The 72,089-nt window shown below is 38.3% G+C and overlaps 2 long non-coding RNA genes across 4 annotated transcripts; one reads left to right on the forward strand and one right to left on the reverse strand.

Moving 5' to 3' along the window:
* Positions 1-3,829: 3,829 nt before the first annotated feature.
* Positions 3,830-35,231, reverse strand: LOC129491814 (uncharacterized). 2 transcript variants are annotated; one of them, XR_008660629.2, is made up of 3 exons: positions 35,131-35,231; positions 16,157-16,284; positions 3,830-3,937 (listed from the first exon to the last, which is right to left on the reverse strand). It is a non-coding gene; the product is annotated as an uncharacterized lncRNA (long non-coding RNA). The 2 variants fall into 2 exon arrangements; XR_008660628.2 differs by lacking the exon at positions 35,131-35,231 and adding an exon at positions 18,844-18,938.
* Positions 35,232-35,295: 64 nt separating this feature from the next.
* LOC129491813 (uncharacterized) lies at positions 35,296-43,729 on the forward strand. Of its 2 annotated transcripts, XR_008660627.2 has the most exons (4): positions 35,296-35,376; positions 39,200-39,337; positions 42,926-43,268; positions 43,500-43,729. It is a non-coding gene; the product is annotated as an uncharacterized lncRNA (long non-coding RNA). The 2 variants fall into 2 exon arrangements; XR_008660626.2 differs by lacking the exon at positions 43,500-43,729 and having other exon boundaries at positions 42,926-43,300.
* Positions 43,730-72,089: the final 28,360 nt, after the last annotated feature.

Here is a 72,089-nt window from a genome sequence, read left to right on the forward strand (position 1 = left end):
CGCCTCCCGGGTTCACGCCATTCTCCTGCCTCAGCTTCTCCGAGTAGCTGGGACTACAGGCGCCCGCCACCACGCCCGGCTAATTTTTTGTATTTTTAGTAGAGACGGGGTTTCACTGTGGTCTCGATCTCCTGACCTCATGATCCACCCTCCTCGGCCTCCCAAAGTGCTGGGATTACAAGCATGAGCCACCGCGCCTGGCCACTGAGATTTATTTTTATTGGACAACTATGACAGATGAATTTTGATAGGTAGATCAGTGTATTAGGGTTCTCTAGAGGGATATAATTAATAGGATAGATGTATATATAAAGGAGAGTTTATTAAGGGTATTAACTCACATGATCACCAGGTCCCACAATAGGCCGTCTGCAAACTGAGGAGCAGGGAAGCCAGCTCGCGTTCCAAAGCCGAAGAACTTAGAGTCTGATGTTCGAGGGAAGGAAGCATCCAGCAGGAGAGAACAATGTAGGCTGGGAGGCTAAGCTGGTCTAATCTTTTCAAGTTCTTCTGCCTGCTTTTTATTCTGGCCTCACTGGCAGCGGATTAGATTGTGGCCACCCAGATTAAGGGTGAGTCTGCCTTTCCCAGTCCACTGACTCAAATGTTAATCTCCTTTGGCAAGACCCTCACAGACACAACCAGGAACAATATTTTGCATCCTTCAATCCAATCAAGTTCACACTCAGTATTAACCATCATGGTCAGGTATAGATGTTGGAGCCCAAGTTGAGAAATCCGGACTTCAGAAAATGGAAAATTATCAAAAATTGAAAGAGATCAGTAGCAGATGCAGTTGACAGTTTTAGGAAGATTGATTAGGTGTCAATATGCAGACTTATTTGAAAAAACAAAGAGGCTCAAAAAAGAGATTGAATTCAAAGAAATAACTACAGGATATTATTAAAATTTTCAGCAGGAGGTATTGAGACACCAAAGGAAGGTGAGAAGTACTGAAAGTCACATTTTATAAAGAAACAAGGCTCGATGACATTGCAATATAACTGATTGTGTGAGGAAGAAAGGGGAACAGAATTACTAGGTAGACACTGTAGGCAGGATATGGTGCAGTAGAGAGATATCCTCCAAGTACCAGCAAGGAAAGAGGAAGGAAGGAAGGAAAGAAGGAAAAAAGGAAGGAAGGAAGGAGGGAAGGAAGGAAGGAAGGGAGGGAGGGAGGGAAGAAGGGAGGTAGGGGAAGGGAAGGAAGAAGGAGTGGGAGGGAAGGAGGAAGGGAGGGGGGAAGAGAGAGAAGAAGGAGGGAGGAAGGGAAGAAGGCAGGCAGGCCTGAGAGACCAAAATAAATACTCTTTTATCAACTAAGATGGACCTTAATGTTAAGGAACCAAGTTACCTATGGGTCAAGGGTTCAGGGCCTAGGTGGCATGGCAAATTTCTAAATTCCTACAGACAAACTCCTGAAAATAGGCACTATCTACTCTGATTTTCAACGCAGACCACTACAACTCTGATTGGACAGAGGACCAGACTTACAAACATTTTTTTCAGAAACGCAATTACAGACTTTAAGCAGGTTTCAGTCAGTTTATAGAGGCTGTGCACAAACTGTCTTTGTGTCGTATAGTTCACCTTTTGCCATAAAGATCCAAAATGTAGCTCATTTTATTTCTAAAACCCCACCCTGAAGTGAACATCAGATGTATGTTACATACATGTTCACCCAATCTGCATGCACTTGGCTCCTCTCATTAATATGTATAGCTTTCCCCTAAAACCTGCTGAATTTATAAACCTGCTGGCTCTGTGAGGCATGAAACCCAACATGTCCTCTCCCTCTTCAAAGAAAAAGCAGCTTTGACACATGCCCAGAGATTATCTCTTCCTGGCTTGCAAGTTAATATCACCAATAAAGTGCTCCTTTCTACTATTTAGCCATTCTGGTGGTCTTTTATAGGATGGAAGAAGAAGGAAGGAAGGAAGGAAGGAAGGAAGGAAGGAAGGAAGGAAGGAAGGAAGGAAGGAAGGAAGCAAAGGAGGAAGGAGGGAGGGAACAGAGGGAGGGAGGGACAGAGGAAGAGAGGGACAGAGGGAGGGAAGGAGGGTAGTATAGAAAAAGAAAGTTACCTCCTGAGATGTAATGCAATGAATTTCAAGGTTCATGGGAGAGACTGACGCTGTATGGGCAAAAACCGAGTCTGTCTGTAAATGCGTAACTTGTGTGGTTTGGGACACTCAGGAAGTGAACATGTATTCACTTCCTTTGTTCTGCATTTTGGCTCACTAATCAAATTTCTAATTGTTTATTTGATTTCCCATAGAGATGACATCAGGAAAGTATTGGCTGGAAATTGTGAATACTACAGGTTCTAGGAAGTACTATTCCTATTATACATAATTCTTTGGCATTCTTGTTTATACATACGTTCTCTTTAAATATGAGTTCAATGTGTTCAATTAACTCTAGAGCTTGGCAAGACAGAAGTTCTGAGACCAGCTTTGCTCTGTGTCCAATTAGCCAAGGTGATGCTTCCTGTTAGGCTCTGTCTCTGTGCTAGTTAGAATGGCTTTGCAGTCTCCTAGTATGAAACACGTCTAATAGCATTGTTCCCTTTACACTGCAATCCTCTGCAGAGAGGACACCATTACTTTTCTCTCTAAGGCAGCAGTCCCCAACATTTTTGGCACCAGGGACCAGTTTCATGGAAGACAATTTTTCCACAGAAGGGGCAGGGTTGGGGGTGGTTTGGGGATGAAGCTGTTCCTCCTCAGATCATCAGGCCTTAGAATCTCATAAGGAGCATGCAACCTAGATCCCTTTCATGCACAGTTTAAAATAGGGTTTGTGCTTCTTTCAGAATTTAATGCCTCCGCTGATCTGACAGGAGGCAGAGCTCAAGCGGTAATGCTTGCTCACCTGCAGCTTACCCCCTGCTGTGTGGCCTGGTTCCTAACAAGCCACAGACCAGTACCAGTTGGCAGCTGGGGTTAGGGACCTCTGCTCTAAGATATAACTTTTCTATTTCATCCTTGAAGGCTCAGTGGAGAAATCGAGACTTCCAATAAATGAATTGATATGATTTGAACATTTTGAAGGTTGTGATAGAAAACATTATCCTGGGCCGGGCGCGGTGGCTCACGCTTGTAATCCCAGCACTTTGGGAGGCCGAGGCGGGCGGATCACGAGGTCAGAAGATCGAGACCACGGTGAAACCCCGTCTCTACTAAAAATACAAAAAAAATTAGCCGGGCTTGGTAGTGGGTGCCTGTAGTCCCAGCTACTCGAAGAGGCTGAGGCAGGAGAATGGTGTGAACCTGGGAGGCGGAGCTTGCAGTGAGCCGAGATTGTGCCACTGCACTCCAGCCTGGGTGACAGAGCAAGACTCCATCTCAAAAAAAAAAAAAAAAAAAAAAAAGAAAACATTATCCTGATACATGCTCACTTTTTGATTGTGAAACTGTACTCATGAATAGGTGTGACTTTTCAAAGTGAAGGTTCAAGAAAATAACCATAAAAATGTTCTACAGCTTCAACTCACACAGACCCGTGTGACCTATACTGAACCACAGCATTTTCTTTGTCTTCTAATGTGTAAGACAATTGTGAGAACTAATTAAATGTGTTCCTACGGATGTGAGTTTCCCCCAAGGAGAGTGCTTGAATAAGGCAAATATTATAAGAAGTAGTCGGTGATTATAGAGGTGTATTTAAATGACCCAGAGGTGTGGAAATTGAAGAAGCACAAATGAGTATACTATGGATTTTTATTTAATGTGCAGCAGATCATTAATCTATGATTACATCAAAGGCTAAACTTTTTTTTTTAAAAAAAATTTCTTTTCCTTTTTTTGTTCCTTTTTTTTCCTTTTTCTTCCTTCCATTATTTTACTTTCTCTCTGCTGGAACCTACAACATACTGTTTTATCATGCCTACGTCTTGATTACATTTTAAAATAAGCATCAGGAATCCCATATGACCTATGAATGTAGAGAAGAGAAGAGAGAAATGAAGGGGTTGGAATGTATGTACATATTTGTGAGATTAAAAAGAAAACAGAACAGTGTATCTGAGGAAAATAGGCAATATCTCAAAAACCCAAACCCAGACATAATCAGATTTCAATTCAATCTAGCATCTTTTCAAATACTTTGCATCTAATAACAGCAGAAATGGGAGTGCATTACATCAAAATGACATATAGTAGAAGCTCACCCAGCTGGCAGACAGAGGATTCTAGTGCTTGGGATGGTATTATTTAACGCGTTTATGACTATTGCTTAAGCATGTTCGGAATTTTATAACAGAAGTATGAATAGTACTTACTGTATCTCAATACAGCCACATCTGCATACAAGGCATATGGAAAACGTATTCCCTCAAACACTTTACCACAAATTACCAGTGTTAATGAATATCCAGACATTATATTGGGAAAACAAATATAGGGAATGAAAGCAAAGGTGCAGTTGTTAGGAAGAAAGCTTTGTCCTCAGATTTATCAGTAAGGAATATTTCAAATGAGTTTTTATAGATTGCCAGTTGATAACCTTATTATCATCTATCCTTTTTTTTTTTTTTTTTTTGAGACGGAGTCTTGCTCTGTCACCCAGGCTGGAGTGCAGTGGCGCAATCTCGGCTCGCTGCAAGCTCCGCCTCCAGGCTTCATGCCATTCTCCTGCCTCAGCCTCTCGGAGTAGCTGGGACTACAGGCGCCCGCCACCACACCCAGCTAATTTTTTGTATTTTTAGTAGAGATGGGGTTTCACCGTGGTCTCGATATCCTGACCTCGTGATCCACCCGCCTCGGCCTCCCAAAGTGCTGGGATTACAAGCGTGATCCACTGCGCCCGGCCTGAACTATGCTTTTAACATGGCCCCATTATTCCCAGACATCAAAGTTATACAACCACCCTCTCCAAGGAAATGAGTTTTTGTGGATACTTTCTTCTTCCCTTTTTTTTTTTAGGGGTTGGGGTCTTGTTCTGACACCCAGACTGGAGTGCAGTGGTGTTATCATAGCACACTGCAACCTCAAACTCCTGGGTTCTAGTGATCCTCTCACCTCATCCTCCCAGGTAGCTGGGACTACAAGTGCATGCCATCCTGCTCAGCTACTTTTTCAAAATTTTTTGTAGGCACAGGGTCTCACTGTGTTGCCTAAGCTGGTCTCAAACTCTTGCTCTTGAGTGAGTCTCCTGCCTTGGCCCCGCTAGTAGCTGCAAATGGAGGCACACTCCACCAGCTTGGCTAACTTTTTAAAAATTTCTTTTGTAGAGATGGGGTCTTACTATGTTGCCCAGGCCAGCATAGGCCCTTTCAAAAAAGAGAACAGAGGAATTTGGAACTCAAGTGGGGGATTAATTCAAGAGAAAGCCAGGTGATCATTTACTCAACAGCAAAATAACCAGATATTTTTTAACAGATTATAAATGCAAATGCCACTTGCCTATACAAATGGCTATGGGGGTGCTGTACCCACCCCTTGGAATATGCAGAACGGTTTTCGTTTCTCAGTTTTTCTTAGCTTCTGAATTTAGGAGGTTCCCTATTTTGTTATGTCTTTGTTTTATGGCAGCAATTTTCATCTTTTTATAGCATTTTTATGACCCATGGAAAGGCCTCTTGGCACAATATCTGGCAATGTTTCACCTCAGATACTGTCACAAAAGAATTCACAGCAGTAGAGAGCAGAGTTTCATCAAGGAATCCAACCTGTACTTGCCCCAGGTGTGACAGATGTCAGCCCTCAGCTATCCCTACTTACCCCGCGATGAACTTGGTTCTACAGTCTCCCAAACAAATGATGTGTAAGCCTGTACAGCTATCAGGGAAATCTTTCTCATCAGTGGGTGAGTCTATGGCTTTAAACCTCTATCTCAGGGCACCCACATGAGAACCAAACTGCTGTGTTCAGTCTCCAAATTTCACTGTGACCTCAATCCATCTAATTTTTTCTCTGGTTTCAGTGGCAAATTCAGTTCCCTCCTGAGCCTAGAAACTTGCAGTACATTGTAGATCAGTTGGCTAGATAACTGAACTTCCTGCTCATTCCTTTTCACCTCGTTCTTGTCAGTTTCCAGTGCCCCATATCTGTATCTGAGCCCCATGGTCTCAGATGCTGAATGGGGCCCTGTCTGAACTTCCCCAAATCTCCCCAAAATTCTGATGCTCATCCTTAAGACTACCTCGATACTCTTGATGCTATCTATTCCCCTCTTTGAGTCAGTCTTGATTTTCATCTCCTACTCCTCAGCCTCACCTCTTCTAACGACACCTACAGAGGTAGGATAAGATGGCTCTGCCTGCCCTTGGACTGCTGATTTGAATTACTGGAACTTCTTTATGAGACATGCAAGTACCCTTAATTTGGCATACCCCAAATATTACTTCCAAGAATATAACCTATTTGCAAGTCCAGGCAGTTTGTAGGAAAAGGTAGAAACTCATTTTTAGGAAAGGAAGAAAGCTATAGAGAACGAAGTCCAAGACATCCCAAACAAGTTGTAAGCTGTAATAGGGGAAGTGATTCTGATTTCTTCATTTCATCCCATTACCTGGAAAAGCCTGAATAATGTTGGAAAGCTTGAAAGAGAGAGAGGGAGGGAGGGAGAGAGAGAGAGAGTGAGAGAGGAAGGAAGGAAGGAAAGAAGGAAGGAAGGAAGGAAGGAAGGAAGGAAGGAAGGAAGGAAGGAAGGAAAGAAGGAAGGAAGGAAAGAAGGAAGGAAGGAAGGAAGGAAGGGAGGGAGGGAGGAAGAAAGAAAGGGAGGGAGGGAGAGAAGGAAAGAGGCCAGGCTCAGTGGCTCATACCTGTAATCCTAGCAATTTTAGAGGCCGAGGAGGGTGGATCACCTGAGATCAGGAGTTCAAGACCAGCCCGACCAACATGGTGAAACTCATTCTACTAAAAATACAAAAATTAGCCAGGTGTGGTGGTGGGCACCTGTAATCCCAGCTACTCAAGAGGCTGAGGCAGGAGAATTGCTTGAACCAGGAGGCAGAGGTTTCAGTGAGCCAAGATGGTGTCACTGCACTCTAGTCTGGGCAACAGAGTGAGACCCTGTCTCAAAAAATAAAAATAAAATAAAATAAAAGATAAAGAAATAAAGAGAGAAAAAAAGAAAAGAAAGAGAAAGAAAGCAAATGAGTAAACCAATAAAGTGATGACAACAAAACCTAGATATGAAGCTCCGCAGACATAGAGACCTGAATTTTCTTTTCACTATTCCTAATTCCTATTTAGTTGGTTACATATTGGAAGATAGGATTGAAGTTCTTGCTTTTGAGCCTGATGCGGTCTGAATTAAAGTCAACTTGAGTAGCCTGGTAAGTCTAGCAAAAAGTAAATCAACTTCTATTTTGAAGATACCAAGGACATTTTATTGTTTTTTCTTTTCCAGGTCCTTTTTCTGTAGTCCCAATACTATGTTTTAGTTATACCTAATCATTTCTCATGTGTTTCCTACACACCACCATACTATTTCATATTTCTGTGCTTTTTAAAAATAATGTTATCTACTCCTGGAATTCCCTTTAGCTCTGTTTCTACACAGGGAGCATCTTTTGGTTTGTGAAAACTAACGTTATAAGTCACCTCCTCTCTGATGCAATTTCTATGGCATCTGTTCTGTTGCTGTTAATGGGATAAATCATTTCTCCTCAGAATGTTGTACAAATCAGTATTATTTCACTGCTTGGTGGTGCTGGTGTCAGGAAAGGGTTAAATATACAAGCGAATAAGTAAATCACATTATGATACTACAAATGGTAATCAATAATCATTATAGATTATGATGATTGTAAACATGAACTACAAATATAGATAGAGCAGTGAATGACAAATTATTTTCAAAAAGCAATATTCAATGAATGTTTTCCTGGCTATAATTTTATATGGTTTTTCCAAAGGCTCTTTCCATGCTTTACGTCCTCAACTTTTTTTTGTGATTGATGTCTTGAATGAGACAGGTGACATGAGTATTTTGATTCACCAAACCCAGCAGGAATGCTAACACAGTTGGCAACAAGATGAAAATTCAAAATTGTTTCAACAGCTGGATAGATGGAGAAAATTTAGTAGAAGGGGTACTGAGTACTTACACATTGTTGATGGCATTGTGTATTGGTGAAACAGATTTTTTGAAACTTGGAAATGTATGTCAAAAATATAAAATGAATGCATAACCTAAGAACCAAACATTTCACATCTGGAGATATTAACTAAGAAACAACTTGACACGTCATATAAGTCTTATACACATGAATGATCATAGTATTTGTAAAATGGTAATAATGGAGATTTGACCCCATCAGTAATATATACAAATATACACATAAATAATATATGCCAAAAGATACATGTTATAAACCATATTATAAAGCATATCATATGTTGTTATAAGATAAATAATATTGTGCAAAACTGTAAAACAAAAAGGAAAACGTTAGATCATCCGGACGATGTTATATAAAGACTTTATATTTGCCCATACAACTCAGAAGTCATCAGGGAGTACACTGGCTCTCAGAGAGCTAGTTAAAGCTTGATTTCCACCCTGCAGTCAGAATTTGTGGAAATATTATACAAAACCATCCCCAGAGTTTCTGCTCATTCCCAAGGGCTCAAGCACTCCTGAGCACCTACATTTACAGGTGATGTTTTAGGGCTTTATCACCCCAGGTAAAAATGCTCCATCCTTTTATCTGTTTCCATAAAAATAAGCCCACTCACACAAAGCAATGTATAAGTTTTCAGTGGAGTTACTGAAGATAAGAAGGGTTATAGGGAGGACTTATATTGCTATGCTCTTCAATATCCATCACTTTCCTTGGCTTCCACTCCTCCAACTCCTCCATGCCCTCCTTTGCCACGTGTTCTTATTCTTGGTCCTCACCCCTTTGTCTTGGTGCCTGGGTGCCCTTTGATAACCAGGCCACACCTAGGAATCAACTCCTACATTAAGGACCAACAAATACAGATATATGTGTACTAGCTGTTACAGTAATAATTCATTCCCAACAAATTATTTAAATATGTAAAAAGGAAAGGCAGTATAGGAATATATCAAAATATTGATAGCAATTAATTATTGGTGGTGAGTTTAAAAGTGATTTAAATTTTATTATTTATTCTGTAATTTCAAAAATGAACAAGTGTTACTTTTTCATTACAAGGAAAACAAGTTTCTGAAAATTGAATTGTTTGTGTAATGTACTGGTAAACTGTCCAAAAATAGAAACTATATCAGGATTCGGGGGACTATTTTAGAGGTAATGGTATAGGATGGCTCTTCTAACTAGAATTTTATGATTCAAGGCTTGTTGTTAAGATAAAATGACATAATGAAAATGACAGTACTTTGAAAAGTACAGATCTCCATAAAAGTATGCTATTATTTTGAGGCTTTGTAGTGCAGTGAGTGATAAGTACAATTGCTGGTACCGAATAGAACATAAACTTCTAGAACAGGATGGAACAGACGTTTAAGGGTAGACATATGATAAAATGCACAGTGGCTCAAATTTCTGAACTCATCCCAAACTCATGTTTGATAAAGACATCTTACATCTTATCTCTTCTCCATTATTTTCCTTTCCTTCCCTGCTTTCCTGAGTCACTTTTTTACTTTTTTTTTGTTGTTGTTGTTTGAGAAAAGGTCTCAGTCTGTCACTCAGGCTGGAATGCAGTGGTGTGATCACAGCTCACTGCAGCCTCAAACTCCTGGGCTCAAGTAATCCTCTCACCTCAGCCTCCCGAGTAGCTGGGACTACAGGAGTATGGCATGATGCCTGTTAATTTTATTATTGTTATTAATAGTAATAGTAGTAGAGACAAGGTCTAGCTATGTTGCCCAGGCTGGTCTCCAACTCGTGTGCTCAAGTCATCCATCCTGTGCTCGGCCTCCCAAATGCCAAGATTACAGGCATAAGTCATCAGCCCCTGATTCTGTCTCTCTATTTCATCCTTGGGCCATGGGAAGAAAAGTCGGGGTAATTGCAGCTTCATTTCATCACCATAAACTTAAGAATTTAAATAAGTATTGTCATATAATGTTTTGTTTACACCTATAGCAACAGAAATATTAAATCCTATTGTGACTTCTGGAGTTTCTAACCAAATCTTTTAATTGTGCATACAGTCAATATAAAGCAAACCAATTCATGAATAAAAATTAAGAAAAGCAGAGTTTATAGGTAGAAAGACGAGTACATATTTGGGGTTAGAGAAGCAGTCAGCTGTTTTTCGATTTGCCCAAAAAAGATTAAAATAAAACAAAGCCATTTTTTTTTTTTTTTTTTTTTTTTTTTGCTCGTTGGACCTGAATGCATTAGGAAGCCTTTTCAATTATAGTGAGATCTTGTTTTTATTTAGTTTTGCTTTGTTTTGTTTTCTACGGTTGTCTGAAAAAATTTAAATAGGTGTTAGGATGTAAGAAAGATCAAAGAAAAAAAGTCTTTAAAAATATGATGTCCCTGTCATCATTTTCAAGAAGTGTCATCCATGAATATAAAACATACTTCCAGCTCTGTGAAACGTTAGCATTAAGATTATTGCACATTTTATTGGCCTTTCCTAGGCTCTGAAACTAGAAATTCATCTGCTTCTAACCTTTCCACCCAAGTCGACTTCATACATAAGTAAAGAGCAAGTTGAAATTACAGAGAGCTGTAAAGAAACGGAAGTTCCCCGCTTTCTTCTTTCAAAACCAATATTAAAATATATGAGGTGCAATTGTCAAACTAAAAAATTGCCAGATGATTCATAAGAAATGAGTGGCCAGCAAGCTAGCCTGACTGCTCCCTTGCATTACCAATTTTGACGGGTCTTTGGGAAGGAAGATAGTTATTTCCTGTTAAGTCAGACAGCAATGAAGCTGTGGGCTGCTGGGCAAAGGGGAGGAAGAATGACCAGCTGCTGAACACAAGCAGAAGATAATGCCACTCAATGCAGCAGGTTCAGATGTTACTTTTTTTAAGTAAACAGCTTGTAAATGAAACCCCAAAGGACTCTATTTCCCCTCCTCCAGTTCTTATTCTCACACAATCCCCCATTTAATCATCTCCCCAAGGAGAAACAGGCTTACCTGTCAGGCATCCTTTTAACTTGTCAGGGACTTAACTGTAGCTGAGGCAGCCAGAAATTACAGCTAAATGGATTTACACATTGGAGGGTGAGTATCTGCTTCTGTTCACTGAGCCACACCATTGATGCCTAATTTGTTGCTTACATGTCACAGCAGCAGCAATACTTGTAACCAGCTTGCACAGGAGGCAGGGGTTCAGAGCAAGCACGTGATCCTGTCCCACCTGATTTGGCCATCAGGGACAGCTTATCCCTGCGAGGTTCTCGACCAGCATCTTGCTGAATTATGCAATAGAGTTGTAGTATGTGGTAAACTTGGAAAGAAAGCAAAGGGGACGTGAACTTCTGTTCCTATTCTTCAGAAAGCCCAACACCACTACTATGAGCATCATAATGAATAAGTTTTGAGGCTTTCATTGCAGACTGCCTTATACTGGGCAATGTTCATTGACTTTGTTCATTCATCAAACATTTAATGAGTTTTTGTTTTACAAATTTCTAGCAACTGCCTTATAAGGCCTTGATTCTTTTGAATATGTAAACTGAACATATTTATATTGATATATGTGTATTTATGTGTGTGCTTGTGTGTATAAATATATATGTATATACACATAAATATTACACTTATAAATATATGTATATATATTTACACACACACACACACGTACACACACACACACACACACATACACATATACAGGATCCCTGAGTAAGGGGACAGGGAATTGGATATTGTCAGGGTGAATTGTTGGAAGTTTCCATTCCATGAGAACCAAATGAATATAATGGGAAAAGTAGTGTTAAGGTATATTGTAGTAAATGAACAATGACAGAATTGGAATGGAAAAAGAAGGGACATAGTTTGTCATAGTCCTCTAAACACTAGGGAAGTATATCTTCAACTGATATATTTCATTTAAAATGAAAACAAAGTTGGTGTGCATCTTGTTATAAAGACATTCATTGAATATCAGTACAGGGAGTGATTTGAGAGAAATATTGTATGGTACTAATCAAAACATTTTGTGACCTGCTCCTTAAGAGAAGACATATGCAACTGCCATCTAAATAGACTGAACAGCAGTGCTAAATAACAGAGTGGTAATACCATGAGTGATTTTTTAAAAAGGAAGCCCAACTAGTCACTATTTGGGGCTTAATCAGTAACACTAACACTGAGAGGCTAAAGCCCTTCTCCATTACAGCATGATGATTGTTGAAGTGAGACTAGAACAGCATGGGACATACCCCATGGAATAACACCAATGAACTTCAAAGTCAGCTTCAGTTTCAGCTGACAGTAACAGATTCAACAGCAGGTAGCAGGAGTAAAATTATAGAGTTCAGCAGAATGGAAACCACTGGGCACAGAAGGCTGCAGAAGAGAAGGTAACTAACCACAGCAAATTATCTCAACTCTCTTGCTGCAAAGGAGAGGTACTCAACTCTGACTACACTAATTATCACCTAGAGAGCATCTTAAAACCATCCCTACCCTGAAGAACCCAAATTCAATCGGCCTGGCATGAATTCCTGGCATAGGTTATTAGAATCCTCTTGGACTCTAATGTGAAGCTAGAGCTGAGAACCACTGTCCTAAAGAAAATGAAGGATTGGATAGGCTGGTTCAAGCAGTTAAGCCAGGGGGAACTGCAGCTATAGATTAAGGCTGTGTTGACCCACACTCACCCTCCTGAAGGACTCCTTCTCATTGCTGTGGCTTGAGAATGTAATTTACATAAAAAAGATGAGATAATACACATAATTTATCTATAGCCAGCATATAGGTTAAAATCAAATCATGCTTTGTCCTATACTCTGAAAGAAATCTTAGGGCACATTTTTTAAAAATAAAAATGACATTGATACATTCTGAGTAAATTGATCAAGAAATTATCTATTTCTTTCCAAAGAAGCTAAAACAATTTTATTGTCAAGAAGGATTTCAAGAGAGTTTTTAAAGGCAAGTGAGAGTCTGTTAGTAGAAAAAGAGAGAACATTCCAGACACAGGGCACAGAGGTCTGACAAAGAGGATCTGAATTATTAAAAGGAATGTTGAATAGTCTGTTTTTAATTTCTTCTTTTTTTTGAAATACCTTCTTCCAGAGTGATTCTTTGTAATATTTGTTTAGAACCTGTGTATCTCTTAAGAAAATGCCTTACCTATAAGATGAAACAGTAAAGCCATGAGCAAGTACAGTAAGTCATAAAACCCCTCCCCATGTTTGAATTGATAATTTGTGTTCCTTCTTGCGTCAATTTATTTTTATCATTATCAAGAACTGAAAATTAGTAAGTATCCCTTGCACACACAGGATTATCCTAAGTATAGTCAAAATCTTTAGTTTCTTTTCTGTCATTTTGCCTTTAAAGATATTTAAAAATAACTTGTAAAATAAGATTATAAATTCCTGCAGAATCAAGCGGAGGATGAGCAATGTTACAATAAAGAAAACTTGGCTATACCAAAAACATTAGCCCGGTGTGGTGGCACATGCCTGTAGTCCCAGCTACTCAGGAGGCTGAGGTGGAAGGATTGTTTGGCCCCAGGGGTTGAGGCTGCAGTGAGTCAAGATTGTGCCACTGCACTCCAGCCTTGGAGACAGGGCAAAACCATGTGGAAGAAAGAAGAGAAGAAGAAAGAAAGAAAAAAGAAGGAAGGAAGGAAGGAGAGAGAAAGAGAGAGAGAAGGAAGGAAGGAAGGAAGGAAGGAAGGAAGGAAGGAAGGAAGGAAGGAAGGAAGGGAGGGAGGGAGAAGAGAAAAGAGAAGAGAAGAGAAGAGAAGAGAAGAGAAGAGAAGAGAAGAGAAGAGAAGAGAAAGAAGAGAAGAGAAGAGAAGAGAAGAGAAGAGAAGAGAAGAGAAGAGAAGAGAGAGAAGAGAAGAGAAGAGAAGAGAAGAGAAGAGAAGAGAAGAGAAGAAAGGAGGGAGGGAGAGGAAGGAAGGAAGGAAGGAAGGAAGGAAGGAAGGAAGGAAGGAAGGAAGGAAGGAGGGAAGGAAAAAGAGAAAAGAAAACTTGGCAATATCTATGTTGGAAGTCTGGTTGTTTTGTTATACATTACTATACATATATGTGAGGTGTACACGAATTTTAGTGTTCTTATTTCGAAAGTAGAAAAACTAAAGAGAAGAAAATCTGAGTGACACTCCTAAAGATGCACACTGGATCAAGAATAAGATATAGCATTAGTTTTTATGTGCAGGTCACTTGATGACTAATAGGTCACAAGAAATCCAGTAAGTCGGCCACACAGAACTACGATCTATCTCCCAATTTGCTGCTCACCAGTTGTATGATTTGGCCATGTTGTTCAAAGTCAGGATCCCCCTCTACAACTTGGAGATAGTACCTGTTTTATAGTACTGTTGTGAAGTTTCATGAGTATGGAAAGTGCTTACTATAGTTAAAGTACTTAATAAATGGATGCTATTATTCAGTCTTCATAATTGTATTTTTATTATTGACAGGATCCGATTTATGTTGAAATATACAAGCTACTGAACCACAACTAATCCAACATCTTTAAAAGGTGGCAATAGAATAAGCATTGCGAGCTTATATTGTTTTTTTGTTTTGAATGATTGAATCTATTATAACACGCTGCTGGAGGCAATTCAGTTCCTATGTTTTCTCAGCTGGAAGATGGAATATGAGAGACAAAGAGGAAGGTGATTTTTTCCCCCGGGTTACTGTTGCCATTTCCTACAAACAGAGAGCACGTACTGAAGAGAGGACCTAGAGAGGTTAGAGCTAAAAAGATTTTTACAGATCTATAGTAGAAACACCTTTTTAAAACAACGAGTAAAAACTCTAAACTTGAGCTAAAAGTTGTACCCAAAATCCCACTGTTATTTCATGGTAGAGACAAGGTTAGAACCCAGATCTCCAGATTCTCCATCATTCTTTTTACTAAACAATTCTTCTATTTTTATAATTTTTATCTGTTATTAAATTGCTTCCTAAGCTTGGTGCTGCTAAGTTAAATTATTTAAATCTTGCAGCTTTACTTTTTATGTCTTTCCCTTCAAAACTGTGTATACATTATCTAACCTGTGAAGACATAAGACCACTCTTGGGGATCAGCTTATCACCAGAAAAGGCCCTGAGATGACAAGTCCAAATCAATTCCACAAGAAGGGCAACTGCCTATATAAAATGCAGAGAGCTTGAGAGGCCCTGGCAAGAAACTTCTGGGTCGTATTTTAATAAAAAATCCCAAAGAAATTACATCATACATTTCCACATAAGACATTGGAGAATAACTAAGATAGACATGCTTAGAGGTTTCAGAATGTATACTCAATCTCTAATACCAAGGATATAAGAGGTGATTATTTTGACTTATTGTAAGAATGAGATTTGAGAGGCATGGGATCAAAAATCAAGTGCCATGTAATTTGAAAATAAAGAAAAACTTAATTCGTGCTTTATTAATTAGCAGCTTAAAAACTAATCTTCCAAGTCCTATATCATTAGTTCTCCAGGTACTGTGATGTAGGCAGTGCTGTCTTCATCAGACAGGTTCGGTGATTTACCCAAAGTTACACAACTCCAAGTTAGAAATCCAGTACCTATACAGTGAGTTGATTGCCAGCATGTTGTCCTTTCTAACACAATACTACCATATTACTCCAGAAATCTTTGGAATGTATAGTTATCTGCTCTAAGGAAGAAATAAAAGAAACTGAAGTATGTATAGGGCTTTGAGGTTTTAAGAAATGATTTTCTGTACCACTTTCAACATAAACTGTATAGACACAGTGCAAAGAGAAAACCACAACTGGAAAAGAATCTCAAAAGGTCAACTAGTTTGAGAGGGCAGCCAACAGAAGCCATCTCAATTTTAGTAGATTCTTGATATATGGATATGAACACAATCTGAAAAGACTAACTTAATATCTTCTTGACTCAGAGTTGACCCAAACCCAATCCAAACCTGAAAAAGAAGAAAAGCTGAAGCTGAAGGTTCGAAGCCATATCTTATAACATATTTTAGATGGAAAATATTAGCAAACGATTTTTTAGCCTAATTGCTAAACAATAAACAAGCAAGAATACTTTAGATACACATTTAAAAAGCAGGATGAGTTTAAATATAATAAAGATCCTTTACCTTGGAAAAATTATCCATATATGAGTTGCTTATGCATACACCCACACTCAAACATGCCAATTTCTTTGTTTCTTTCTTGCTTGTTTGCTTTCTTGCCTTTCTTTCTGTCTTGGTGTGTTAAAATTTACCTGAAAAATCAATGTAGGGAAAGATAGACTATTAAGGAATGCCCAACCTTTTCTCATAGGAAAACTGAAAATACAAATTATTACTACATTAGTCACAGTCCTCCAGAGAAACAGAACCAAGAGGTTTATTATAAGGAGTTGGTTCATGCAATTATAGAGGCTGGCAGATTCCAAGGTTTGCAGGGTGAGTATGCAAGCTGGACAGCCAATGGTGTAGAGCCAGTGTGAGTCCAAATGCCTGAGAACCGGGATCATTGATGGTAAAGTTCTAGTCCAAAGGCTGGTAGGCTCAAGACCCAGGAAAAGATGGTTTTTCAGTTTGAGTCCAAAGGCAGAAAAAAAGCTAATGTCCCAGTGTGAAAGTCATAATGCAAGATGAATTCTCTTACTCAGAAGAGGGTCAGCCTTTTTGTTCTATTCAGGCCTTAACTAATTGGATGAGGCCCGCCCACATTAGGAGGGCCATCTGCTTTATTCATTCTGTCTATTTACATGTTAATCTCATCCAAAAAATCCCTCACAGACACACCCACAATACTGTTTGAACAAATATCTGGGCACTCTGTGTCCCGGTCAAATTGACACATAAAGTTAACCATCACAGGTAGTAAAGGTAAAGAAACCAACATTATAACAAATACATAAGAATTTATAAAACCAAGCAAATGTGGCTTCTCAATGTCATTTACTTTTGGAAAAACATGCTCATTATAAAAATATTTATATGATGCCCCTTAGTCAGGTGTCTTTGCAAAGGACAAAGGTATTCAAGAAGAGAAATCCAAACCAAAGTTTAGGTTACATGAAAGATCAAGTAGGTATGCAGTCCAGAGCCTGAATGAAAAACAGAGAAGAAAAGTAGAATAAGCCCTTTACCCTTGCTTCAGCTCCAGGCGTATCTATGGGAGGTTTCATGTAGCCATAGAGATATGTGTGTGTGTCAAAATTGCCTCTTGAATTCTTTTCTTGATTCTTTCCCCCACTGGCAGATGAGACAAACATAAAGTGGAATCTAGGATTTCTCTACCTTCAGGATAATTTTGTCAATCAACATTTTCTTGAGAAAAGTGCTGAATTCTAAAAGACATGAAGAGAATGTGGCTGAATTTGTGTGAAGCACTGTCTGTAATTAGTACTTTCTAAGAGAAGCTGAGCAGGTAAAAATCAAAACAAACAAAAATGTAAGAGAAGTGGTTAGTTAGGTGTGATTTTTAAGAGCTTATTTTTCAACTGACACAAAAAACATAGGGGCTCTCTGACAGTTTTCCCTTATTTTCCATTGCGTGCAATCAGATACTGAATATTCTTCACCATTAAATACCTACTATTTACATAATCATATATAGTTACATTTCAAAACACTATCAGATCTATCATCATATTTGATTCTTATAAAATATCTCTAATGTTTATAATAATTAGTGCCTTATCTCCAATTTACAGATAGCAAAACTGAGGCACAATTCAGGATGACTTTCCTTACATCCCAGAAAAAAAGTGGCAGACCTGGGAAGAGATAAGACTTCCTTTTTTTTTTTTTTTTGTGATAGAGTCTCCCTCTATTGCTGAAGCTGGAGTGCAGTGGCACAATCTCGGCTCATTGCAACCTCCGCCTCCTGGGTTCAAGTTATTCTCCTGCTTCAGCCTCCCAAGTATCTGGGACTACAGGCACATGCCACCACGCCTTGCTAGTTTTTTTGGAGGCTTCGTTTGATAGCATAATACCATAAATGCCTTCCACTGTTTTCTCATAATTACTCTATAGATCATTCAAAAGTTTAATTGTCTTGTAAGGTGAGATGGTACATAGTTTCCCCTTTCCTATTTTTCAAGGATTAAAAAACTCAATTATATATGGGTAGGAGGGACTTCTGTTACTATTTTTCATGGATTAAACAACTCAATTATATGTGGGTGGGAGGGACTGCCATTCTGTAGTTGTCTGGCATTCCCTGTCTCGCTGTGCCTGAGATGAAAGCCCGATACGTTTGCTTTGCTCTTCTCTTCCATTGTTCAGGCAATGAAGGAAACATTACCCTAATCGTGCTCAATGTGTGCTATCTCTGGGCACAGCTATTGTGTAGACCTTCCAAGCTCAGCAATTAAGGAGTCTTACCAACGGCAGAACCCAGTGAGTGCTGCAGTGCCAGATACGTGCCCTCTAATAACATCCATTTTTGCTTTTCTAGCTAATTCCGGGAAAGATAGCCTGTTGGGCAAGGTTTCACAGTTCATAAGTCTCTCCTTTGTCACTTTCCCTCATCCTCTAGAGGGGCAGCTTGTGAGCCAATTCCCAAACAGAACCCACGGAGCAAAAGATCAGGCATGGCTTGGAGTCAGCTTCTTTATCAAATGAGCCCATAGAGTGTGAGCAAAGGCAAGCCTCAGAAAGAGATCTGCTTTGGCAGCTGGTTCACCAGTGAAGATGCCTGTAGCAAAAACTAACAACAGCAGACTTTTCTGGCTGCCTTGGAATACAACAGCTTAACGCTGACTCCTCTTGCTTGGGAAATTAATTGGGACTGATTGCTGGTGGGCTTTGAAGATCACACTACTGACCTACTACGGAGTTTTCTGGAAGTGGAATAGATGATGAGAATGTCTGATATCAAGAACTTGGTTTACAAGGCACACTCACTTCTATCAACTCCTTTAAAGATAAAAAGGCAAAAGCATGGGCTTTCAGTCAAATACCTCAATTCAAACCCCAGCTCTAATTTTACCAGTTGTGTTACCCAGAAAAAATTACCAACAGTCTTTAAACTTAAGTTTCTCTATCTATAACTGGGGAGATAACCATGCCTACCTTCCTAAGTCATTGTTTAGATTACAATCTATGTATCATTTAAATGTTAGATATAATTTACTCATTCCATAGAATATATAGCATCGCTCATTAAATGGTGGCTATTACTGCTTATCACAATAGCCATATAAATTAATTGTTATCATTTTAGCAATAAGAAAACTCAGGCTCAAATTGCATAGATTTGCCTAAGCTCACAGAGCTTTAAGAAGTAGAGCTGAGACCCAAACATATTATTCAAACACATAAACAATTAATTCTGTCATTCCAGAAACATAGAAGCTGGACAAATAACCAAATATTGAAAGAAGTTTCCAGTGCCTCACCTTGACTTTTTTCTCTAAATTGCATCGGTTTTTCTCCTGGATTGAATGTGCTTGCTATTCAAGAGGTACATTAGAGAATAAGAATGTAATTGGTCTTGAGTAATAGCAAGAGAAGGAAAATCTGGCGTTGGGGGGAGGGTATAGGAATCAAATACATGCTGCATTCCCATACATTATTTTATACAGCAAGGTTAAGATAAAGGAACAGAGGCATATCTGTTAGTATAAGGAAAAAAGCATAAGGAAGAATGGAACACATCTGCCAATGGAGGGGGATATAGGTATGGTATGAAGTTAATCAAACACAATCAGCGGGAGGAAGAAGGCACGTTAGACAGAAAAGGGTTAGAAATATGTAAATAGCTATTTGTATCTGTGCCTTAGGCCTAGTTAGCTTGTAAACAGTCTCTTATCATTCATTGTCATGCTATAGAACCTGCTATAATAAAATTACAAAACTTTTATGCTTTCTGAAGGGTTAGATTTTCTCAGCATATCAAAATGGTTATTTCTGGAGAGGATTGCTGCAGGATCCAGTGGGCCTGTGGAACCTGTTTCTTAGATTCTAACCCCCTACATTGTCACCACAGCTGTGCTGCCATACTGCTGCCTTACCCCTTCTATCTAAAGATACAAAGAGCCCTTGCAACAGGCACTGTTCTAAGTGCTTCACATTCTCACAACAGTCCAAGGAGGTGATGCAAATGTTACCCCACACTAAAATGATGAAAGTGAAGCACAGAGAAGTTAAGCAATTTGCCTAGCATAATGCAGTTAGAGTTGGCATTTCAACACATGCAGTCTAGCGCTGGTGCATGTATCCAAGACAATATATTCCATACCAATTCTTTTCAAATTATTTGTGGCAAAAGATTTGTTTTGATTTTGTTTTTATTTATAATATGTTGTGAGCCAATACTTTTGTAAAATATACTAAAAGTCATTTAACAGAAAAATGAAATTAAAAGATATCCAAAATATCAACTCTCATTTTAAAACTACTATTAAGTTCAACATGCATAAAATGAGTCTATAAATTGTTATGAAAGTTTCTAAACGCTTTCTCATTGCTTACTCTCACTGTCTTTGTGTCCCACAGTCCAGCAGGGGTCTCTCAACCACACTTTGATTAGCACTGTTCTAGTATTACTAGGCTGGGCACATTTTGTGTCAATGAAACCAGTGGAACTGGCTGCCTTACAACAAGGTCAACCCTAGTGCCACCAACCCCAGGCCTGTGTTTTCTAATTAACCGAGTTAACCACTCATCTAGCCTGACTGAGAATTTTAACAGAGTGAGGAACCCTTAAGAACTGAAATCAGGATTTAGTCCGTGCTATTCTGAAAGGAGCTGAATGTTCCAGTGCGTTAATGTATAAAACCAATTTTGCAAAATGTCTTTTATTTAAGAAATCACAATATTCTTTCCTCCAGTTGTTCTTTTATCTTTTTAAAAATAAATTAATTTTCAGATTGATACATAACTACATTTTTATGGGATACTTAATGATGGTTTTTGTTTTTGTTTATGTTTTTTGAGACAGGGTCTCACTCCGTCACCCAGCCTGGAGTGCAGTGGTGCCATCTTGGCTCACCGCAACCTCTGCCTCCCGGGTTCGAGAGATTCTCGGGCCTCAGCCTCCTGAGTATTTGGGATTACAGGTGTGTGCCGCTGCGGCTGGCTAATTTTTTTTTGTATTTTTAGTAGAGATGGGCTTTTGCCATGTTAGCCAGGCTGATCTTGCACTCCTGACCTCAAGTGATCCACCCGTTTCGGCCTCCCAAAGTGCTGGAATTACAGGCGTGAGCAACCGTGCCCAGCTGATCTTTCAATATATACAATATACAGTGACCAAATCAGGGTAATTCATTGCTCTTTTATCTTAGTATGACTTTCCTTTTCCTCTTGTTTTTCTCATGACCTAAAGTGCTTGGCACACTGCCTGAAAAATAGTAGGTATACAATAGACATTTATGATTAAAAATTCCCATTTATTTCAACAAATACTACTGGTATTAAATTTCCGGGTATAAATGACACCATGTAGGTACTACACAAGCCTGAAATGACAATATGCTCCCTATCAAGAGGTCAGTCCTAAGGAAAAAAATGTTATAGATGAAGGAGTTGGAAATATACCGCTCTGGCATATTGACTGTTTAAGTTAAAGGCGCTTAAATAAAACAGCAGTTGCAAAAAGATCGCCGTGACCTTTGGGCTATTTCTTAAAAACAGAAGATAAAATGACCATGTGAGGATTCAACGTTCTTATCCTCAAGGATGAGAAAGTTGAGGCCAAAGTAATTCTGTACAAAGAGACCTTGTTAAATGAATCTTTACCTTCCTAGTTGTTGATCTACCAATTAAGTACTCGAGTGCAGTGTGTAAGTAACTCATTCTAACTACCTTTCAAGGTAGTCATTTCCTCATAAGGGCTCCCATGCCATATAAAACTCATATTGAATTTGTGGGCATTTCGTATGTTTATCTGTGTTATGTCGATTTATTTATCAGACTCAATGGATAGAGGATTGAGTTAAAAGTTTTGCTGCTCCTATACAGACAACATCCAAAGTAATGGCTTATTCAAGTGAAGTAGGGGAAATTAAGAAGGAAAGAGTTAAACTCAAAAGTGTTTACAATTTTGCTTTATTAAAATATTCAAATATTGTAATATCGATGCTGTAAACTTAATGTTCTTATTATTATAACTTGGAGGCTTTAAGTAGTGCACACAATAAAGACTGTCTTCATAATAAAGTTTTGTATAAATGTCTTTAAATCAAGAGTGCTAAGCTTCATGTCATTCCTAAAAAATACAATTAGTCATTATTTTCCTAACAATTCATAAATACAAGTCATGCATAATGACAGCATGCAGTTTGTCACATATGGAGATCAATAAATCAATTTCAGCATCTATTAAATGCTGAGAACTTTACTGAGTAGTACTGGTTAGGGATGGGGAGGAGGTTTTACAAAAGACTATAAAACTGTGTTCTGCTTAAGTAACATACAGTTTAGTTGGGAACACGCGAAGCAATGAGGCAAGAATGCATCTTCTCTTTGTATAGCAGGGTTCCGCTCCAACTTCCCACCCACCCCGCAATCACCCACCTGCAAGCCTAGTGAAAGCAGACAATGAAAGAATCCCTAGGATTTCACTAAATGTTGCATTATTCAGTCCACTCAGAGCATAGGGTAGAGGCTGCATAATCATCGCCAATATCTTTTCTGTTTCATACTATCAGACTTTAAAACTTATCAGACACTTTAGAGATCTTTAGCCTAACTTCCCTCCTAGAAAAGAGAGCCCTGGGAATTAGCTTCTGGAGGTGATGCATATTGACCCATCTTCACTGTGTTACTTGCTTTCTCCATCCTCCATCCATTGAGTCTAATAAGTTAACTGACATAACACAGATTAACATATGAAATGCACACAAATTCAATATGAGTTTTATGTGGCACAGGAGCCATTATAAGGAAATGAAGACCATAAGAAGCAGTTAGAATGAGTTACTTATATAGTGGGCTTGGGTACTTAATTGGTAGATCAATGACTAGGAAGACAGTCTTTCACCTACTAATTTAAGGTGACTGAAAGGGTTCAGGATGCCTAAGGATCCATGAAACACTCCCCATCCACAATGAATTCAAACCATATAATTCACCTCCATTCAAACAGAGGCTTTAACTTAGTCTATGTGTCAGAGTCGTAAGAATCTCATCATTTTCCCTCTAGCCATTTAGACCGTTGAAAAATTCATGGACTCTTAGAATACTGTGCACATTTCAGAACCTTCCCTTCTCTTCAAGGAATGCATTCTACACAAGGTTTTTTCTCAAGTATTTCCCTTGGTCTCTTCAGCCTATCTTCCACCACTGGTAACAAATTTCCTATTATTTTCTGTGTAGATACCCTTTCCTTAAAGCCAGATTGAATCATTCTGTTCCTGATATGATGATGTTCCTGAAGAAGAGCTGGGACAAAAAAGAAAAAAGAAAAACAAAAGCCTGTAGTACTGTGATGATTGAACATAACAGGAAAGTTATATAAATGTTTTATCTCCCAAGAGACAAATTTTTATGCAGCTACACTTTAAGAAGACAGGAGAGAAGTTATTCCTGAAAGAGCTGGTGAAAGAGGAATTATCCAGGGCAGGCTAATCTATGAGGTGTTAATAAATAAGTTCCCAAATATTAGTGAGTCTACACAAAAATGTTTCATTTTCCTTTCTGCAAATCCAAGTGTAAAATTCTCAGCCAAAGGATGACTCAGGGATCTAGGCTCTTTCTGCCCATGGGACCGTTATCTCCTAATGCAGACTTTCTCAGAATCCACAGAAAACTTAAGATCTAATGATCTAAGGGATCTACGAAAGTAAGGAATTAAAGTAACTCATATGCATCCACTAACTCTGTACCATCCTTGGAAGGACTGGGGAAATAGTCACACAAATAATTTTCAATGGGCCTTAACTTGCTCACAGAACCTCAGCTCTGAAAGACTGCATTAGGGTCTCCTTGGAGTCCTCCACTAGATCCTCTGTGTCCTACCATCCAAGAGGGAAGAATGTTGAGGATTACCTGTGACAAGTGATGGCTCAGTCAGGCAGTGATGTGAAACTCTTTCACCCACCTTCCATTGACCAGAAATTCCATCCCTAATCATAGGAAGACTGGAAAATGTAATCTTTTTATGTGTCCAGGAAGACAGAATAGTTTTTGAGCACCCAGCCAGGCTTTGCCATAGGAGCTACATATAGGTAGCATTGGAAGGCTTTAGCTTACACATTATGTCTCCCTGGTGGATCATCTAACCTATGTAATGCACTTAAAATAATGTCTGGCCAGGCACAGTGGCTCACACCTGTAATCCCAACACTTTGGGTTGTCAAAGCTGGAGGATTACTTGAGCCCAGGAGTTTGAGGCCAGCCTGGGCAACATAGGAAGACCCTGTCCCCACAAAATATAATTTGAAAAGTATCCCATCATCAGTGTTATGATTGCCATTACCCAGCATGAACATCATTCTGTTGGAGATGCCCTTCAAAAGACTTTGTTTTGTGGAAAAAGAGAGAAGTTCCTATGGGTACCATCTAGATCTCTTCAATTAATTCATGGTCCTAGGTACTGTTCACTAGTTTTATCTAATTCTCAACTTAGAATACAGAGAGGGCCTGACTGTAGGAGAGGGGGACCATTTCATCAGGGAAGATTCACAGGCAGCTAGAAGCCTTGAGTAGCTGTGAAAACAGAGGTCTCAGTCCAGAGTCCCAACAGTAGATGTCAAGAGCTGGGATACCAGACAGGCAGAGTAAGGCCCTCCAGACCAGATGCTGCATGCAGGTGCTTGCCATGGGCTTGAGCAGACCAGTGCAGAAGAGAGAAAGCCTCACAGGCAAACTGGAGTATGTGGTGCTTCCTCGAATAATTTCCTCTCACTAGGAGAAGAAAAAGTTCTCCTAGTGCTTTTTCTACTTCCCAGGACCTTTGGTAAATGTCTTTGTTTAGCCCTTCTCAGCCGATGAAATTTCATTGTTCCACTAAAATGTGTAATTCCCCAAGAGAACCTTTCTTACAAACTTAAGTGCACACTGGTTAACTCCCCAACTTCCCCATCTCAAGTGCCAGCCATGTGCTACTAAGTACTGAGCAGGCACCTCCCAGGGCAACACAGGATGACTTTTTACTGCTTACTGCTCTCAACAACTCCATCCCTTCCCCAAGACACAGATCAAAAAACCATATCTGCACCTTTACTTCTCAAGGCTAAAAAAGCTGGAAAGATTAGAGACAGAAAGATCATCCACTTTACTGGATTTATCTTGTACTATCTTTTCTTTTCCTCCAAGTTGCACTTATTCTGAAGTCGAGGGTTTAGTTAACACTTAAAGTTTCCCCGCTTGACAGGGGAATGAAACGACTGTGAAGAAATGGCTAACAATCTACCTTCCATAGAGAAAAGGCACTGGATACACTTTTGGAAAGCAGTCATCCTTCTTGACAATTTTAGTTGTCTTTCTGTCTTGGAGACAAATGTGATGGTCCATTTCCTATGACAGTTGCAATTTCCTCAATGCACTGTTCTTTCCCTTGGCCTCTAATTAAAATTTTACCTATCCTTCAGATCTCAAGAGAGATGCCTCCTCCACCATCTTCCCGTGCACCTCCTGCAACTTTCATGGTCCTTATCCCTTTTCTAAAGTAGACTTGAGCTCCCCTAGCACATTAGGAAGCTTGCAGGAATAAGATTTTTGTCCGGTTCATTTCTGTATACTTCACAGTGATTATTTGAAATCTTAATAAATACTTTGAGATGACGGAGGTCCTGTCAGCAAGACTGCCTGAAATGACACTGAACAAATCAGATCTAAATATTGGTTTATCACAGGATAAAAGGTGAATTTGAATAAGAGTTCTAGGATGCACATGAGATTCAAAAGGAATTTCATGTTCACCTTCATTATGTGAACACAGTATTTCCCACAGAGCAAAGTTACAAATTTCTGTAGCAAAGTATTGTCTCAAATCTCAAAATGTATACAGAATTGTTTATTTTGGCCTCCTTGTACATAATTTATCCAAAACATCCTACTAGTTTATTGGTAATAAGCCTACTAAATTATTAGTAATAGTTAAAGGTCTTAACTACAGTGGGCACCTATAGGCACAGTTATGAGGGGATGTAGGTACACATGACCTTCCACGTATATGTTTAAAGCCAGGCCTTTTTCTCCACACTTACAAACAGCACAACTGTTTCTTGACTAGGCACGGGTACTTGTGCTAAGCCTTTCAGGATCTGCAACGATGAATAAGTCATACCCAAAAGTAGCATCTATTTTACTTAAGAATAATGAGGCACATACAAAAATAATAACAATGCACAACACAATATAACAGTTTTCAAATGAATCATCTAAAAAACGTTAGAAGAGTTCAGAGAACGAAAAGATCACATCTGTTTGAATGAACCAGATAAGGAACCTCATTAGATGGCTTTTGAGAGAGGCCTTGAAATAGAGTCAAATTTAACTGCAACATGATGTGATTAGAAGTAGAGAATCATTAACAATAGGACCAGTGACAAAGAAGCCAAGCACATAGTGAAAGGATTTTCATCTTTTGTGACATAACAATCTTGTCATCTTGTTTAATTTTCTTGCACCTGTAGTCTTTCCTTAACTTTATTCAGATATTATGTTATTTAATTTACTCAGTCAGAGACAGTGTGAGATATGATGTGTGTGTTGTGTGTACATGTAACTATGTATTAGTTGCATTGCAATGCCTTTTATGGTTTTATTCTAAGACTGACCCTATCTAAGAATTATTGGCTTCAAGAATAAGTGATGAGTTTTCAACTTCTTGGCTGGTTTTCACAGCTCTAACTTGATATTTTCCTTTGCTTTGAACCATCATTGTTGTCTCTGCTTTTAGCTTCTCTATGACTTTAGCTATTAACATCTATTTGGTTTGCTCCCAAACTTCACTTCCTTTGGATTTTGATTATTAATCTAATGTCCCTAATACACTATCATTCTAAACTGGGAAACCGGGAAGGAAATTATTACATAGTTAAACATCAAACAGAAAATGCTCGACAGAAGATAACTTTGTGTACATTGGAAACGACACTTATTTTCTTCAATAATTTTTTTTTGCATAAAACAAACATTTTAATTACACAGATGTCACTTTCACATATAACTAACACTTTCCTGTGCTGATTGACCTTCTTATATACAAGTTATGAAATGAAAATGAATGAAAAAAATGTTAAATTTTTATGATAAAAGTAAAAATAGAGCTGTAATTCATAATTATTTTCTAGTTTATTCCCATTCACTAATCTCTGGCTATCTACGAATGAATGCATTAGGAAATAATGCTGTCTTAGTCTGTTTTGTGTTGCTATAAGAATACCTAAGACTAGATAATTTATAAAGAAAATATGTTTATTTGGATCACAAACCTGCAGGCTGTACCAGAAGCAGGGTGCCAGCATCTGCTGCTAGTGAGGGCTTCAGGCTGCTGCCACTCATGATGGAAAGCAAAGGGGAGGAGCATGTGCAGAGATCCCATGGAAAGAGAAAGCAAGGGAGAGAGGGGAAGGGCCAGGCTCTTTGTAACAACCAGCTCTTATGAGAACCAATAAGAGTGAGAACTCACTCATTACCTTGGGGACAACACCAAAGAATTCATGAAGGGATCTGCCCCCATGACACAAACACCCCTCACTATGTCCCACCTTCAACATTAGGGATCATATTTCAACATGAGGTTTGGAGAGACAAACATCCCAATTAGAGCACATTCGCAATACACTGTTATATGCTTTAGATCCGTGCCAGTCCTGCTCTCTGTCACTGCTGTGTTTTTTAACTGGCCCAAATGAAAGAAAATCAACATTTGATTCATCCCTATTTGGTTTCCTTTGCAAAGTGAACTTAAATATTAATGAATCATGATGATGATGGTATAGTATAACCACTAAAAAACTTCAAAAACATAATGAGCAGCTAAAGAAATTCTATTTCTCCCCAACTGCTCCATCCACCTAGCCATATAGCCAACTGGCACACCATCTATTACCATCCCATTTTCTTCATTGCCTCCATCCCCTTGGCCTGTTTCCAGAATCCTCTACCTTGACTTTTTTTGCCAGACATTTAACATGAGGCCCTCAGAAAGAAACTAAGTTAAAGGGAGAACAAGATAAATCCTGTAGTTTCATAAAGGTGGTTGTTTTTTGCACTTAGCTAAAAAAATTAATTTTCTTTGTGCACCCACAACAGTGTTGTGTGCTTTAGCAGATAAGCTCCTTGGGAGCAGGGACCATGTTTTCATTAATTAGGTACAGGCTTTTTTAAAGCTTTTCATCCTGGACCAAGGTCTCAAGGTCCCTATAGGTGTTCAATAAATATTAAACACCAGCGATTATTGTCTAATGGCATTTATTAAGCGTCTCTTTGCACACACTGCTGTTCAGAGAAAAGTTCAACAAAGTCCTGCCTGCTAGGAGTTTATGCTAAGAAATTAACAGCACTGACACAGCCTTGCACTAAACTGATAAAATTAATGAACCCTTTTACATTGTGTTCAAAGACATGAAGAATCTACATAGTGGTCTTAAATAAATATTCACACTCCTTACTTTGGTTGGTTTTCATTCAAATTGGCTATCATTTATTGAATCCTGAGTCACCAGTCCTGTGGTAAGTTCAGAGAAATGTAGAGTATGCTCTTTACATAAAAGACCTCACAACTTATGCATAGTTACTTAAATTTTAAGTTTTACAAATAAGGTAACTGCTTGCATAAATGCAGCAGAGATGCATGAAGAAACGGTTTAAGTGGGGTTAAGAATGGAGTGGTCTTAGGTAAATGTTGAGCAGATTTCTACAATTATCCTTTATTAAAGTTACATAGATTATTTATTTATTTATTTTTAGTTTCTAAAATTTGTATAAATGTAGGGGGTAAAAGTGCAGTTTTGTTACATGGATATATTGTGTACTGGTAAACTCTGGGCTTTTAGTATAACTATCACTGAAATAATGTACATTGTACCCAAAATAATTTCTCATCTCTCATCCCCTCCCACCCTTCCACCCTTCTCAGTCTTAAATGTTTATCATCCCACACTCCATATCCACAAAGCTAAACATGTTGCTTAAAAATACAAATTATACTTCCTATAATCTGTAACTGAGGATGTCAATCAGATACTCACCATCTCACCTCCACTAACTATCTACAACACCATTTTAAGCTGTAACCATTAAATAAGGCAATTACTGATCATTTTCTTTCAAAGATAGAAAGTACAAATTCAAATGATCCAGAATAACATTAGCTCCCAGGTGACTTTGGAACTTTTGGAATGGAAAAACCTTCTACACGATACCATTGCCTTTAAATAGGCAAAATGTCACTAATGATGATTCATGTGCAAAAAAAAAATTTCTTTAAGAAGATGATTCTACAGATTTATATATATGTATGTGTGTGTATACAGAAATTGAGGGCCCCTTACTTAGATATTTTCCCAAGGTTTTAATGTGTTGGTAGATTACTATACATTACCAAAAGCATTTATTCATCTTCATTCATCCATTCATTCACTCACTCACTCATTAAATTTTTCATTGAACACAGACTGTATGCCTTTTAATGTCCTCTATATGATGTATAAATTATTGAACAAAACACACAATCTTTGCCTTCATGGAGCTTACACTCTAATTAGAAAAGGGAGATGGGGGTGCTGGGAGCTAGGGTTGCAATTTTAGAGAAAGTGGTCAGAGAAGGCTTCCTTGACGAAGTGACACTGAAGCATTGATTTGAAGACAGTAAAAGATTAGGCACATGAACATTTGAGACAGTAACCTCCACGATGAAGCAAATGTGCATGATAGGGGAAGCTGCCTGGCACATGTAAAGAATTCACTGCAAGGAACCAGGGAGACCAGAACACAGTGAGTAAACATCTAAGTAGCAGGAGTTAGTAGAGGAGGTTAGCAAAGGGAGTGGTGTGAGAAGGAGGGGAGGGCTATGGAAGGAAAGCCTAGTTACACACATCCTGTAGCCTGTGTAGGGCTTTCACTTTTACTCTGAGTGGAAAAGGAGCCTCTTGGAGGGCTTTGATTAGTGATGAGATAGATATACACTGACTTAGAGTTTAATACAATCACTCAGGCTATTGTGTCAAAAACAGACGTCAAAAAGACATAGGTAGAAAAAGGGAGATGTGTTAGAGGCTACTGAAACTCTGTATATGATAGGTGGTATTGACATGGACAAGGGAAAGAGAAGACGATAAGAAGTATGATTATAACTTTCTGTATTCTGAAGGCAGAACTGATAGTATACACTGATGAGAGAGTTCAGGTCATCAAGGTTGATGCTAAAATTTTGGCCCAAGAAACTAGAAGAATCAATTGCCACTTACTGAAAGAGGAAAGACTGAGACCGAGGGTTTGGTGGAAAGGTCAGGGCCTCCATTTTAGATGTAATCAATTTGAAATGCCTAGTATATACCAAGAAGTTACCAGGTAGATAAGAGGAAAAATAAGTCTAGAGTTCAGAGAAGCGGTAACAGGCCAAAAATACGAACTTCGGTGCCAGTAGCATGCATAAGATTTTTTCTGTTTTTTTTGAGACGGAGTCTCACTCTGTCGCCCAGGCTGGAGTGCAGTGGCGCGATCTCGGCTCACTGCAAGCTCTGCCTCCTGGGTTCACGTCATTATTCTGCCTCAGCCTTTCCGAGTAGCTGGGACTACAGGCGCCCGCCACCACGCCCGGCTAATTTTTTGTATTTTTTGGTAGAGAGGAGGTTTCACGGTGTTAGCAAGGATGGTCTCGATCTCCTGACCTTGTGATCCACCTGCCTCGGCCTCCCAAAGTGCTGGGATTACAGGCATGAGCCACCATGCTCAGCCACGCATGTGATTTTTAAAGCCATGTATCTTGATGGAATCACCAAAACAGTGAGTGTTTGACCAAAAACAAGTTCAACCTTAACAGGTATATACGGTTAAGTAAAAAATTACTTAGGCTTTCTGAGTCTTAGTTTTCTCAACTGGTAGAAAAGAAGATAGTCAAGATTATTTCTGCAAATTCTAGCATGTTATGGTTTGATCTATATTTTAATAATTGATAATTTACTGTTAAAATAATTTATACATAAAATTATTTTATTTTGATGGCATGTTTGTCATTTGAGGAGAATTATACAATAATAAGCATTTTTATGTGGGCAAAAATATGGTTTTAGTCTAAAACAAAGAGAAATTATCATAACATTTCAGATGGAACACCAAAATTACAAAAGGCCTTTGTTGCATCTGGAAGGTTAGAAAAAATGGTTTCTATAACTATAGCCTACATATCACCCTGAATTGCTAAGGTGTCTCTATGGAGTTTCGTCATTATTTGAATCATACAGTCCCTCTGTAGAGAGTCTTCTTAATTAAAAACCATTTTATTTAAGTAACTGGAGAGATCCTGGGAATAAAGGCAATAAAATTAAAATTCTTCTTTTATTACTTGTGTGTTTCTATAGGAAAATAAATGTATGTATATCCAGCATTCCCTCATTAACATATGCAGATATTTTCGGCATGATAGCAGCCCATCTCTAGGATGGTAAAAGAAAATGTTTGGCATCAACAACCTGTATTTTGGACACTTGCCTTTTTTGAGTCATTATGGATACAATTAATTATTTTCTAGACAAATCTTAGATTTCCTTGCTGGTAATCATTGTGTCTTATTTCTTTTTGTTTCGCTTTCTGAAACCAAGGCTGAAATGGCTTTTAAATGAGAAGTTGTGAAGTTTTATGAGGAAAGGCTTGCACATGTAATGTGAGCTCAGTAACAGCCTGATTATCAAGCACAAGTACTAGATCCTTTTCCATTTCCCAAGCTAAACATAGATAGAATTTTCTTTCAAACTGATACTGCTTTAGTAGGAACAGACTAAAGACAATGGTAAAATCCATAACATCCTTTGAAAAGTGGTAGTATATTGAATTAGTCCATTTTGTGTTGCTATAAAGGAATATCTAAGAAAAGAGATCTATTTTGGCTTATGGCTGTACAGACTGTGCAAGGAGCATAGTGCCAGCATCTGCTTCTGGTGAGGCCTCAGGAAGCTTATAATCACAGCAAAGGCAAAGGGGAAGCAGGTGTGTCACATGGTGAGAGAGAGAAAGAGGGAGAAGGAGGTGCCAGTCTTTTTAACAATCAGAACTCATTATAGCAGGGAGGGAACCAAGCCACTCATGAAATCACCAAATCTGTTCTGATGATTTGATCAAGACTCATGGTTTTAAATATCATATGTGTGCTACTGGCACCCAACTTTATATTTTTGGCCTGTTATCTCTTCCCTGAACTCTAGACTTGTTTTTCCTCTTGCCTACGAGGCAACTTCTTCTTGATATATACTAGGCATGTCAAATTGATTACATCTAAAATGGAGACGATGACCTTTCCACCAAAGCCTTGGTCTTAATCTTTCCTCTTTCAGTAAGTGGCAATTGATTCTTCTAGTTTCCTGGGCCAAAAAATTTAGCATCATCCTTGATGATTTAAACTATCTCATCAGTGAATACTATCAGCTCTACCTTCAGAAGAGATTACAGAAAGTCATTCATGAAGAATGTGTCCCCATGACCCACACACATGCTTCTAGGCCCCACCTCCAACACTGAAGATTACAGTTCAATGTGAAATTTGGAGGAGACAAATATCCAAACTATATCATGTATTTTAGAATGAGCACAATATTTGGAGGAAAAAATGGGAGCTAAATTCTGAGTTGGTCTCTTACATTCTATGTACCTAAGTAAATTACATAATCTTTGTCAACATCACTCTCTCTATCTGAAACCTCAAAGGGCCACTGGTAAGTTTAGATAAAGCAATACATACAAATGCTCCCTATAGAAGAGGTAATCGGTGTGTTACTTCCTCAATTTATAAAATATCTCTTTCAAGTTTTAACTTTCTTAAGATCAGGATATCTTAAAATCTGTATTAAAATAATTGATAACCCACCAATAAAATGTATACATTTTGATAAAATTGTTGTTGCTTATATTTATAAACTTAGACAAGAGTAGAAATTATCTACTTACCTTATTATCACTGTATTGTAGTATTTGAATAACAATACAAACAATCATTGAGTTTTACATGGATTTCTAAGTTTAGTTTAAATGAAAGTCATTATATATGCAGAAGAACAGAGGAACAGATCTTAATAGTATAGATGCATAATACTGAATGTAATTGACAGGACATAAAAAGAGAAGATACTCACAAGGAAGGAAAGTTATGTATCTTCCTCATTGAGACACATGCAAAATTATTTCCTGACATATGCCAGGAAAATCAATTAGAACCTGTAGAAATCACCAAATATATTGAAGTACATCATAGAATTTTCAAAGTCTGGAGGGGTTATATGGACGGGTCACGATTTGTGAAAAATTATCACTCAACTGCTGAATGTCTATCTGCCAAACACTTTCCAACAGACTTTCAAGAGGGTCTGTTTACATTCCATAGATATTTAATTTAATTAACTAATTTGACACTAAGTCTTAAAAGTGTCCCGTAAGGACTAATGGTTGCCTGGAGGTCAGGGAATATGATTAAGCAATGCAAACTATCTTAGTGATACTTCACTTCTTTGCAGTGATTAAAAATTTAACTCTGAATATAAAGAGATCTTGGACAAAAAAAGTGTTGTGTCCTTCTGATACAGTATAATTGCATTGATAAATGCCCACTATTTTTGTTGGCTGACAAAAAAAATCAATATTTATTTTCTTCCCTACCCCCCCAAAATTCATCAAAAATAACATTCATAAGTGATTTCTATAAGGAATTGTGAAAGTTTATCAGATGAGTTAGGGCATTCTTGTCATATTCAACTAAAACAGAGCCAAGAGTGCAGGGCTAAAAAAGCACTCAAGACACACAACATTGCTCTAAGAATATAATTCTCTGCAAACCTGGCTGCTGAAGCTGCCTGTTGTGACTTAAAACCAGTTTTACTTAACAGCTACTGAAACAACCTTCTGCAACTCTAATACTAGTTTTACCCACCACCAGACAGAGCTTTCCAGCTTCCCAGAACATTACTTGTGCCAATGAATTTTCTGAAAAATCAATAAATAACATTTAATCCTTTTATGAAACCTGCAACCTTCTATTTATTTATTTATTTATTTATTTATTTATTTATTTATTTATTTTGAGACAGAGTCTTGTTCTGTGGCCAGGCTGGAGTGCAATGGCTTGATCCCGGGTCACTGCAACCTTCACCTCCTGGGTTCCAGCTAGTCTTGTGCCTTAGCCTCCCGAGTAGCTCCATCATGCCTGGCTAATTTTTTTTTTTTTTCCTAGTAGAGATGGGGTTTCACCACGTTGGTCAGGCTGGTCTCGAACTCCTGACCTCAGATGATCCACCCACCTCAGCCTCCCAAAGTGCCGGGATTACCGCCACACGTGGCCCCTCTTTATTCTTCAGACATACTAAAGACCACCCAGTCGGTGTGTATGTCCCAAATCACAATTCTTGTATCCCAAAAACTGTTAAACTTAGAGATTCATCTTTACATATTTTATTTGTATGATAAATGAGAGAGTGATCATTAAAATTTGGATTTAAGTAATATTTTTCTTCCTAAAATAGGTACTCCCAATGCCTATTATCTTTGTATTTAATTTAGAAACTATTTCTATGACGTAAGAATATATCATATTATTTTACAGGTGGGAAAGTAAACACAGAAGCTTCATAGCTTCATTCTTATATTGGCTCTCTGTTACATAACAAATCGTCCCAAATGGGCCAGCTTAAAACAGCAAACATTTATCATCTCACAGGACTTTTGACGGTCTGGAAACTGGGAGTAGCTTAACTACCTGATTCTGGTTCAGAGCTGCTGATGACATTGTAGCCAAGCTGTTGGCCAGGGTTGCAGTCTCTGAAGGCTTGACTGGGACTGTACAGTTCACTTCCAAGCTCACGCAAAAGGCGACATGGCTGTCGGAAAGGGCGTCAGCTCCTCTCCATATTGGCCTCTCTGTAGACTTGCTTCCCCCAGAGCAAACGATGAGAGACAGAGAGAGAGAAACCAAAACAAAAGCTGAGGTAATGTCTTTTATAACCCCGGAAGCGACATACCATTGCTCTTTCCCTGTTTTATGGGCCACACAGACCAAAGCTGGTAGAATGTGGGAGGGGCTTTAAACATAGGTCACTACAAAGAGGCAGGATCCCTTGGGGCCATCTTGGAGAATGGTTAGTATGGTTACTGCCCCACAACTGGGAGCACAACCGAAGCTAGTGCTGCCAATCCTACTCTAAGATTCAGGACGAAAAAGAAAATTGAGAAACTAAATGACTGCTTTTCTTCTGCACTCTCCATGAGTAGGTAGCAATCGTTCAAGATTTTATATGTCTTATTAGGGTTTAGACCCCTTTATGAGACGTAAAAAACCTCTTCAGATTGCTAAGAGTCATCAAAGGAAAGACTGACCTAAGTTGCTTTGCGTAAGAGAGTACTGTGAGTTTGGGACATGAAAGATAGCAGATGAAGTGAAAAGGAGAAAGTTCTCTAGGGAAAGAGAAGCTGATAGAAATAGTAGCATGCTGGCACCAAGGTAAGGGTATGATCTCTGTCAGTTCTATGTGCCCCATAGGGAAGGACGATTAGTAGATTTTAGGCCTATGAAGCTTACACGCTTTAGAGATGCTTAGGAAAAATGAAAAAGTAGACATGGTGCACAGCAAGAGCCAAGATGTGCTGTGAAGATAAACCAGGAAAAGGACACAGTTAGGATCAAATGACAAAGGTGAAGCAGGTTTGTCATAAGCTAACTTCACTGCCATGATCACAGCAATGCACACATATATGTATCCTTCCATTTAGATATTTTAAAGAGGGCATTCTAGAAGGCTAAAAGGTTAGGAATTATCTGGCTTACTTGTTCTTCTACCTTTCTTTTGTTTTGGTGGCAAAAATGTTTCTAATAAGCAGATAACATCCAGCAGGTGTTTTCTGGAAAAATGATATGATAATTAAAATCATGTAGGTGTCCATGTACACACAAGTTAGAGGGAGGTCAAGTAATGCTTCCCACAACATGCTAAGCTGAAAGCATACTTACAGGGTGCTTTTAGGCTAAGAGTGTGGAAGAGAAGAAGGCAAAGGATGAGCACTAGAACTGTTTGCAAAGAGGATGCTAGATGAATTGGAGAAAGTCCATTTCTAGCTTGTGAGGTTATTAGCTCCAACCCATATAACATACAATTTTTCTACAGAAAAATTTTGGTGGCCAGTTTTCTAATGTGAAAAGAAGCTGTGAGAATAATATGAGTATCTAAAACTTGGAGTAAAAGATCCCCATAGCACCAGCTACTGAAAATAGCAGTGTATTTATAGGAATCTTAATGGCATGGAGTTTCAAGCTAGAAGGCAATTCTGATTTCCAAGCCATTTTGGCTCCCTTGAGAACCCCTCTCTGGCCCCTACACCTCCTGGCATTATATTTTTGTCTCAATTTATTCAGAATCAATTTCCAAAGGATCCTTCTTCTATATCTCAAATTGTTTTAGTAGCTCACAATGAAAACAGAAGAACCTCTGTGCCTTAACTAATGAATAATAGCTATTAGGTTTGGCTAGAATCTTTGAGTTTCATCAGTGGTACCAAATCATTCGGATTCTGAGGACCTAGATCAGAGAATCTTTGCCTGGTTTTAGTGGACTATTATGGGTTGTTAAAAAGGTGCAGTGGGTCCATGCAGGGCCTGAAAGACATGTGCATTGTCTCAGGTATTTTATATACCACTCACCCCTCCCCCATTGGAAATATCATTCTATCAAGGACTGAAAACCTTCCCACAAACAAGAGATGTCCTCCTTATCTAGCAAGTCTCCATATGGATACACATTTCTAAAACCAATGGGATTAAAAAGATGAGCCTAGTCAAGGTGACCAACTACATGTGTATGTGAGTTCTCTCTCTTAAAATTCCATTCGAAAGACAGAATAAAAAAATACAAACGTATGAATAAACTTATGGTGAACATGGAAAAATGAAAGAATACTATCCCTAGACTGAACAGTGATTTCTGAAAGATATAAATAGATTATATTCAATGAACCCCAACAGAACAGAGGAACTTACATATGCAACTGAATGGAAGATTCTCCAACATAAATAAGGTGAGTCTTCTTGGTGGAAATTTATAATAAGAACTCAGTCAATGGAATCGAATACAAAGAATGGGCCACAAGTTAGCAGGCTGGTGTATTAATTAGCTTTTGTTGTGACAACAACACACTCAATATCTTGTTGGCTTGCAACAAAGAACATTAATTTTCTACTCTTGTGTCTGAAAGTCAGCTACAGAAGCTTCACTTCAAAAGTGATTTGGGTACAGATCCTCTCCAAACGTGTTTTTATCCCAGGACCCAGGTTTAAAAAGCATCTCCTACCTGGGGTGTTCTGTTTTCACGGTCAAAGGCTGGAGCACATATGGTGAGTGGTAGCAGGTGATGTCTCCACTGCTTAGGCTTGGAACTGGGATACAACATATTTGTCAAAGCAAGTCGCATAGTCAAGCCCCAGATCAATGTGACAGGAAGTATACTCCAATCCACAGAGGATATGGGGAGAACAGCATAATTATTTGAATAACAAAATCTATCACAGTACTTCTTTTTAGTCATAAATATCCACATAATTCAAAATATAAATTACATTCACCCTTTCTTCAATGAAGAAGCCATAAAGCTTTATTCCAATGTGGTATCTTGCTTGAAATCCAAGACCTCAAGATAATCCCTTTATCTGGTCTAGATATAGGTCCTCTTGATCCAGAAACCTCTGACCTAAAATGACAAGTTATCTGCTCCCAAAACATCCAGCATACAATGTTGGACCAGAAACAGGATAACTACAGCAAACACTTGTATCCAGAGAAGGTGAGTGTGGAAGACGCAATTCTGAAACACAGCTGGACGAACTGCAAGTCACCCTCCCTGAGGTGGTAGAGAGCTCGGCTCATTAAGCACAAGTTTTACTTCCTAGGAGTAACTCCACAGTCCATCCTGTTCCATTGGCTCTTGACTCTGTCTTAGAGAATTTCTTCCCATTTCACTTTCTCTTTGGACACATCTGAAAAGGGCAATCGAAAATATTCCCTTTAGCGTGGATGAGAAGCACTTTTACCATTTTCTGCCTGTCTAAATGTGGGTGCCTACGGGTCATTTTACAACTCAGAGAACAGTACATTTTAGCCCAGCTTAGAAATGCACTTGTCAAAAATGTAGTGTTTTTTGTTTCTGTTTGATCTATTTTTATCTATTTTACTCCATCAGCTCCATATGCCAATGTCTCCATCCACAATTTGTTGCAAGATGTAACTCTGAGTTCCTAACTCTGAGCTTCTTGGACTTCAGTAGAAACATGCCCTTTCCCGTTATGTCTATTATAAGTGTCATTCTGACCAGTTAAAAGGCTAATCTGGGGTCAGATTAATCAAACGGTGGATTTTAAAAAGGTGTCATGGTTGTACCCTCGTTAGGGCCTCAGTGCCTTTGCCCCGAGTTCCAGTCTTGAGCTCAATCTCACCAGGTTTTCCTCACTCAAAGCTGCTCTCCATTTTATCTTTGACTGTTTGTCAAGGAGACACAGATGCATCCTTCAATGCTGAAGTTGCCAGCATTTATGGATTATTTCTTTTTTCTTTCATTCCTGATTTCTTATTTTGTTTTTCCTTGAACTAATATCTTTTTCTTATATAACCTTCTCAAACATAACCAATAACTATTAACTCAGCTACCAACATTCTCTCTTTCTACTGCATTAACCAAGGACATGAATTTATCAGATATCTTGACTACCTCCAAGATATTGCAGGACACAGTTTAGTCAACTGTTTTGCCCTTGCAGTAGCATGGGTTGTCTTTGTCCAGTTTTCTATAACAGTTTCTTGCAATTCACTGTCCTTCCCTAAAGGCAATAGTATATATTTCAGTTGATGTTGTTAGGAGTTGCTTTTGTTTTTATAATGACATTACTCTGTTTCCGGTACCAAATTCTGTACTAGTTAACTACTGCAGTAACAAACAGTCCCAAGATCTCAATGATTCATGATGTCAAACATTTATGTCATGCTTACAGATCTGCAGTGGCTCTGTTCTAGGTTTTGGGAGGGATTCAGGTCTATTATATATTTCCAGGATTCAGACTACAAAAGCCATAGTTACATGGAGCGTGTTCTGATGCTTGAATTCAGGAGTAAACGAGGATAAGCAAATGACACAGTACATTTGAAAGGCCTCTGTGTAAATGTGGCATATGATTCTGCAATGGCTAAGGTAAGACATGTGGCCAACAGCAGTATTAGTGGGGCAGGAAGTATAATCCTCCCACAGAGAGAGGTAAAGCAGAAGTGAATATGTGCTAAGTAATAATGCAATTTGCCATATCTTGGCAGTAATTAATAACTGCTGTGGAAAAATTGTGTCAAGTATGCATTTTCATATCAGCAGGCACCAGTATTTGCCCTCAGGGTAAAACTGCAAGTCAAGTTTACTTCTCACAAAATAATTAGGAATTCTGACACTGGAGACATCCAAAGAGGGAGCTAGTGCTATAAAAGTAGGGCAATGTCCTACATAAATTGTTTTTGCCAAAAGGGACAAGAAATTCCTGTACCCAGAAGACAAGCTCCATGTGTAACACAGAATGGGACTCATTAATTTAAGTTAAGGGGGTCTTGGTCCTTATGAAGACAGAAGATTTGTTTCATTCAGCAAAAAAAAGTGTTTAAACTTTAAAAAAAAAATAAAAGTAATGTAAACATGATACACTGTCCAATTCTCCATAGTAGTCAACACCTATATTGCTTTAAAACTCCATCAGCTTCAGACATTTGCTTTACCTACCTGGCTTCTAAAGGCAATGTACTACAGTTTATCATGTTCTGGGAAGACAGCCTGCCTGGCCACAAATTCCCTTACCGTGTCCTCCACTATGCCGCAAGCCAAGGCCACATAATTGGAATCCTTATTAACTGCAAGGGAAACAATGGTTTTCTCCCAAGCTTAGGAAATACTCTCTAGCTACAAAAAGTGGCCAAATTATAAAACCTCACTTGCAAAAGGGTTGAGAGGAAAAAAATTACGGAAATGATTCTTAGGAACCAACACACAACAATTAGTTGGTAAGAAAAGAGAATAAACACAGAAACCTAAAATAAATAGAAACACAGATTTAACTTTTAGATGTGAGATAATGTAACGGGAAGGAAAATGAGAGAGAGAAAGAGAGGGAGAAAGAGAGGGAGTCAGGGAGGAAGACAAAGAGAAGAGAAGGAGAAGAAAGGATGGAAATATGAAAGCAGAGTGATCAAAGGTATTGGAAATGAAATTACAGAAATGATGGTTACAATAATAAGTAAAAGGATGATACAGCAGAATGTTTACAGACTATATACATTTAAATATGTAAATTAAACATAGTATACAGAAAGATCATGACAAATTATTCTTTCAGATTACCCAGTTATGAGTAAAGGAGACACAAATTCTGAGATTTAAAAAAGTGAGTTAGGGAGTACTTGTGTGGGACAGTTAATACCCCACTTAACAGGGAAGACAGTCGCAAATATTTGGCAAACTCTATAACCAAGGTGCCAGAAAATCATCACTAATACCAGGCCAATCAGAACAGATGCCATCTTGTACACCATACTGATATGTAGCTGATAATCAACATGGCTTTAGAAGGAATCTTAGAGTAGAAAACAGAAAGAACAAAGTGGGAAGTGTCTTCAAAGTGCTTGATAAATAACATTTTACTTTAGTTAACCAGGAAGGAATAAACTGGCTTCAGAATTCTAAACCATAAGATGCTTGCTTACAATAAATCAATGCTGTCAAAATTCTGATAAATAATAATAATAATGATTATTACTTCTCCTTTTAATTATATTCTTTACAATTATTTTATCTCTTAACTCTATACTCAGGAAATGCCTTTGGTAATGTCAGTGTTCAACTAGAAAGGAATTTTCCTCCCCTGTGACTAGGCTTCTAGCTTTCTAGATTCTTCTGTACCAATTCAAATCCTAATGCAGACTCACTTCAGTACACTCTCTCAATTGTCTATATCCAAGCATCAAAGAAGAATTAATTAGGGAAATATGAGAACTGTATTACAGTCAATCCTAAGATTTTTATAAGAAAGCCCTCAGTGTTGCCTAATACTGAACTCTCTTTCTGTGTTACCCCTCAGGTAGATAGTGCTGGACTTCCTGCCTGGCTTTTGATTTTGCTGTTGCTTCTAAGCACTGTCTTATATTACTGTATAGGCTGGCAGTCACATCCTTTTTCCCAAGCTTACTATGTCAAGCTTTCAGGATGTCACAATAGTTGAAGAATCCTAAGTTAAAACTTGTGGCAGAGGGAAATTTGCTGTTTCTTTGAGATCAGAAATTAAGACAGTTTTTCCCTAAGACACATTGTCACAAGTGATTCATAGTAGAGGATTAATTAACTCATGTTGAAAATAAACCATTAAATCAATTTTATCCCATCATAACCGGTAGAAAAGTTTTTTTTTTTGGATTTCATATCTTTTTATTAGATTGGTACAAAAGCAATTGCAGTGTTGCAATTACTTTTTTTTTTTTTTTTATTATACTTTAGGGTTTTAGGGTACATGTGCACAATGTGCAGATTTGTTACATATGTATCCATGTGCCATGTTGATTTCCTGCACCCATTAACTCGTCATTTAGCATTAGGTGTATCTCCTAATGCTGTCCCTCCCCCCTCCCCCCACCCCACAACAGTCCCCGGAGTGTGATGTTCCCCTTCCTGTGTCCATGAGTTCTCATTGTTCAATTCCCACCTATGAGTGAGAACATGCGGTGTTTGGTTTTTTGTCCTTGCGATAGTTTACTGAGAATGATGTTTTCCAGTTTCATCCATGTCCCTACAAAGGACACGAACTCATCATTTTTTATGGCTGCATAGTATTCCATGGTGGATCCCTTCCTTACACCTTATACAAAAATTAATTCAAGATGGATTAAAGACTTATATGTTAGACCTAAAACCATTAAAATCCTACAAGAAAACCTAGGCAATACCATTCAGGACATAGGCGTGGGCAAGGACTTCATGTCTAAAACACCAAAAGCAATGGCAACAAAAGCCAAAATCGACAAATGGGATCTCATTAAACTAAAGAGCTTCTGCACAGCAAAAGAAACTATCATCAGAGTGAACAGACAACCTACAGAATGGGAGAAAATTTTTGCCATTACTTTTTTGTTGTTGTTGAGACAGAGTTTCGCTCTTGTTGCCTAGGCTGGAGTACAGTGGTGCGATCTTGGTTCACTACAACCTCTGCCTCCTGGGTTCAAGCAATTCTCCTGCCTCAGCTTCTGGAGTAGCTGGAATTACAGGTGCTAGCCACCACGCCCGGCTAATTTTTTGTATTTTTAGTAGAGACAGGGTTTCACTATGTTGGCCAGGCTGATCTCGAACTTCTGACCTCAAGTGATTCACCTGCCTTGGCCTCCTAAAGTGCTGGGATTACAGGCGTGAGCCACTGCACCTGGCACCATTACTTTTAATAGCAAAATTGGCAATTACTTTTGCACCAACGCAATACAATTTTGCTTTCAGAGTAGATGAGCTAGAAGGAAACTTCTCTTTCAAACAGGAAAGAACTAAATTTGAACACAGCTTTCTTAATTTATTAGTTGTATAACTTGAAAAGTGTGTTATAGTTATGCCTAAGAATTTCAATTTCCTTCATATATACAATGAGAATAACTCCTTCTAACTAGAAAACTTGTTGGATTGTTGGAAGACAGAGAATTATGAAAAATGCCTGGTACTCAGAAAATTATGTATATATTTACTATCTTTATTATTGTTTTACTCTCAAAGGGGTCTAGATTTTCCATAAAATTAACAACGTTTAGAGGCAGATTTCTACAGAGAGGAACATTCTTCCTGTTTTGGCAGCCTGGTCCACAGGAAGATTTGTGAACTGAGTGATGAGCCAATTTGTTTTCTGGATGAATTATATTCAAACAACCTCACCGCATCTCTCCAGAGAACTGTTTATAAGGTTACGAGCTCATCAAGCTCTTGCCCTGTGTAACAGAAGCTGATTGGGCTTAAATGGTAACACGTTGAAGGAAAAACTAGGCCTCCAGAGACCTCACGAAGCTGATTGGAGTTCTGCCTTCCTTTGCCCTCTGCTTCTTTGTACTTTTGACAACTCAAGGTAATGGGGAAAGTTTCTGGGCAGCTAATCCTTTTGGGGTTATGGACAACTCAAGGTAATGGGGAAAGTTTCTGGGCAGCTAATCCTTTTGGGGTTATGATCAAGTCAAGGAAAGAGAGAAATTTCTTTGGTGGCAAGTTTCTCTCTTTGCCAGGAATTAGCATGCTCACTTTCCCCATAGAGCCATCTCAAATGTTAACAAAAAAAATTGTTTTTTTTTTTTTGAGGCAGGGTCTTGCTCTGTCTTCCAGGCTGGAGTGCAATGGTGAGATCATACCTCACTATAGCCTTGGACTCCTGGGCTCAAGGAATCTTCCTGCCTCAGCCTCCTTAATATGCTGGGATTACGGATATAAGCCACCACACCTGCCGTCTATTTACAGAAATGTTACAGATGAGGATGAGACCAAACTATCTCTTCTGTGTAGTTTCTGCTAACTCTAACATTAAAATTTGGATCGGATGCCTATCAGAGTAGTTGCTTACTGTATTGGTAAATAAATACTAATTAATAAAATACCACCCAGAAAAAAATGGGTGGCATATATCATGTTTCATAAATACTTTCTTCTTTGCTTCTTCATAAAATGGTGGGAAGCAATTGCTTCTGTTTTATCTTTTGTAAAAAAGATATGTATTTTATATTGTGGATTTTTTTCTGTCCCTTTGTGCAACCTCCATGTAAAGCACCTCTTCTTGGACTCAACTTTCCAGTGTGCCTTCTTCCTGTAAGTGACACAGGAGCAGCAAGGACTGTAGGAGCACACAACCTACCCCACAAGATCTGTCTCATGAGCCTTGGGTTTCCAGAGGATTATTCTTCTAATCTCATCTATTTTCTGTAAGCTCTTTAATCAGCCTTTAAGCCTCTCTCCTTCCTTTGCCGGAGGTAATTAAATCGTATGTGTGAATGGGCAGTCTCCAGGAGGGTCTGCAGGATGGGACCCTTGGGATGCCTGGGCTCCTGGGGTGGGGATGATCAGAGAGTCCAATGCAAAAGCTGCCAAAGACTGGTTCACTGATACCAACAGGAGTGCAGAGTTACTATCATCTTTTCAAGAAGACAGAATTTCTCCCTCAATGAAGAGGGTCTTTCTGACGAGCATTTGATTCTAGGAAAGACACAGAAAGCAGGAAATGGCTCCTGACTAGGCTACAGACCTCTGAAATTATGCTGAGTGATAAAAGGGGTACTGATGTTGTTGTAGCCAGACTGCTGTCATAGACCTCGCTACAATCAGAGGTGTTAATGACACCAGCCTCTGCAAAAGGATGGGCAGGGCTTTGGTTCCTCTGTAAAGCCTTCCATGGAACAACCATCCACCCACTCTCTTATTCTTTAGACTTCTTCTTGTATAACAGTTGTGCTTCCCCTAGCAATTAATCATGGGTTTCCTGATAGCATTTCTTAGTTTATTTTCCTGCAGTATTATTTAGTTATTGACATGTATCTGCAAATGTTTTAACCTCTCATTTCTCAGTAACAAGATCATAAAATTATTTATTTCCTTCTTCATACTGTTTTGTGAATCAATTATATGTAATTTTCAAGGGCCTCTATAGGAGAAATGTTTCTCAGCTAGAAAATCTCATGACTTGAAATATAGCATTGACAGGACATCAATTAGATTCCCCTGACAATTCACAAATCAGATGAACTTTGCTAACGTAGGGTTATTATTATTATTTTTTACAAAGCACCTACCCTATGACTGTCTTGGGCAACAGGGATGTCCAAGAAAATGCTCCTATTCACAAGGATTTGATTCTCTAGTAGAGCAGAACCATCCAATAAACTTTCTGGTGATGAAAATGTTCTATACTTTGCATTGTCCAATAAGATAGTCACTAGATACATGGGGTTATTGAGCACTTGAAATGTGACCAGTGTGACTGAGAAACAAAAAGCCTCATTTTATTTAATTTTGATAAATGTGCATTTAAATATCCCTCGTGTATTGGCCCCTAAAGCCTATCATTAATTCTCCTCTAGCCCCCAAAAATAATAGTTGCAAAATGCAGTTTAATCCAGAAATAAAAATGAGGTAAGTCTCTACTCATTTTTTCCACTGATTATTTACAGTACAACAGAAAAGCAAATCATGACGAGAATGAGGCCTGAACTCTGGGATTGTGGAGCTTGCTAGAAAAGGGGAGCCCTGACTAGAAACAGCTAATGAACCAGCACAGGAACTGCACAGAGTGAGAGAGCTGTGAAAATGAAAGAACATAGATTGAGTTGTTCAGTGATGTGGAGCGCCTGTCTAGAAAATAATTTATCCTTTGATAGTTCACTCTGGGGAATAGGCAAGAATGGAGCTTACTTTGCAAAAAGAAGTGCTTTTTTATAATGGATCCCCATGTAGAAATGGATAAACTAGCTAGTAGCTTTTAACTAGATTGCAGATAAATGGAAATGATTATAGAAAGCCAAGTAAATTAGGCAGTAACTGTGCCATCCCCACCAACTCCCCACAGACACCTTTGGAAATACATTATCGTCTGAGACAGCTCTGCTCATTTATATCCACCTTATTTGTATTCCTCTCCTTCCAGGATATGTCACACAGGATGCTTATATTTAAAAAGCAGGACAAGACAGTCTGGAGAACTTTTCGGCTCCTGCCGTTAACACACTAGCACGAAACAGACACTCTGGTGGACTCCCTGCAAGTAGGCTGGGAGCAGCTGATGCTGAGGCTTGTCACAGCACTCAGAGAAGTTCCTGTGAGCCAGAATTGTTGAAGCTAAGTAAATTACTCTCCTGCTTGGGTGCTCCCCTTGCCTTACCTTTGTGCCTCTCTAGGGCTTGGGTTTTGCCCAGCTTGTGGCTGATGAACCAGAACCTAACTCTGTATGCTGAGCGATTGCAAAAATGAAGGCATTCCTGTAGTCCCAGCTACTCGGAGAGGCTGAGGCAGGAGAATGGCGTGAACCCGGGAGGCGGAGCTTGCAGTGAGCCGAGATTGCGCCACTGCACTCCAGCCTGGGCGACAGAGCAAGACTCCGTCTCAAAAAAAAAAAAAAAAAAAAAAAAAAAAAAAAAAAAAAAAAAAAAAAGAAGGCATTCATGGTGATGATGATTTAAATGGTAACCCTTGGAGACTTGGGTTTGGAATCAGCATCATGAAATTGTCTATATTATTGAATGTAAAAATTACAAGTCAAACACAGCAATGAATTAAGTAGTACAAAAACCTACAGTTGTTTCCTGCATTAACGTGTAATGTTGAAGCTTCCCTAAGCACATCAAGAGAAGTACATTGCGGAAACTACTCGGGCTTCTGTTCTCAAAAGGCAAGCAGACTATTCCATGCTAAACCACCTAAATGTATTGTAACATAATTAGAGTTGTTCAGAGTTCTAGGGAACAGCCTGTCAATTCTTCCTGGATTTCCTTTTTAATTTGCCTCAGGAGCATAGAAGACACTTCAGAGCCTATTTAAATAGAGACAATCTTGCACAGGTAGAAATGTAAATATCCCTGTAAGGCTAAGTGATGATGCTAAAATAAGCTGTTGGAGGTATTTGCCAACTGGTTTAAGCTACACATTTGAGGAAGCATGTCCTCTAGGGAGATCATTTTGAATCTTGCAATTGCCTAATAATTCTTCCCCATTACTAAATATGGGGAATATATTTTAAAAACTGAGGATTTTGTTATTTTAAAATTTTTATGATTTTGGATCTTATGACTGAGCAATTCCAAGTATTTATTAAATGTGTGTGTGTGTGGGGGGGGGTGTGTATTCACCAAACAGCATGTCTAAGAATGTTTCAGCAGCACCATTTGCAAACAGCCCACATAACCTACCTGCAGTAGAATAAATAAGTAAATTGTGATATAAGGGAATACTATAAGGAATAGTGATCTAAAGGAATACTATACAACAACAACAAAAAACAATTATGACTACCAGCAAAATGGATAAGTACCACCAACATAATGTTGACAACGGAAACAGATACAAAATAGTACATAGACACATATTCATGATTATACATATATTGTTCAAAACCAGGCAATTCTGAAGCTACAAGTCAAGATAGTAGTTAATAATAGATAAGGAAACAAGGAGCCGTTCAAGGTTCTGGGGTGCTGGAAGTATTTTCTCTCTTCATCCAGACAACATGGGTGTGTTTAGTTCAGAAAAATTAATTGGACCGTACACTTATGGCTTATATGCTATCCTGTTAGATATTGCACTCAGTGGAAATGTACTAAAACAAAATAAAGTTGTTTCACATTTTAATTTTTTCCTAAAGAAAAAAATTTAAAAATCTCATTTTACATTCTCATTGTTTTACTAACAAACAATATAAAACAAGCTTATTTTGTATAATATTTTAATTCATTTTATTAATATAAAACACATTGAACAAACTATAAAAAAGTTTAATGATTTTTCATAAATTATAAATTTGTATCCAAGCAACTAAAACCTAGATTCAAAAATAAAATAAATAAATATATTCCTAAATAAACATATCGACAACCATAGAGAAATACCCTATTCTTATTTAAACATGGCTCTACTGATAACCTATGAATGAATAGGTGCTTTTAAAAAACATTCATTGGTTCACAATATTTGGATAATTTACTTCCGTGTCTACATGAGAAGGTAGTCAAAATTAAAAAAAGAAATAAAATATAAATTTAGTTTTGCTCTTTGTAATTTGATACATGTCAATAACCAACTTAATAACATTTTAAACAATACATTCGGTTTAAAAACTTTCAAGAGAAAAATTTGCTACTATGTTGACTCTCTCACCATTTTTCTATTATATGGTTAACAATGAGCTTCACTGGTCTTCTTTCCTTAGAGCTCTTTGTCCTATAACAAATCCCCCTGCCTCTGTCATCCACCAGATATATGACTCAGCACATCACAAAGCCTTGGAATGCTTTGATTTCATGAAGCAAAATGATGCCTTTGGCCTCTTATTTTGGTCAATATTATAAGGCTTCTATCTCTCTTTTTATTCCCATTAATTCATTAATTCAATAATTTATTGTCAGTACAGTGATAACACAAAGAATTATATAACATTATAGTTTCTCCCAAAGAGTTTACATGAGTTAAAAGAAAAATACGCAAGTGACTTAAATATTAACTTACAAAAGAGTTCACAAGCAGTACATGAAGAAGTTATATAGAGAAGAGGGAAAAATCACAAGTTCCAAAGACAGGATGCCCAACTTTTTTACTTTAGGAACTAAAACACGGCTGAGGCAAAAAGAGCAAGATTTGCCACAAACTGAACTCTTCTTCAGTATTCTGTAGAGATATTTTACATAATTTGACAATGTTCACTTGTGTTTGGAACTAGTAATTATTTTTAAATAAGGTCCTTAACCCAAACAACGTATAAAGCCAAAGCAAAATAAAACACGCAAGCAAAAACCAGTATTTTATGAAAATTAAAAATGAAGCCAACTTCAATTGTTCATTGCTTAACTGAGCCTGAATTGTATTTTCTTTGTATATTTTTGCACTGAACTTCTTGATTCAGTTATTATGCATTTGGCTACAGGAGAAATCAACTTTAACTATTTAAGAGAAAGAAAAGAAATTTTCTGGGAGAATCTAAATGGCTCAGAGAAACTTCTTAAGCCTAAGTAAGTACTGGTCTGGAAAATCAACAAAAAAACACAGCTACATGATCTTAGAAAGCAGGAAGTATAATCATAGTCCTTTAGCAAGTACGCCCTGATCAGGACACTTCCACTGCCTTGACAGTACACAGCCACTGAAGTTGGGTATTCTGCCATTGAAGGACACTTGTGCCATCATTATGGTATACTGCTAGCAGCGCAGCCATTAAGGTTTGCATCATTTGCTTAAAATTTAAAGTCCTAGATAAAAGTATCTAATCAGCATCAAATAACCAACTCTTGGTTGCTGGAGTGAAAAGAGAGGCCAGCACTGCCTGCCACACACACACACACACACACACACACAAGCATTCCTTTTTTTTTTTTAGACGGAGTCTCGCGCTCTCACCCAGGCTGGAGTGCAGTGGCGCAATCTCGGCTCACTGCAAGCTCCGCCTCCCGGGTTCACGCCATTTTCCTGCCTCAGCCTCTGCGAGTAGCTGGGACTACAGGCGCCCGCCACCAGGCCTGGCTAATTTTTTGTATTTTTAGTAGAGACGGAGTTTCACCGTGGTCTCAATCTCCTGACCTCGTGATCCGCCTGCCTCGGCCTTCCAAAGTGCTGGGATTACAAGCGTGAGCCACCGCGCCGGCCAAAAAAAGCATTCTTTAGGAAGGAAAGGCAAGTGAATGAAAGCCAAATAGAAAAAAAGTCTACATTTATTTAATGGCAAAATGATCCTGTCTGCAGTTGCTTGTCTTATTATTTTTCTCTGCTACAGGTCTGTGTTCACCTTGACAGTAGAAACAGCAGCTTATTGTTATATCTCCCAGTGTCTATGAGAATGTTTGAGTTTGAACATGTAATAGAAGCCTGATGAATAGTGGCTAAGTGGATGAATAAGTTAAAACAATTAGTGAATCAGTTCAAATCAGAGCCAACCAGAACCAACACTTGTGTAATATTTTAAAACTCTCAGAATATTCTTATACTTGAATCTGGACCAAATCAACATTTGGTTTGGCCTTAAAAATCAATTAAAAAAAGACTAATATCTCAATGCAAATGATCAGAAAACATAAATGTAAAGTTTATAAAAGAAGAAATACAAATATATCGATATACATATGAAAATCTGTTAACATTGCCGGTTGCTTAGTTATTAAAATGCAAAATAAAGTAAATATAAGACACTATCAGAGTCCATGGAATCTAGTTCAAATCTGGGTGCACAATGTTTATATAATAACCATTCCATGTATTGAATATTCTCTTTATTGAACAAAAGAATGACACAATTCCAATCTCAGCCATAAAAATGGCAGTAATTGAATAAATTATAAAAGGTAATATTTCAAGTATGTGGTGGGAGGGGAAATAGGTACAACCTTTCTGGAAAACAATTTGGCAAAATGTAGTAAAAATCTTTAAGAAGTTAAAGTAATTCACCTGACTAGTTTATATATGAAATTGGTGCTTAAAAAACCCAAAGATGTGCATAGCTATTTACATAGAAGAATATTCATTTCTGTGCTCTTGATAATAGTAATAAGTTAGAAGATAATTTAAATGTTGAAATGATGAAATTAATTAAATACACTCATGGGGTGGAATATTATGCAACCATTAAAACATGTTGTCAAATAATATTTTTCACAATATAATGATTAATGGAATAATGTTTACAATATAACATTCAGCAGATACAATTCTGGATATAAAACAGTTTCTTATATAACATATACACGAATATATACTTAAAAATTACTAGAAAAAATATATCTAATGTTAAGCGGTGACAATTTATTAATAAGGACATTAAAGTCAACTATTATTCCCCACTTTCTTATATTCTGTGTTCTATATTTTCAACAATGTGTACATATTACACATTAATAATATATTTTACTTTATTCTGTTCTTTCTTTTAAATACCTTATCTCAATAAACTGACTCCATCATTTTTTCTTTCACATTTTTCCCATCACACCCTTTTTTCCTGACAAACTGACATGTGTTTCTATTCTGTCCTTTATTTATTTTTTATATTTGTTTATTTATTTTTGAGATGGGGTCTTACTCTGTCACCCAGGCTGGAGTGCAGTAGCATAATTTGGGCTCACTGCAACTTCCAACTCCCGAGTCCAAGCGATCCTCCTACCTCAGCCTCCCGAATAACTGAGACCACAGATGCATGCCACCACACCCAGCTAATTTTTCTATTTTTGGTAGAGAGAGGGTTTCACTATGTTGCCTAGGCTGGTCTTGAACTCCTGAGCTAAAGCGATCCGCCCACCTCAGCCTCCCAAAGTGCTGGGATTACAGGCATGAGCCACTGTGCCTGGCTTATTCTGTCCTTTTAAAAAGAAGGGTTTAGGAGGTTCTAGTCTGACATTCTTTAAGACACAAAATAAGATTTCCTTGTCTCTATAACAGTTATATTCCTGATCACCAGTTTCCATAACTGAGCTATGCCTTGCATCCTCAGCAATTGACTTCTCCAATAACAACTGCTTGTCCCCTCTGGTCTCCATTTATCTGTCACCAGTTTCTGAGTTGCCATGCCCAGGACCTTACAAACACACTTCCGTAATGCTGATCATGTCATGCACCCACATCTGCCCAGAGTCGGCACACAAACTATCCGGAAACCATATTCCTCTTGTTGGAACAGCTGTTCCAACTCAGTCTCTCAGCACATCTCCAACAGCAAATGCTAAAGAAAGCTCTAGATTCCCCACCCTCCCAGGGTGCTCCATCTCACCACAATGGACAAAGCTCAAGATGGAGATTGCTTGAGATTTGAAAAAGCTCTAAAAAGCCACCATTTTTATTATTAAATTTGAACTTGGGTAAATAGAATTTCTTCTTTGTGGGCACTTAGAATTTTCTGTAGCAGTGTGCTCCAGAGCCTTTTCAGAGGCAGTATAACAACTCAGGACTCAGAATTCAGACTCCCTAGGTTTAAATCACATCTTTGCCACTTGCTATTTGAATATTGTCTGGAGTAATTAACTTAATCATCCAGTATTTCCACCTTACCATTTGTAACATGGGCATAATTAATACTTCATAAGATTGTTGTAAGGATAAAAGGTATTATTAAAAGTGCTTGGAAAAGTGCATACGTTCTAGTGAGTGCCACATAAGTTGTAGCTCTTCTACAGGTAGTATTTCACAGCCCTGTTTTGTTACTACACTTCCAAAGCTTTAAATAATTACCTTCTGAGAAACAAAGGAGTAAAAGTGCTCTGAATTACATCAGGTGTCAGAAAAGGACAGACTAGGAAGGTATCATTTGTAGAGGATCTAGAGTTCTTTGGCCAATATAGGTTGTAGACCGTCTTCAGAAAGACAAGAATAAAGGGAACTATTGTGGCTGTTCAAAATAGTAAATGAGGGTATTTTCCTGTTTTATGATCTAATCCTGATTATAATAAAATAAGTCTCTTCAATACTGTTACCCCTCTAAACCAGGCTGGGGGTGTTGAGGGAGTAGAGGGAAGCTGTATCTCAAAATGGTGAAATCCCATCATATAAAACGGTAAATCATGTCTGTTTTCTTTCAGTTTAAGTATTGCTTCTCTAAACTGTGAGGCAATTACTGAGACTCATTCGTAGCTCTCCTAATTTTTTATTTTTCCATTGTTTATTCTGTAGACTATGAGCAACACACTTCTCAATTTCTGGCTTTCATTAAATTTGTCATCCTTTCATTCAGTTTCATTTACTCATCACCTGCTACAATATCACTGATACTCAATGGTAATTTAAACAAATGTCAAATAATTTCCTGTGCAAATTTCACCTGATAATATTAAATCAATAACAATTTTTTTCTCTGAGTTTCAGCCTATAGCACACTATTAGTTATGGCCTACTAGAGAGGAAAAAGTAAAATAAAGACTTTGATCTCTTAACAACTAAAACATCTAGTTATTCTAACATTTGTATAAATTGTGTTAGCTTGCTTTTTTTAAACTAAAAATACTATATAATAGGGGAGGAATACTTTGAATTTGTAAAGCAGCGGAGCTCACATACCAGTATTTGTAGGTCCTGAGAGTTAGCTCTATTAAAATCAAACCATTCAGAAGGCAAGCTGGAAAAAAATGCTACTGTACCCTGTATTTTCTGTTTCTTTTTGTAAAAAATTAAATTAGTCAGGAAATTAGAATGAATCTGCACATTCAGTCTCACAATCCTCTCCAGTCATTCTTTCAAACAGTTCCTTTAAAGAAAAGCATTTTGTTGATTGATTGGTTGATTGAATTTATTACATTATTTTTACTTTAGACTCAGGGAGTACATGTGCTTGTATGTTACATTGTTATATTACATCATGGCTTAGATTGGATTCCAGTCACCCAAATACTGAACACTGTACCTAAGCTTGTATGTTACATGGGTATATTGCATCATGGTGTAGATTGGATTCCCATCACCCAAATATTGAACATTGTACTCAATAGGCAATTTCTCAACCCTCCTACTTTTTGGAGTCCCCAGTGTCGATTATCTCCATCTTCATGTGTATGAGCAACAATTCTTTAGCTCCCACTTACGAGTGAAAACATGGGATAAGAAAAACATTTTTTTTAATATGAGAATTTGTGGTAGACAGAAGATGGCCTCATCTACTTTGTCAGCAGTCCTATAGAGAAATACCAGACTTACTACTCTCCCTTTGAATCTGGGCTGCCTTGGTGACTTGCCCAACCAAATAAAGGCAATTCCAAGCCCTCTGAAGTTAGGCCTAAAGAAGCCTTGCAGCTTCTGCCCAGGCCTGTAGGAATACTCTCTCTTGACTTCTGAGCTACCATGCAAGAAGTCTAACCCTTAGCCACCATGCTAAAGAAACCACATGGAAAGACACAACAGTTACACGCAGAGAGAGAGAAAGAGAGAGAAAGAAGAGAGAAAGAGAGAGAAAGAAGAGAGAAAGAGAAAGAAGAGAGAAAGAGTGAGAAAGAGAGAGACATGCTTGTCCAGTAATCAGTTCCTCTGGCCTCCAGCCATGGTCAATCAACCTGAGGTCTCAGAGATGAGGCTGCAACACACACACTACACAAATTTCAAATTGGCAAGAAAAATAAATGGCTGTTGTTCTATCAACCCACTAAGCTTTGGAACTGCTTATTCTATACTAATGGATAACCAGAGCATAATTAATATGCGTGCAACCTGTTGGCCAAGAAACATGGGCACACTTACGGCATAGAATGCCCTCTAGTACCAATGATCTGAGAAGTATAAAGGACAGTAATTTTGCAGCCCAAAAGTGATGGGGACATTCCAGGTTAGGGCAAACACTCGTTTATAAGGAAATTCTTTATTTGGAGCAGACTCCAAAGTAACAAGGGTTTGGATTGTATTTTGTCCAGCCTCATGCTAGATATATATTTCAAGAGATAATCTACAGTTATTCTACCAGAGGCTGGCGATGCAGCTCGTAGCAATGCTAGTCTCTAAAGTGCTGCTAAAGGTTTAGTATCAACATTCTTCAACTACTCATTGAGTTATAGGATTTTCTTTTTTCTTTTTTCTTTTTTTTTTTTTTTTGAGACAGAGTCTCATTTTGTCATCCAGGCTGAAGTGCAGTGGTACAATCTTGGTTCACTGCAACCTCTGCCTTCCAGGTTCAAGTGATTCTCCTGCCTCAGCCTCCCAAGTAGCTGGGATTACAGGCACCCGCCACCACCCCCAGCTAATTTTTTTGTATTTTTAGTAGATACGGGGTTGGCCAGGCTGGTCTCATACTCCTGACCTCAAGTGATCTGCCCGCTCTGCCTCCCAAAGTGCTAGGATTACAGGTTTGAGCCACCGCATCTGGCGCTTTTTTAATAAGACTTTCTTTATATTTATTTTATTGTTTACAAAAAGCAAATATTCTAAACCTCAATGACTGATAAGACATATCAAATCCTTTTTTTCTATAATCTTTACTATGTAGTAAAAAGTTTTGTTTTATTTCTCCCTACACATTTTTTAATTACCGTATTGGCTTTTGCTTTGAATATATTTTTTCAACACTTTATTCACAGTTCTTGGCTGATGTAACAAAAATCCCAGCAGCTAGGAGTATGCACTTGCCAACAAATGATTTTAAAAATATTTTTCTTATAAAAGTTGCCAGTGATTCATTTTATTGGGAGTAAATCAATAATACTTCCTTTTCCCTCATTTAGAAATTTGATATTCAAGAATATGGGAAAATGCTAAGTGAAATGGAAAAAAAAAGTTGTTTTAATACTGTCTAGAATATACTCTATGATCTTATCTGAAATGCAGACATACACAGAAACACCTAGAGGAAATTTTTTCAACATCATCTTTTAACATTTTGGGTAGTAAGATTAATTACAACATTTAATTTTCTTTCAACATACTTATTAAAAGCAAAACTTCCAAAAAATTAAATTTAACAGCTTATTTGAGCAAAGGAGTCACAAATTGGGCAGCCCTCAGAACTCTGGTTCAGAGGTTCAGAGAACTCCAGGTGACAAAGTGGGCTGGCAGTGATTTTATAGACAAAAAATGGAAGTGAGGTACAGAGAAAGCACGACTGGTTACAATTCAGTGATTGCCTTATTTGGACATGATCTGATCAGTTCCCAGTCTGTGATTGGCTGAAGCTCAGTTACTGTGATTGACTGACGCCAAGCTATGTGTTACAAAATACATTTTTAGGGCCAGGCACGGTGGCACACGCCCCTAATCCCAGCACTTTGGGAGGCCAAGGCGGGCTGATCTCCTGAGGTCAGGAGTTTGAGACCTGCCTGGCCAACATGGTAAAACCCCATCTCTACTAAAAATACAAAAATTAGCCAGGCATGGTGGCAGGAACCTGTAATCTCAGCTACTATAGAGGCTGAGGCACAAGAATCACTTGAGCCCAGGAGGCAGAGGTTGCAGTGAGCCGAGTTCGTACCACTGCACTCCAGCCTGGGTGACAGAATGAGACTCCACCCCACCCCCACCTAAAAAAAAGGAAAAAAGAAAAAAAAAGAATTTTCAGTCTGTTTACATACTAAGTTAGGTTGTAGTTCATTATGTAGGTACTGAGATATCCTTAGACCAAATTTAGTATAACACACGTAATTTTTTTAATTGCTGCAACTTTTATTTCTTTCACAGTTTGAAAAAGATGCACTTTTTCTTTCCATTTTATATGGCATTCATAAAACAATGAGTAATGTTCATATAATACCTTAGAGCAAGCTTCCCCACAGGTCCCAAGCAACCTAGGATGGCTCTAAATGTGGCCCAAAACAAATTTGTAAACTTTCTTAAAACATTATAAGACTGTTTGCAATTTTTTTTAAGCTCATCAGCTACAGTTAGTGTTAATGTTTTTTGTTTGTTTGTTTGTTTTTTTCAGTCTCCCTCTGTCACCCAGGCTGGAGTGAAGTGCAGTGGTGCAATCTCAGCTCACTGCAACCTCCGCCTCCTGGGTTCAAGCGATTCTCCTGCCTCAGCCTCCAGAGTAGCTAAGACTACAGGTGCGTACCACCATGCCTGGCTAATTTTTGTATTTTTAGTAGAGACAGGGTTTCACCATATTGGCCAGGCTGGTCTCGAACTCCTGACCTTGTAATCTGCCCACCTTGGCCTCCCAAAGTGCTGGGACTACAGGCATGAGCCACCACGCTCAGCCTAGTGTTAATGTATTTTATGTGTGTCCCAAGACAGTTCTTTCAACGTGGCCCAGGAAAGCCAAAAGATTGGACACCCCTGCCTTAGAGTTTATAGAGCACTTTCACATAATTTTGCCCACTTAATCTTCACAAAAATCTTACGAGATAAAGTACTAGTGTCCCCACTGTTTTTTTAATTGACATAAAAATTGTATAGATTTATGGTATGCAACATAATTTTTGATATATGTGTACATTGCAGAAAAACTGAATCAAGTTAATTAACATATCCATTCCCTCACAACTATCTTTGGATTTGTTTTTCTCTTACACTCACTTCAGCTCTCTGGCATAAATTTTAGATCAGCATTCCATCTTACAAAGAAAGGAAGCAGCACTCAGAAGCACCCTCATAAAGTCCCACAGTTTGAAAGTGGCAGACAACAAAAATGACTGCAGCCCTAACTCCAGAATCACAGACGTAACTTTGCATTGCACTACCTCCCTCTCTGCAGCTCCAGTCTGTGTTCTCTGCAGCTGCCTTTCTTTCTCACTTTCAGGACATCTCAGGCTGTTCCCCTCTGAGGCAATGAGTTTTTCCAAACTAGTTGTACTTGACGTCATACGATTTCAATGTTCACTTCTGGTTGCACTGCTGTCCTTCTGCAATGATCTGCACTCAGGCCCAAATTGGCAGTGGCCAAGTCTAGGTCTATCTCAAGTGGTTAAATCCACAATACAGAAGACTGGCTCCGCTGCCTGGAAAGATTACTCATACTTCCAGAATTTGAGTTTTACCACATGTCAGATGAGAAGTATGGACATAGTCCCCATTATTTTTGTGAAAGCTTTATGGGCACTTTACCAGAAAACTCTAAATTATTGAGTAACACCTTGTTAATTCTATATTAAGGGAGCTATGGAGAAAAAAGGACCTTAAGTATATATTATCTGATATTTTATTTAAGAGCAATAAGACATTTAAGTCAACTAGGGAGAAATAGCTACCTCAAATTCATGCTGTTTTGAATAAAACTATATCAATTTAACAAGATTTCACTGCACAAAGAAATACTATTATTACATTGCTGCACACATTATGAGAGGTGCATGAAATCATAATGGTGCTGGCCAAATTTCCATCTCCGTATTAATCAAGCATTCTGTGGCAATTGCTATCATCATTTAATAAGTTTTTGGTGGTTGTTGTTGTTTCTTTTTCAAGTTAGGGCTCCCTTAACTATATGTTTCCATTTTCTCTACCAGCTGCTAGCCCGATGACCCTTAAACCAGTCCAAACCAGATACACACTGAATACCACAGCCCATAAGGCAGATTGCAAACATCTACTGAGATTTACAGCAATTACTGTGGGAAGCCCATGGCAATGAATCCTCCCACTGATGGGGTACTCTGGAGGTCTGAAACCCTTGCTGATGATTCAGAGACAGCATGGTGGAATCTCCCAGTCCCATGTGCTCCACGGCTTCAACTGTGAATGACTTCAGGCGTTTGCCTCAGTCCAAAGTATTATAGGCAGCCATTGATTTTGCTTGGCCGGAAGGGACAAGCAAATATAAATCGTATGGTCTCGACAGTCTCAGTGGCTCAAGTCTGTCATCCCAGCGCTTTGGGAGGACGAGGCTGGAGGACAGATTGAGGCCAGGGTGTCAAGACCAGCCTGGGCCACCTAGTGAGGCCCCATCTCTACAAAAAATAATTTTAATAAAATAGCCAGGCATCATGGGGCATGCCCTTAGTTCCAGCTACCCAGGAGGGTGAGTCCAGGAATTCAAGGCTGAGGTGAGTTGTGACTGCGCCACTGCCCTCCAGTCTGGGTGACAGAGGGAGGCCCTGCCTCTAAATAATAAATAAGTAAATAAATCCTACAGACTGGATTCATGGAAAGGTCCCTCTGGCCTGCCTTCTGGTGGAGATGTGGGCAGTCATAAACAGGGCTTGAAAGGCGGCTATAAGAGCAACCATAATGAGCAAAAGCCCTGGAATATTTACAGCCGAATAAGCCTTTTCCAGGTGAGGATGAGCTGAGCAAACATACATTTAAAACTCTACGTATCTACATGCATATCTCCTATACTATGAATCCATATGCCACAGATGTTGGCAATATTTATATCCTTTTTGTCTGCCTTTGACCTACTGTGGTCTCGATTTGGTTGGTTTGGATGGCAATCATGCATATACAAGGGTCTGGGTTACTTTCACTGTTGTATCCAAGAGCCGTAATATTTGTTTCTCCGTTTACCTTTGCTAGTAAAACTTCTCCAGTTACTACAGGGATTTACTTTATTTTGTCCCACCTTTTGTTTCTTTATTTATTCCCTCTATCCTGGCCTGTTAGAATTGGCAGCTGCTTTGCCCATTCCCAGGAGAAAATCCTGCAAAGCTAATGATGCTGGTAGGGGTTCCATTCATTGCAAGAAAATGTCAAACAAGGTACTTAAGAAGTGGAATTGGCTAGAGAATGGGGCTGTACATTATTATTTAGAGGGGAGGGAGAAGGTAGTTCTGTCACTTCTATGCATTTAAATGTCATTCTTGTCTGTTTCATGGAGTTTTATGTCAGGTTGACTGTAACTGAGATTTGGCTAGTATGAGTTAATCCAGCTACTTCTCCTACTAATTTTTTTTCTTGTTTCCAGAAGTATTGTGAAAATCTGAGTAGTCTGATTAAAAAATCAATGTGTTTTTATGCCTTACACACATGCAAACACATACACATACACACACACACCATGTAGCCTCTTATGCCACTAATTCTGTGATTTATATGGAAAGCAAATTGCGGGTACTGTCTCACCAAGCTTACTCCACAGGTCTTTATCCAGAGCACATGCGCTCTTCTCCCCTATTATTTTACACACAATTAGCCTCTGCCTTTTCTGTTTTCTCTTATTCCTCCTTGCTGTCTCCTTTTCTGTATAGAAAATCTCGACCACTATACACACTGTCTCGTTTTGCAGGTGAAGATAATGAATCCAGTTGGTACTCATTACGAGCTGAATTTTGTTCTCCAAAAATGCATATGTTGAAGCCCTAAACACTACTCCCCCATGTAACCCTGTTGGAAGATAGGGACTTTTGGAAGATAATTAAGGTTAAATGATGTCATATGGTTGGGGTCCTAATCTGATAGTACTGATACCAGAAGAAGACAAAGAGACATGAGATCTCTCTGTCTCTCCATGCATGCAGAGGAAAGGCCATGTGAGAATACAGGGAGAAGGTGGGCATCTGCAAGCCAGGAAGAGAGGTCTCATCAGAAACCACTCCTTCTGGCCCCTTGACCATGAACCTTAAGCCTCCAGAACTATGAGAAAATAAAAGTCTGGTGTTTATGGCCAGGCATTGTTGCTCACATCTGTAATCCCAGAGCTTTGGAAAACCAAGGGAGGAGAATCATTTCAGATCAGGAGTTTGAGACCAACGCAACCAACATAGTGAAACCCTGCCTCAACAACAGCAAAAAAAAATAATAATTCTGTTGTTTAGGCAACTTAGTTTATGGTATTCTGTTATGGTAGCCCAAGGAGAGTAATATAGTGCTCAATAGAATGTGTGTTCTAAATGGTCTTCTCTCTTTCTGGGGGTGAATATATTTCATATAGATTGTACTTTCTCATTATACCCTTTTAGAATCATTTTCAAATTTTTTTATATTTTTTAAACTTTACTTTCAAAACACTAGACTTACAGAAAAATGGCAAAAATTAGACCCAGAATTCTCATATTTTCTTTATCCAGCCCCCCTTGATGTTAACATCAAACAAAACCATAGTAAAATTATGGAAACCAGAAAATTAACATTGATATTGATTAATAGCTTAAATAACCTGTAGCTTTTTATTCTAGTGTCATGAATTTTGCAAATAATATTCAGTTGGCAATCTTGTATCCAATGCAAGATCTCATATTGTATGTAAATGTTAGGTGTCCTTTTTCTCCATTTTCTGACAGTTCCCTTCGTTATTTCTCTCTCATGTACTTGACACGTTTTAAGAATACTGGTCAGCTATTTTGTACAGTGTTTGTCAATTTCAGTTTGTCTGATTCTCAGGATTAGATGGAAGTTTTGCATTTTTGGCAAGAGTCCCACAGAAGTGATGTGGTGCCATTCTCAGTGCATCACAATAGGGAACACATGGTGTTATACCTCTTAGTATTGGTAACGTTAACTGTAATCAGTTTGTTAAGGTGGTGGCTGGTAAGTATCTCCACTTTATAGGTTACTATTTTCCCTGTGAAACAAATAAGTTCCTTGTGAGAAGATTCTTTACGATTACACACATCTTTGTGTAAAAGTCTACTATTTTTAGCATCGATCAGCAAATCTGTTTACAACTATTATTAATGTAGTGTTTGCTTAGTGATAATTTTCCATTCCCATTATCCCTTCTACATTAAAATTCTAATTGCAATTCTGTAAAAGTGATAGCTGTTTCTTCTTTCCATTTATTTATTTATATCAGTATAGTTCTGTGGATATTTATTTTATCCTCTGGGTTATACTCTATTAGATTCATTATTTATTTTGATGCTCAAATTGTGACAGACTTGGCGATTAAGAGCCCCTTCAGTGGGTGCCCGTGTTCGTTGTTCATTCAGCATGCTTCCTTTATGTGTTGCTGTAAGATATTCCATTTAAAAGAAAGTCCTAAACTCTGCCTCACTGAAATTGCAATTAACCGTACATTACAGGTGCACCTTGTTTTATTGAACTTCTCTTTACTGTGTTTTGTTTTTTTGTTTTGCTTGGTTTTGTTTTGTTTTACAAATTGAAGGTTGGTGGCAACCTTCCATCCAGCAAGTCTATTGCTGCCATTTTTCCGACAGCACGTGCTCAGTTAATTTCTCTGTGTCACATTTTGGTAATTCCTGAAATGTGTTAAATTTTACTATTATTATTATGTCTGTTATAGTGATCTGTGAAATGTGATCTTTGATATTACTATTGTAATTGTTTTGGGATGCTACAAACTATGCCCATATAAGACGGCTAACTTAATTAATAAATGTTGTGTGTGTTCCGACCGCTCCGCTGACAGGCCATTTCTCTCTCTCTCCCGCTTTTCAGGCCTCTCCATTCCCTGAAACATGGCAATATTGAAATTAGGCCAATTAATAACCACACAGTGACCTCTAAGTGTTCAAGTGAAAGGAAGATCTGCATATCTCTCACTTAAAATCAAAAGCTAGAAATGATTAAACTTAGTGAGGAAGGCATGTCAAAACCCAAGATAGCTCAAAAGATAATCCTCTTGTACCAAACAATTAGCGATATTGTGAATGCAAAGAAATAGTTTTTGAAGAAAATTAACATTGCTACCCATTTAACACGTAAGAAAAAGAAACCACCTTAACTGCTGATATGGATAAAGTTTTAGTGATCTAGATCAAAGATCAAACCAGCCACAACATTCCCTTGACTCAAAGCCCAATCCGGGGCAAGGCTCTAACTCTCTTCATTTCCATGAAGGCTGAGAAAAGTAAGAAAGTTGCGGGAAAAACAGTTTGAAGCTAGCAGAGGATTCATAAAACTGCTTCACGAGGTTTAAGGGAAGAGGCCATTTCCATAATGCAAAGTGCAAGGTGAAGCAGCAAGTGCTGATGGAGAAACTGCAGTAAGTTATCCAAAAGATCGAACTAAGATATTTGATAGGTGTCTGTTAGGTCTGCTTGGTCGAGAGCTGAGTTCAAGTCCTGAATCTCCTTGATAATTTTCTGTCTCATTGATCTGTCTAATATTGGCAGTGGGGAGTTGAACAATGAGAACACATGGACACGGAGGGGAACATCACACACCGGGGCCTGTCAGGGGATGGTGGGCTAGGGGAGGGATAGCATTAGGGGAAATACCTCATGTAGATACGGGTTGATGGGAGCAGCAAACCACCATGGCACCTGTATACCTATGTAACAAACCTGCACGTTCTGCACATGTATCCCAGAACTTAAAGTATAATAAAAAAATAAATAAAAAGATAATGATAAAGGTGGCTACACTAAATAACATTTTCAGTGTTGTTGAAAGAGCCTTATTTTGGAAGATGCCATCTAAGATTTTCATAGCAAAAGAGACGAGATTAATGCCTAGTTTCAAAGCTTCAAAGGACAGGCCGACACTCTTGTTAGGGGCTAATGCAGCTGGCCACCTTAAGATGAGACCAGTGCTAATTTACCATTCTGGAAATCCTAAGGCCCTCAAGAATTATGCTAAATTTACCCTGTCTGTGCTCTATAAATGGAATAACAAAGCTTTAATGACAGCACATCTGTTTACAGCATGATTTACTAAATATTTCAAGCCCACTGTTGAGATTTACTGCTCAGAAAAAAAGATTACTTTCAAAATATTATTGCACATTAAGAATGCACCTGGTCATCCAAGAGCTCTGCTGGAGATGTACAAACAGACGCAGTACATGGATCAAGGAGCAACTTTCAAGTCTTATTATTTGAGAAATACGTTTTATAAGGCTATAGCTGCCATAAATAGTGAGTCCTCTGATGTAGTTTGGCAAAGTCTTTGAAAAACCTTCTGGAAAGGATTCACCATTCTAGATGCCATTAAGAGCATTCATGATTCATGGGAGGAGGTCAAAATATCAACAATAACAGAGTTTTAAAGAAATTGATTCCAAGACTCATGGATGAATTTGACTAATTCAAGACCTCAGTGGAGGAAGCAACTGCAGATGTGGTGGAACTAGCAAGAGAACTAGAATTAGAAGTGGAGCCTGAAGAGGTGATCAAATTTCTGTAATCTCATGAAAAAATTCACAAGGTTTAATTGTTTCTTATGAAAGAGCAAAGAAAGTGGTTTGAGGTGGAATCTACTTCTGGTGAAGATGTTGTGAACATTGTTGAAATGACAACAAAGGATTTAGAGTGTTACATCAATTTAGTTGATAAAGCAGTGGTAGTGTTTGAGAGGATTGACTCTAATTTTGAAAGAAGTTCTGTGGGTAAAATGATATCAAACAACATCACAGGCTACAGAGAAATCGTTCATAAAAGAAAGGGTGAATTAACACATCAAACTTCATTGTTGTCTTTTTTTTTTGGAGACGGAGTCTCGCTCTGTCACCCAGGCTGGAGTGCAGTGGCGCGATCTCGGCTCACTGCAAGCTCCGCCTGCCGGGTTCACGCCATTCTCCTGCCTCAGCCTCTCTGAGTAGCTGGGACTACAGGCGCCCGCCACCACGCCCGGCTAATTTTTTGTATTTTTAGTAGAGACGGGGTTTCACTGCGGTCTCGATCTCCTGACCTCGTGATCCGCCCGCCTCGGCCTCCCAAAGTGCTGGGATTACAAGCGTGAGCCACCACGCCCGGCCCATTGTTGTCTTATTTTAAGAGATTGCCATAGCCACCCCGTATTAGTCTGTTTTCATGCTGCTGATAAAGACATACCCAAGACTGAGTAATTTATACAAAAACAGAGGGTTAATGACTCACAGTTCCACATGGCTGGGGAGGCCTCACGACATGGTGGAAGGCAAAAGGCATATCTTACATCGTGGCAGTCAGGAAAGAATAATTTTGCCAAGCAAAAGCAGAAGCGTCTTATAAAACCATCAGATCTCATGAGACTTATTCACTACCAGGAGAACAGTATGGGGAAAACCACCCCAATGATTCAGTTATCTCCCACTGGGTCCCTCCCACAACACATGGGAATTATGGGAGCTACAATTCAAGATGGTATTTGGGTGGGGACACAGCCAAACCATATCACACCCCAAATTTTAATTAATTGATTTCAGCAACCACTATTCTCATCAGTCAGTAGCCATCAACATTGAGACAAGACCTTCACCAGCAAAAAGATTATGACTCACTGAAGGCCTGGGTTTTTGTTAGCATTTTTTAGCAATAAGATATTTTTAAATTAATTTATGTACTTTTTTTTTTTTTTTTACATATAATGCTATTGCATACTAATTGACTACATTATAGTATAAACAAAACTTTTATATGCACTGGGAAACCAAACATTTAGTGTGACTTGCTTTATTGTGATATTGTGGTTGTCTATAAATGACCACTGATATCTCTGAGGTATGCCTGTATTTAAAAGTTCCAATATTCTGTTTGTACTAATCTTAATCTCTTTCACTTTTACTACAAGATTCATAGTCTCCTCTGCATCTACTTCATACATGATCTGTGACAGTGAATTTGTAAAAGACTACATCTTTATGGCTAATCTAACTTTTGTATCAGACAAGTTAATGGTAAAAAAATGTAGTTTGTTAATTGGTTGCAAGTATGCTGCTGGAGTAATTTTAATAGGTTCTAATATTTAATTATGAATTTAAAGTGGGTGGATTTTGTTCAAGCTAATCAGAATTGGTTTCACAAACCCTGTCCTGGCAAAAGTTCAATGTATTAACATTTATTAAATGCCTAATATTGGTAAGACTTATGCTAGATAATGGAAGGAAAACAACGAGAAAGAGAAAAATCCCTTTATTCAAGGATCACAATCAAGTCAGCTCCCAGAAGTTATTTGAGTTGGTGGAAAGTCATGTGAAAACTGAGCTTCACAGCTGGAATCTTTGATCTAGCCAGGTCCTAAAAGCCAGCGTCCTATCTGTGAAGCTATTGGAGGGTTTTGAGCAGACGAATTTGATGCCTGGTTCATAGCTTAGAAGAATCTCTCTGTGCTGAGAATAGGCTAGAAGGGCATGTGGGTGAAAGCAAGAAAATCAAGTAAAAAAAAAACAGGCAATGGATAATCGATTCTTGGATAATAAAGGAAGCAATGAAGTGTTTCAGTGGTGGTTTTCTTGAAGTATTTTGATTGTAGAAACTACAGAAAACATGGTATGGGGTGTGGAAAAAAGAAAGGAGTTAAGGGTAAACCCAACATTTAGACCTCAGTTTTCCTAAAAATCAAGCTTGAATTATTTATTATCTCTTAAGGGTCCCAATATGAAGGTCATACTCTCATTCCTTATGAGAAAGCTTTACTGCATTTTCTAAGGTGAATAACAGAATTAATCTAAAGTTAAAACATAGAGAAATGCATGATGTGTCAAAGGGATGGAAGCCCATCACCTGCACTGCTTTGGGCATAACCTTGCCAGGGAGATGGAGGATTTTGTAGTCTTACTCACTTGCATAGAATAGAGGCATCCAGAGCTACAGGGACATTTTCTGATCTTCAGCAATGGGAGAAAAAGTTGAGGCTAGTCCAGTCCTGTAAAGTCCAGCACAAACCTGAGTCAGTGTGGTTCACCTCCACATGCTGTAATCTGACCCACGTCCTGTGTCTTCTGCAGAGTCAGAAATATGTTTTATCCTATACCACTTTAGGAATTTATTTTTTTTGGACTACATAGCTTGGGATTTGTTGGCAGCTTAGGAGCACACTATGCTTGAAATTGCAGGGCCTTTGCTAGAAATTGAGCTTGGGTCTACTGTTGTTAAGGTTAGAGCGTGTTCCTTAATTACAGAGCAGGACAGGACATTTTGCTGCCCAGATAATCCTCTAGGAGTTTAGAAAAATCGGATGTTTCTTTGCTATCAGACATATAATGTGCTATCTTATTTCTGGATGTGAAGTTTTTCTGTACTCTTTCAATTTTTGAAGGCTATGGTGGATTTATTTGTTAGGATTTGTCTATTTTTTTTCTTCTGAAACATTGTGTTTTTCTTTTCCCTCTGTGATGTGTTAGGTTGCCTACATCTATCTAGTTTCTTAGAAAAATATTAAGACTGACTTGAGGGAATAAATTTGCGTTGGGTAGACCCCTCCTGCTCTGCCATATGCATTTTAAATAACCCAGAGGAATTATCTGTATTAATAAAAATGAATTATTAATAGTGTCTTATAATTTAATAGTTGAGGGCTGATTTCTTAAGTTTATTTTTAGAAAAATGTTCCATTTAGAACTATAATGGGCACATTTAGATATACTAATCTTTGTTTCAAATCCTACTTTTGGGGAAAGCAGCTCCAGTTGCAAATCGCACTGCAAAAGCGAAGGAGGAAGCAATAGATTCAAAGGAGAAGTGGTCCAGGGATCTAATGAGACACTTGGGCTTTATTACCAGAAGCAGAGAGCAACCCTAACTCTTATTCTGGGGAGTTCTGGCAACGCACACAGCTGTTGTAAACCCAATGAGCTTTTCAGGGTCTGGTGCCTCTTTACACATGGGCTCCATTTGTTGATTAAAGCTGGCAAGTAATGGGAGGTAAGCAGTGCTCCCATGAGGATTGGGGGCTGGATTCACTAGAGGCCATGTCCACTACTGCTTCCCAGGCAGGATTTAGCCAGCTTAATACAGTTGAATACAGTGGGGTCAGGCAAGAACACTGGAAAGAGCACGAGAATTAGGATTTGGAAATATAAACTAAATGGTATGGCAAGTGGCAAGCACATCAGGCTTCTGAGAATCAATTTTCTTATCTGGAAAAAACTGATAAGGGGATTTGAATAGGTAAATTTTTAAGCAGCTTGCAAATTTGAAATGTTTTAAAATATTATTTTCCTTCAGGAGGCCACCAATATTTTTACTGACTTTTTAGATTTTTTTTTCAACTTTTATTTTAGATACAGGGGGTACCTGTGCAGGTTTATTATATGGGTATCTTGCAGCCAAGTAGTGAGCATAGTACCCAATAGGTAGTTTTTTCCTCCATGCCCCCATCCCTCATTCCCTTCAAGTAGTCCTCAGTGTCTATTTTTCCTATATTTATGTCCATGTGTGCTCAATTTTTAGCTTCCACTTGTAAGTGAAATCATGTGGTATTTGGTTTTCTGTTCCAGCATTAATTTGCTTAAGACGATGGCCTCCAGCTCTGTCCATGTTACTACTGCAAAGGACATGATTTCATTCATTTTTCTGAATGCATAGTATTCAATGGTGTATATGTACCACATTTCCTTTAGCCAATCCAGCATCGATGGCCATATAGGTTGATTCCATGTATTTGCTATTGTGAATAGCATGGCCGTGAACATATAAATGCATGTACCTTTACGTTATATATTTTCCATATAATGATCTATTTTCCTTTGTATATATCCAGTATTGGGGTTCCTGGGTCAAATGGTAGCTCTGTTTTAAGTTCTTTGAGACATCTCAAAACTGCTTTCCACAGTGGCTGTACTAATTTATACATTCCCATCAACAGTAGATAAATGTTCCCTTTTCTCCACAGCCTCACCAGCATCTGTTGTTTGGTGTGAGATGGTATCTCATTGTGGCTTTGATTTGCATTTCCTTGATGATTGTGATGGTGAGCATTTTTTTCATATATTTGTTGGCTGCTTATATGTCTTCTTTTGATAATAACTGTTCATTTCCTTTGCCCATTTCTTTATGGGGTTATTTGGTTTTTGCTTGTTGATTTGTTTAAGTTCCTTGTAGATTCTGGATATTAGACCTTTTTCAGATGCATAGTTTGAAAATATTTTCTCCAATTCTGTAGGTTGTTAAATGGCTTTTTTGATAGTAAAAAAAAAATGGTTATCCATAGACCAATGATAATACACACAACTGTGGCCACGTTCTTCCTTCAGTGTCAAATGAGGAAGATATTGGAATGTGTTTGAATGTGTTCAGGACCAATATCAGTCCTCTAGCTACCTACCACACTTAACCTAGGATGTGGTTAATGGCTGCCAGGGATCCATCTCTCCTGTACTTACAGCAAAAGGTTGCTTAAATCTGATGGATTTATATTTGACCCAGGAGCAAATGCTTTTTAACTCTAGGCTCTAATAATTTAAAACAAGCTTTGAATTGAAAATTACTTGGGATAACACAAAAGTGGGTAGCTAGAATATATCTGTAAATCTTCTTCTGGGAAGAAGAAAATAATGAGAAAAAAAAGTTTACCTCAAATCACATCATTTAAGAACAGAAATTCCAGATGTAGGAGCCCTTTTGATCCTAAAAGATGTCTTTTGTAATTTTATTCCTGAGACTTTGTGGGGTTTGTAATAGTTTCATAATCATTTGGGACCCCTCCCGTAAACTAATCCCAGTTATCACTGGAGTTCGCCTATTGATGCTAAGAAAGGCAAGGTGCTATGTATGTTATTGAACACCTAACCACACAGTAGGCCTTGCCCTGGTTCTTCCACGTAATTACTCCAGTGGTAACTATGTGCCAGGCACTGTGTGCTGTAATAATAACAGCAAACACACATGTGGTACTTTCTATGTGCAAGTATAATAAGTCCTTTACATATTATATACATATACATATATATTTAAACCCTCACAACAGCCCTGTAAGGAAGACACCATTATTATCACCATTTACAAATGAGAAAACTAAGACACAAAATAACTTTCCCAAGGTCACACAACTAATAAGTGATTGTGCTAAGTTTTAAAACCAGTAGCTAGTACTGTAGTCCCTGCCTTTTACTATGCAAAGAGCACAAGCATTAGTTTATTCAATCCTTATAGCATGTCATTTGGCAGAAATTATTGTTCTCGTTTTAATAGAAAGAAACGGAGAAAGAGAGAGGTTAAGTAATTTGGCTGAGGCTACGAATATAGTCAGTGGTTTAGCAATGTCTATAAGGTGCGTGATTTTTTTTTTTACTATGGCATTAAAAAAAATCATATGTGTTTGCTTTTGAATTTGTTTTGGTCCCTGAAGCTTGATGGCTATAATTTGAGAGTATATGTTCCTAGACAGAATTTCAAAGAGGGGGGTAAATGAAAGTTATAAAGTTCTAAGCCTAAAAGACATGGCCAAAAACAGAAAAATCTGGCCAAAAACAAAAAAAAGGTCATAATAACACTTAAACTAATAGCCCAAAGCCAGGCACAGTGGCTCACACCTGTAAACCCAATACATTGGGAGGTCAAGGCAGGAGGATCATTTGAGCCTAGGACTTTGATATCAGCCTGGAAAACATAGTGAGACTCCATCTCTACAAAAAAATTTTAAAATTAGCCGGGAAGCTAAAATGGAAGAATAGCTTCAGCCCAGGTGTTACAGATTGCAACGAGCTATGATCTCACTACTGTACTCCAGCCTGGGCAACCGAGGGAGATCCTACCTCTAAAATCAAAAATAAAATAACAGGTCAGGTCCAAAAGTTAAAACTTTGAATATGAACTCGGCTCCATCATTTATGAGTATGGAATCTGTTCTGCATTCCTCCCTCTATCTGAATTCTACAGATACTTGAGTACTGGGCAGGTTAGCAATTCTGGAACCCAGAATATGGAGACCCAATCACAGGAATCAGAGGATAACATGAGGATTTTGTCTGAAGTCCTTTTGAGAATACCTGGCCTTTTGGGATCAGTAAAAAAGAAAGAGTAGATAAGAGTTAACGTCTGCTTGATGCTCAGCTGAGTCACCTCAATTTCTCACTAGGGCTTCGTAAAACCATTCCGGACTTTGGGCACATTTGAATTGAGGGGGTCACAGTGAGTGACACTTGGTGTGAGAATTTCAGGGCCCAATTTTGAGAAGAGGGAGAGAGGACAGAACACTTGTTACATATCAGGTCCTGCCATAACAAAGAGGAAAATTGGTGAGGTTGGTTTTTAAGTGGTGATTAGTTAACACTTATCTTTATGGGTCATTTATCTGTTTACTAATACTTTTACTTTCCCAGATAGAAAACTGGGGCTGGTGAAGAACTACCTGCCTTTCTCTCTGGAAACAAATAATCAAAATTGGCATTGCCTTGTAAATTCCTTCTCATGTTAATTCGTCATACTTAGACCCACCAAACAGTTGGCTATTCATACATTGTCTCCCAGAGATGAATTATTCCATCCCTATAACCAGATTAGGGAAGGTCTAGGTTTATAATAGAATATTGCATTACATATACACCATGGAATACTATGCAGCCATAAAAAAGGATGAGTTCATGTCCTTTGCAGGGACATGGATGAAGCTGGAAAGCATCATTCTCAGCAAACTATCCAAGAAAAGAAAACCAAACACCTCATGTTCTCACTCATAAGAGGGAGTTGAACAATGAGAACACATGGACATAGGGAGGGGAACATCACACACTGAGGCCTATCAGAGGGTGGGAGCTAGGGGAGGGACAACATTAGGAGAAATACCTAATGTAGGTGATGAGTTGATGGGTGCAGCAAACCACCATGGCACGTGTGTACCTATGTAACAAAACTGCACGTGCTGCACATGTACCCCAGAACGTAAAGTATATTAATTAAAAAAAAAGAAAAAAGGACAAATAAAAATGGATTAAAGACAAAAGTAGAATACTGCATTAAGCAAGGGCTCTGCTCATAGTAATATCATGATGATCATTTATTCTTTAGTTTAATTAGGATCTTCAACTTGCTGAGAGTTTCATGTAAACATCGGTGAAAGATAGGACAGCACCACCAGAAAAGAAAAAGCTAAATTATCTTATCATTATGAAATGTGAAAATATATCTCAATGACCAGCAAGTAACAACTAAATGTAGTTGAACAAATAAATCTGCATTTACCCAAATTGGTAATGTTGAAAGGCAAATACAGAGAATGGGCTTGTTGCGACTCAAGGTGACTAACTTGCTTACCAACATCAAGGCAGAAAATGATTAGTTTTCTCCTTTCCTAACTTCTCTAACCTGACTAAGGCCTGACTGTCAAATGTGATATGTCCAAGGTGTGCCATAGCAAAGAAAAAAACTAATTTCACCACCACCTCCCCGACCCCCCGGCACTCCCGTCGCCTTACTTCTACTCTTCTCTGAAGTTTGAGAGTTACCCATTCCAAACATTTAGCAGGAAACAGAAATGATACACTGGCCATCTTGGGGCACTGAGGCACATCCAGACACAGAGGTACACCGCGACCATCTCTCAACTTGCACAACATGACGATCAAAATGCTCAGAAATAAAGTGACTCAGGCTGCTCTAGAGTGTTTACTGGGAACAGAGACCCACTCGACATGAGAGCAACTTGAATGAACATAATAGAAGTCACAAAGTAATTAAATTCTTCCACATCACATGTAAGTATAATGTGTTAATAAAAAAGTAATCGCACCTCCATTGTTTCTGCAGTTTCAGCTTAATTACATGGCAGTTAGAACTCTTTCTCTCTCCTTATTCACACTCAGCAAGGACTCCCTTTACCATCTGCTGATAGTTAATTAATATACATTAAACACCCTGCTCTACTATTAAATGTAATTTAACAACTTCCTCAGTACTTTAAATTCAGGGCAACATGAATGGGAGACATAATGAAGGAAAACAGAGTCTACTCCCCTTATTAAAATATTATATACACATTTATCCACACATTACTTCATTTAATCCAATTTTGTTAAGATATTTTTCACCTCTTAAACATGGCATGACTATTGGAAGCTTCGAGAGTTCACAGTTTACTGCGAGCCAAGAAAAAAATTTTCTTGCTTAGCAGAATAATCTGATTTGAAAATAGTCCCCTTTTTAACCCTTTTTCAAAAGCCTGGGAATTTGAAGAATCAGTAAGTGATTAGAAAGAAAACAGTGGGTTTTTTTCTTATTCAACATTTTCAATAAATGTTTAACACTAAAATGTTGTAATGTATGGATGTCAGAGGTGAAAGAGAATA

The sequence above is a fragment of the Symphalangus syndactylus genome, chromosome 10 (assembly GCF_028878055.3).
Source record: "Symphalangus syndactylus isolate Jambi chromosome 10, NHGRI_mSymSyn1-v2.1_pri, whole genome shotgun sequence".
Classification (NCBI taxonomy): domain Eukaryota; kingdom Metazoa; phylum Chordata; class Mammalia; order Primates; family Hylobatidae; genus Symphalangus; species Symphalangus syndactylus.